Genomic DNA, 62,231 nt, shown 5'->3' with positions numbered 1-62,231 from the left:
CCAGGAGTTGTTCAGACTTTCCTTTCTCCACCGCCTCCACCTGGTGCTACCTTGGCAGGGTCACCGGGGCAGCTGGGAAACTGAGAACAGACTCAGAATGGCTGTGGAGGGCCGTGGCGCAGCCCCAACTGGGAGCCCAGGAGCTGCTGGACGCTAACTTCTCTGTTTCAGGCACGGTTCCTCCACCTGGACCCAATGGATGCTAGGGAAGGAATAATTCTTTAGGGAGGGACATCCTCCGCTGTGGGGTACTCAGCTCTGACGACTCACTGGGAGACGGCAGTGTCGCCCTCTGCTCGGCTGTGACCATCTGCAGTGTCTTGAGACATTGCCAAATCCCTCTCCCTAAAGAAAAACTGATTCAGGGCAGAAAAGTGTACGCACACGTGCTTTTCCTGGTTTCTCCCTCTGTCCTATGTCTTTCTGTGGTTCCCCCTGTGCTTCCTCTCTCACTGCTTCTGTCTCTGCAATTGTATCTGCTCCCTTAGTCTTAGTCTCTGTGCTAGCGTGGGTGTTCATGTGCTTGTATGTGTGTGAGTGTGTATGTGTGTGTGTGCACGTGGAACCCTGGGTTTCTTCTTCCTCTTTCTCTCCATCTCGGCCCCTGTGTTTGTTTCCCTGTCCGGCTTACTGTGTCACCCCGTCCCTGCTCCCTGTGTCCTCTTGTGGGGACATCTTCGCTGGGTTGTCATGTGCAGGGCTGGTTGGACCCACCAAGAGGCTGCAAGGATGCAGACGGCCTGGGGTGGCGAGGTCAAAACCACCGCTCACTCTGCTTGGAGTTTGCTCCAGTCACTGGGTTCACAAGCCCTTGTGTGCCAGCTCAGAAAGCCTGCACGGCAGCAGCTGGCGGGTCAGCAGGTGAACACAGACACACGCACGCATGCACACGTCACACACACGTCACAAGCACGGCCCAGGTCTCCACCAGGATGGTGCTCTGCTAGGATGCCTAGCTGGGAGCCAGGTGAGCTGGGCTCCAAGTGCTGGATCCCTGGCCACCTGGAGGGCAGTTTGCGCTACAAACCCTCCAAGGTCCTTTCCAACTGAAACATCCTGTGATTATGAAGAAACATGAGTCACAGGAGGCTCCAAGTGTGTGCAGTCCCCCGGCCTCTGCGGGTCAGGAGGGCTGAGTTGCAGCAAAGCCCTCATGCACTCTTCCCCACTAAGTGACCCTGCTGCCTGGGCTGCCTTTCTCATTCCAGTTGCTAACCTCGGCTCCGACCCTTTGCCCTTGTTTCTTACAAGCTTTCCATCCTCATCCCCGAGCCGCCTAAGCGCTTGCACCACAGGGGGCATCATAGAGGAGCTGCTCTCTTGAAGAGACCTGGGGAAGGCCTGGCAGCTAGTTCTGCCTTCCCAGATATGCACATGCACATCACTGGATGTGTGTTTCCGCAGGGCACGTTTTATGTCAACTGCATCAGTACGTCACAGCAGTGTCGTAGGACGCTTGTTTGTGTGTGCAGCGGTGTCTGTTTTCTGGCATCCTTCTACGTGTAGATTTTAAAATTTACAAGCAAGAGTCCTCTTGGACCCTTGCCCCTTTGCAGAAGGTGCCCAGAGGGCATAGACGGCCACAGGGATGTGAGCATCCCCACCTCCCTTTGTCGATTTCCCTCCACTGCCTGCCAGCTCTCCCTGCTCCCGCCCCACCTCTGCACAGAAGATTGATCTGGCCTCGAGAGACCTCACTTGGTTTGCAGGCCTCCCCACCCCCTCAACAATTTTGAGCATCTTGTCTAGGAGGTGACAGGGAAGTGGCGGCTGCTGGTCTGTGGAGGAGCGGGTATGCCTCACGTGGTTTGTTAGTGGCCTGAAGCTGTAAAGGGAGACCTGCCGAGCTTTGACCCAACACTGACTCTCTCCTGAGACCTCTGCAGGTTGGGCGAGGACTCACAGCCCCAGCGTGGCCCCTCTGGAGACAGAGCAGGGTCGGGAGGGTGTCGCAGTCCACAGCCTTTCCTTCCTGGGGCAGAGCTTCTGGTCCTCCTGACCAGGCTTCCCAGAGCTTCTCTTTCCTCTCTCTCTCTCTCTCTCTCTCTCTCTCTCTCTCTCTCTCTCTCTCTCTCTCTTTCCCTGTCCAGACCCCAAGGCCACCCCCCTTTCCACTGGACTCCTCTACTCTGCTGCCTCCTGCCATCTGCTTTTACTCACCTTACCTGCTCGCAGGCGGTGCGCGGCTCGCAGACCAGGAAGCCAACCAGAAACGCGGCTGCTGAAGCGTGCACAGCTCCCAGAGAGCTTTCCAAATGTGCCCCAGTGAGCCTGGCTTCTGGAAGAGGCACAGAGAGCGCAATTGACATGCGATCAGAACAGCGGTGTTCCAGCTCCAGTTCCATCCGAAATCACGGTGGGACCTTGGCCAAGTCACTTACCATTTAGCGTCCTGGTCTGCAAGAATAAAGACTCTTAAGCTCTTGAGATTTCCTGCTCCTATGAATACTCTCTGCTTCCCCAGGCAGGCCCTCTCAACTTCCCCACGCAGAGAGGATGGAGCATAGAAGCGACCCCTTATTGCTTAGGTGAGATCTGTCTGTCTGACCCTAAATCACAAGGGCAGATGCTCCGTGGAGCAGAGAGGAGAGAGGGGAGGCAGGCAGAACACGGGGACATGTGACTTTTGATCATCCTCCGGCCTTCTACATGACAGGATCCTGTGGTCCTGAGTCGGGAGAGGGTGAAGCCCCCCCTCCCCCCACCAGGATTCCCAGGGCTCTGGGCAGCTGGGGACAGGGCTGGGGGCCAGGTGTGTGGCAGGCAGGCACACCTGGCTTCTCTCTCTGCTCCCATCCGCTCCGAGGAAACAGCCATGGTTTGGGGCTCTAAGGACAGGTTCTAGCTGTTATCTCGAATCAGATCATCGCTATTAAAAACCCAAACCCAAAGACAAAACCCTTTCCCAAAAGCACGTGTTCAAATGGAAACTGCAGCCCCGCAGAGACAGCATTTTATTGGCCGTCCTCCCCCATTGTGTCCCCACCTGCACTTCTCAGCCTTTGTCTCCCCACCAAAACAAACTCAGTGAAAGGGCAAACGGGGTGCTGATAAGAACTCTCAGATTCTATTTATTTAACACAAGCACTCACCCAAACACCCCACCACCACTGTCATAAAAACCGAGCTAAATGCCAGACCTGCTGTAAAAGTAGGGACAGTAGCCGAATGTTGGGGAGAAACAGTGGGAGCTGGCAGGTGTGCTGCCTCCGGAGGCCTGGGTCTGAGAGTCCAGGGGCAGAGCAGAACAGGGACGGAGGGAGTGCGCTGGGCACCGGTGCCTGCGGATTTGACTGGAGAGGCAGAACTGGGAGGGAGCTCTGGGTCTCCTCTTAACGCCACCCTCCGTGGAGCAGCAGCCCAGGGAGCAGGTAGGTCCCCCCTTGGACCTCGAGGCAGCGCCAGGCTGGGGCACAAGGGACCGGGCAAATTCTAAGGCAGGTACCTGAGCGGCGCAGTGGGAGGGTGAGAGGAAGAGGGAGAGGCCAGACCAGGGGGCCGGGAGGTGGTGTCCCAGCTGGGAACAAGGGAGGCACTGAAGCCAGACTGAATGTTCTCCAGATAGATGTCCGTTGGGCAATTTCAGACCTACGCAGGCAGGTCCCTGGTCAGCCCTGGTCCCAGGTCAGCCCGGGAAACAGAGAAAAAGACCTTGGCTGTTGTGCACCTTGGCTGACTCCCCTGCCCCACTGCATGGGTTTCCCGGACCCCATGCTCTCCTGTGTGTGGGGGGCCCCATGCAAGTGGGATCTGCTTCAGCACACGTGCACCTGGAGGAGAACACAGCGAGCTCCTGATACGAATCTGCTTACCGGCCAGGAGGAGCCAGCCCAGCCTCCACGGGCTAGGCTCTCAGGGCAGTGCTCAGGCCCCTGGCTCCCCTCCCGGGCCCCACCCCCTCTTCCAGGACATACTGAATTCCCAGCTCCAAGAGCTGACGGTTGTGTCCCCAAGCTACAGGGAAGTCCAGAAGCCAGTACGCAGTCCGGGTTGGGCCCCAAATCCTTGCACGTGGGCCAGAGCACAGGAGATGTCAGTGCCCAGGGCTGCCCGTTGGAGTGTACACTGGACGTGCCATTGTGTGGTTCTGCAGCCAAGGCTGTGCCCACCGTCAAAGGTGACACATGGTTGTAGAAAATGTTTACTTTCAGAAGTACGCGAGTGCCTGTGAGCTAGTATCAAACCCAGGTGTAGATTTAGAGGGTAGCCCCCCACCGGCTGGGTCTGGATTTGTCCATACAGATGGGCAAGGGGAGCCACCGTGGGGCCAGGTCCCTCCGGGAGCTCAGAAGCCCTAAGTCACTGTCCCGCTCTGGACTGGTGAGCTCTGTGACCTCAGTCATACAATCTCTCCGAGAATCAGCTTCCTTGTCTGTAAGATGGGGATCACGATCCTGCCGTGTTTACTCCGTAGGGCTGTTGTTAGGCTGCCAGAAGACAATGGGCATTAAAAGACTCTATATGCCGAACAGTGTCATACGAATGCCTGAGAGTCATGGGTTGCATCGTCCCTGCGTGGGTGCGAGTGTTTCAACGCATCCAGGAAATAATGCTCAGATGTCAGAGCTTTCCTGTCTCTGGGCCCTGAGTCTCATGGAGGAAGGACCACAGGCCTTGGGGCCAGATACCTCTGTGTTCAAAGGCAGACTCTGCTAATTACTAGTTGAGTGATCTTGCGCACTTAAGCCCACCCCGTGGACCTCGGTGTCCCGTCTATCAAACGAGCAGTCAGAGTCACTTGGCCTCAGGCAAGGAACATATCCTCTCTGGGCTGTGTCCACCTGTCAAAGGAGAGAAACAGCCGGTGACCTGCAGGCCTGTTGTGAGGATCAGGTGAAGCAGGTGTGGGAGGCGCTTGGCCTGTGGCAGATGCACAGTAATAGCCTCTGCCTGTTTCCTCGTTTTTTTCTTCTGCTGCCTTTTTTGTGTCTCGGAGCCCTTTCGGTGACCAGCTTACCCTCCCACAGCCAGACCCCTCGTGGGACCAGAGGGCAGACAACTTCCATCTGCTCACCCTGCACTGGGTGGATTTCTGTATCATTCAGCCTATGGGCCTCACCCATCTCCCTCCCGGAGAGACTGTTTAGATCAAACTCCCTTGTTCACTGATGGACTAGGAAGAGGAGAACTGGGGTCTACGGCATTTCCCTGGCCCCAGCTCTGTAACGGCGTCTATCCCGCCCCAGTTCAGGCAGATGCCTCATGTTAATTATCTGGTTCATAAACTCTAGCTCACTCCTTGAAGCTCCACTCAGATGTCATGTTCTCCCCTTTCTTCTCTCTGCGCCCATCCTCCGGCTCCCTGGTGAGTCCCAGCCCATCTCCCCTTCTTCATGACCTTCCTGCAAAGACTAGCACTGAATTTACGCTGTCCCTGTACCTGCCCACCCCCACCACCACTGCTTGCAGAGCCTCAGAGGAAGAGGCTGAACCACTCCTGTTCTCCTCTCTCCCCATCCGAGTACCTGGCGTAGAGTATATGTTCAACTGTGTTTCTGTACCAAGGAAATTGCAAGAGAAGGGCCCAGAGGGGACCGGGGAACAGGGAAGGTGGCAGGGAACTGTGGGTGCGCAGGTCGTGTGTGTCCTGGGAGGAGAGGAGGGTGTGTGTGTGTTTCCAGCGCACACAGAGAAAGCGGCTTCTGCCCTTGAGAGATGAACTGGCCTTCGGAAGGTGGGCCGGGCCGTGAGAAGCAGCCCGGATGAAGGGGAGAGTGTGGTGAGCACGCCACTGCCTCCCTCCCACCCGCGGGTCCTGAGCCCCCACTCCTGGCTGGCCTGGGACCCTGGGGGAGAGTGTGACCACTGACTGAAGCCATGGGGCCTGGAGGCCGTCCACTTCTTGCCCAGCAGGTTCCCCCTCAGAGGGGGGAGAGGATGAAGAGCGGAGACTTCTGGGAAGAGGAGCAGCAACGTGCAGCTGTTCCCTCTAGGCCTGGTTTCTATGAGGCAAGCGGCGGGGGGGGGGGGGGGGGGGGGGAGTTCCAGTCTAAGAGTCCCTGCGAGAAGAGACTAGCCATCCATTTAAGGTCACAAGCTCTGACCCAGGGGCAGGAGACAGTCTCCAAGGCCTGGGTCAGAGGTGAGCTTCATGCAGCCCCAGTCTTTGATAAATCTGTCTCGCTCCTTATCTTCTTATCTCTGAACCAGAAGGCCATGTGTGGAGACAAGAAGAATGGAGGAAGACATGGAGGAGGAGAGGTAAAGGAAGGCAAAGATATTGCAAGGACCACTCCTTTCATCAGTGAAACTTCGGTGGCGCGCACGATTTTACGTGTGTGCCGCTGTTCTGTGGACACAGCCGTGGCAGTTAGACAAGTCCGAAGTGATCAGCTGGTACCAGGGCTGAGTGGGAAACTGAAATGGGGTTTTGACCTGCACCCAGCATCTCTCGAGGGCCCTGGCTCTCCAGTGGGGATGCGCGTGAGGACGACAGTTGGCAGAGGGCAGCTGAGTGGCCCTCGGGTTAGCCCAGAACCCAAGGTGGCCCCTGGCCAATGAAGCAGACCCCTCCCACAGATGTCTGGCCCCACATACATGAGTGGGGGCCTCACACAGCACCCCCTTCCCCACTCCGGCCCGTGGCTCTATCTGCCGCCTCTTCAATGCCACAGAAACAAAGAAGTGGGGCAGGCGATGGGGAACATCCCACCTGGGTGCCCTCCCAGGGCAGAGAGAGGGGCTGTGTGACCCAACTTCCCCACCCCTGTAACACCACTCAGTGTTACCTGGTCTAAATAGTAGTTTCCTGGCGTATTTCTCATTGTTTTCTCATTAGCCTTAAGAAACAGGTGGGCCTGGCTCAGAGAAGTCAATGATCCTGGCCACGTCAAGGTCAAGGCATTTTCTCTGCTTCACCAAGTGATCTCAGCTGCAGGAGGGGTCTTGCGGGCAGCCCCCACACCCCCCATCCCAGCCCCTGCCACCACGTGCCGCCCTGTCTCTGCTCTCAGGGAACCGCAGAGGCAGTCCTATCTCAGCTCAGCCTCTCCTTTCTCCCCTCCCTCTCTCAGCTTCACACCCCAGACCTCAGCTGGGATTTCTGCTGTCAGCATCAGTGGGGGATGCTGGCCCCTGCCCCTCTTCCCACGGTGGCTGCAGGCAGAGCACACCCTCAGGGGCTGCACCACCATTCTCCCCAGAACCCAGAAACTTTTCCATAAAATACTTTGCCAACAGTTGGGAGGTGACACATTTTTAAAGTCCAGAGGTACCTGTGAGAACAGACCCTCCTCCCATCATCTTCTTGCCTCTGGCCAGTGGGGCACATGGAAGCCAGACTGCTCTGCTTGCCTATTCTGAAGAAACCCGGGAAGGCGGGAATGGGAGGGGAGAATGGTAAGCCTAAGGGGGGACCTAAAGAATTCCTGACCTACGAACAGCAGTATTTCTTTTGCCCTGCTCCCCTGTCCCTGTCCCTGCAGCCCCATGAATGAGCCTGCCAGGAGAGCATCTGCCAGCTGCGCTAACCCCTCGGCACCTGGGCCACTTACCGCCTCTGTCGACAGCAACGCCTGAGTGTCTTTCTTTTCGTTTCTCACTTGGGCTCTTGCGGGCAGATGTAGGCTCCCGTGGATCGCCTTGAGTGCTCCTGTTACCAGGCGCCACGTGCCGGTCGGTTCCACGAGCTCTGCCCCAGAGCTCTGCTGCTGGGGTCCTTTCCTTTTTCCCTCCTTCTTCATCATAATTCACACTCCTTCCCCCCACTCACCTTCTCTCTCTCTCTCTCTCTTTCTCTGTCTCTCGAACACACAAAAATACTTACAAGCTGAGAAAATTTCCCGAGGATGACTCATGTTTGTATTGTTTTTCATCCCTTCCAAAGTGTTTCCACCCCTAGTATGTTCTCATCTTTAATTATTACAACCTCAAACAAAGGTAGGGTTTTTTTTTTTAACCATCTTTGACAGGTGAAAGAAAATGTGAAATATATCTAGGGGGAAAACTTAGAAGAAAAACAGGTCAGTCATTCATAGATTTGGTTAATGAATATTTATTACACACTACATTGTACCAGGAATTATGCCAAGCACTGGGAACACAATGGTGAGTAAGATGGCCATCACATTCTCCTTTTGTGGAGGTTACAGTCTGTTAGGGAAAACAGACATTTAAACAAATAAGTACAATAAAGTGCAGGGTGTATAATAAAAAAGAAAATATAGGTGGCTTAGAAACAGAACAGGCAGACTCTAACCTAGCCTATGGGTCAGGGACCTCCCCCAGCCGACACACACAAAAACACAAAAACACAATATACGATTGTTAAACTGAGACCAACAGGATGAAGAGAAGTTACAAAGATGGAAGGGAGGTTGGGTAGAAAAGAGAGAAGTAGAAAGAGAAGTAGAAAGGTCCAGAAATTGTGAAGGTCAAAAAGAAGGAGGACATAGCAGAACTAATACTGCTTCATCCTGGGGAAACAGAGGACCAGAGGAGACAGGTGTGAGGAAACTGGAGAGGATGCCAGCTGTCAGCTCATGGAAGGGCTTCCAGAAGATCACAGGTCGAGGCAGGAGCTGCATCTTACGAAGATCAGTTGGGATACAGTGTGGACTACAGATTGGAGAAAACCAAGATGGCATGCAGAGAGAGCAGGTAGGAACCCACTCCTGGAATGCAGGTGGCAGATGACAGTGGCTCATTTTGGAAGAAGAGCAGTAGGGTTGGGAGAGGTAGAGACAAGTGAAACAGTCTTCCAAACAAGTGAAACAGTCTTCCAAACAAGTGAAAAAAAAAAGCAAGATGTATTTCTAATATATTGTACGATTATATGCATTTCTAGAGGAATAAACACACATGTATGCTCAGATATGCACAGAGCATTTTTGGAAGGCTAAATAGCACACTTTTATTTAATGAAGAAAATTCTCCGGGGAGAACCCCCGAGGGGGTGGAACGGAGGTGGGAAGGCTGTTTTCTTCCTCTGTGTCTCTTGTGTGCTCTTTTGAGTTTTGTGCCATGGGATGCTACCTAATCAAAAGCAATTCTTTTTCAAAGGAGATGTTTTAGGGACTAGAATCCGTAGGACTTGAGACTGACTGGGTTTGAGAGTTGAGCCAGGTGTGTTGAGGACGCCGCCTAGGAGTCTGGCTTAGGCAATTTTGTCTGCTTATTTGGTTGGACATGCTGGTGGAGAAGCAGGTTTGGTGAGGAAGAAAAGCTGTTCAGTTTGGGACATGTTGAGTTTGAGGTGTCTGTGAAATATCCTGCTAGAGCTGTCCAACAGACAGGCATCCAAGCTGTTGGTGCCTGGAGCTCAGGAGACAGATCTAAAGTGAAGATAAAGGATCAGGAATCTTAATGTGTGTCAATACCATCTACGGATGGGAGCCAGAACTTCCCAGGTGGTGAGGGAAACAGAGAGCTTTGTGGACCAAAAATATTTAAGGGGTTGGTAGAAATGAAGTAGAGTGGTGGCGGGGGTGGCACTGGACAGGCTGAGGAGTGGTGAGGGGTTGACGAGCATCTGAACGCTACAGAGAGTTTGCGCAAGACTCAACCGATCAGTGGGCTTAGGGACAGGTAGGTCACCTTGCTGAGAGTGCTGTCAGCAGTGTGGAGAGGCCAGGTCAGATCACAGTGGGGTGAGGACTCCGTACGAAGTCAGTAGACAGTGGAGTCTTCATTTAAGAAGTCTGGCCCTCAGGATGGAGTAAAAAGACAGGGCAGGAGGTGAAAGGAGAAATGGGAGTTGAGAGAGGGCGATTACAATGTCTCTGAAGATGGGAAAGAGCAGGGCCAGGTCATGTGCTGACTGGTATCGCCAGTGGGGAGAGGGACGCCGAAGATACAAGAATGAGACGAGTCAGGGGGCAGAGGGATGAACACAGCTGCCTGAAGACGGAAGGGGAACCGCATCTGGAGCACGGATGGGAGTGGAGCTTTACACAGGAGAGGGGGCGCTGCCACTGGGAAGGAAAGGCAGGGGAATCACCGCGACTGAGCACGTTTAGGAACCATGCCCCCTGTGTTCCGGCGTGGTGGGAGCGTGTGCACGCGTAGCTGCGTGACCGCCCCGCGCTCCGCGCTCACCTGGGCTTTGAGTGAGTCTCTGGGTGAACCCGCCTGCGGTCTCACAAATCCCACTTACCTTTTTTGCTATTCCAGACCACAGTCCTGTTAGAAGTTGTTACGGCTTTTTGGTGGGGGTGATGTTAGCGCTGGAGACCAGGGCGGGGCTGTAATGGGGGCCCTGGACACCTAGTTTCCCAGTTTCCTTCCTAGAAAGGGATGGCCCATGCTGTGTTGTTGCTGGACCCCCCACAGCCCAGCACAGGGGCAAAGGGAGACGGGGGTGGAGGATGGCTGTGGCAGGAGACGCAGCCAAGAGTTTGCTACCTCCAGACTTGTGGATAACTAGCTGCTAATGGGCAACTTGAGGGACAGGTCAGGAGCAGTCCCATGAAATAAATGATGGTGCCATCCAAGCATAGAAAGGAAATAATTTACTACACATATTTAAAATTCACACCAGGATGCAAATGAGATGCAAACACTTCAGACTCCGAGTCTCAAAAAGCCGGGATAAGACAACTCAAAAAATAACAGCTCCCTCCACCAAAAAAAAAAAAACCAAAAGCCAAACAACTCAAAAAATGGGCAAAGGACTTGAAGAGACATTTCTCCAAGAAAAAGGATATACAAGTGGCCAATAGGCCTGAGAAAAGATGTTCAATATTGTTGGTCACTGGGGAAATGCAAATCAAAACCACAATCACATACCACTGCATAACCATTAGATTGGCTATTATCAAAAAAACAAAAAACAAAAAAACAGAGAATAACTAGGGTTGGTGAGGTTGCGGAGAAATTGGAACCCTGTGCATTGTTTGACGAAATGTAAAACAGTACAGCTGCTGTGGAAAAGAGTATGTCAGTTCCTCAAAAAATTAAACATCAAATCGCCATAAAATCAAGCCATTCCACTTCTAATCACAGGCCCAAAGAAATTAATAGCAGGAACGGGTCGCTGGGTACCAACGGGCATAGCAGTATTCCTCACGACAGCCAAAGGTAAAAGCAGCTCAAATGTCCATCAGTAGATCAACGGATAAACACAGTGTGGCAGGTACATACAATAAAATATTATTCGACCTCTACTTCGACCTCTACAAGGAATGCAATTCTGGCTCATGCTCTGCATGGATGAATCCTGAAAACATGACGCTAAGTCAAACGAGCCAGGCACAGTAGGACTAATATTGTACGATTCCACTTACATGAGGCACCTAATGCAATCAAAGTCATAAGCAGAAACCAGAATACTGCTTATCAGGGGCTTTGGAGAGGGGGTAATGGAGGTTAATAGTTAATGGATACAAGAGTTTCAGTTGAAAAAATTCCATAGATGAATAGTGGTGATGGATACCCAACAATGTGACTGTACTTAATGCCACTGAATGGTACACCTAAAAAGAGTTAAAATGGTAAATTTTATATTATGCGTATCTTATTACAGTACACTTTTTTTTAAATGAAGGATAAAGAACCCCTTTTTTTTTTTTTTTGCAATTTTCTAGTTGGGGCTTGGTTGTTAGGTGAGGAGAAGGAGTCGTATGGGGCGCAGGAGAAGGTGAAACGCTCAATGCCGTGCCTGGCTCCTCCCACATTATAAGCCCTGTGCAACCAGGGAGGCGTCACAGCTGAGGAGCTAGCGCCACGTGGGACAGAAATGGAGAGAGCCCTGTCAGGGGTCTAGCACCCCTACCTTGTGTCCTTAGTTGCCAAATCTAACTTTGCTAGAAAAGGTACCTTCTTTCCCAAGATGTGAAACTTCCAAGAAGCCAGAAGATGTGTGGGGTCCTTTGCTCATCCCCAGAAATGCTGATGTGAAGGGAAGACACGACTTTTAAGACTTACCCTGTCCACCCCCCCCCCCCCCACAATTAACAGGCACGGAAGTCAGATACTCGCACAGGCGACGTCTCCCTCTCTGCCCCCACCCAGAACTACCTGGAGGCGGGACAAGAGTAACAGGGGTCCCAGTCACAGATGGTAGACATTCTCCTCTCCATCCCCCTCCCCAAGGTCCAGCCCGAGATTCAAGTGTCCCAGGGTATTGCGACGAAGGATCTCCCAGCCCCGGTGACTGCTGCTGCTTCGAGACGTGGTCCGGGACAGGGAAGGAGTTGGGAGAGCCAGGGAGGCTCTGGCTAGAGTCCCACTTTCAACCACCGAGGGCTGCTTCTCAGAAAGACTCTCTTGTCCTTCCTCCTTGTCTGAGCCCTTGAAAGCTTCCACATAGCGACGCACTCGAAACGCATTCTGATCTTGGTTGGTCTCAACTCTGAGAAGGGGAAAGGGGAGAGGGCTCAGCTGAGGTGGGGAGAGATGGGCCATGAGGAGAAGCAGAAGTGAATGGGGCCCATGTAGGAAACTGGGTCGAGAGGAAAGGGGGGGAAGTTAGCAGAGTTGAAGCAGGAGGAGTGTCCAGGATCAAATGAAGGGAAGTGGAGTGAGATGAGGATAAACTGGAATAGAAACCAAAGAGGCTGTGCATTCAGGATTTGGAGGGTAGTAAGGCTTGTGTGGGGGTGTGATGGTGTGGGGAACATGGGTGAGAATGAAAGAAAACAGAGCCAAGTAAAAGATGAGTGTGTCACAAGGATGATGAGATGCAGTTGAGGAAAAGTGAGCCAGGTCAGGAGGAGCTGAAGGCAGAGTATGAAGGAGCAGGTTAGCTTCAAGGCAAGAATATACTGGAAGTGGGGGTCAGGCGGAAACAAGACTAGACCAAGCTGGGTAACCCATGCGCACATTCGGGCACAGACACATCTTCGTATCGCCCACACCCTACTGCCCTGTGAACTCACAGCCTGGCATCAGCTATTGGCATTCTTTGCACCCCCCACTTCTGCTCCACCCCCCTCCCCCAAACAGGCTCCTGCGGTCTCCCTTTATAGAGTGGTGACATCTCCTTTGGGTCCAATTTGGGATCTCAAGAATGAAGAGGAGGGTATTAAATGCACAAATGGTCACCCTTGCTCCCACGGCCTCACACAGGCTGACAGTCCGCACATCTCACTGTCACTCACCGCAGGAACCAGCGGTCCCCCAGCCCGTACTTGTACCCACAGATGCCAGAGCGAGGCCACAGGGTGCGAGGCATCTTCCTCTCCAGCATCACCGTGGTGGCCACAACCTAGGAGGAGGCGAGAGAGGGAGGAAGAACTCAGAAAGAGCCATGAGGTTCAGAGAACCTGGAGGCTACTGACAGACAGAACCAAGAGGAAGCGGTGGGTGAGGACACCAGAGGTCAGTGAAGACGACAGCGACTTACCCCTCCCCCAGCCCCCAGCCTGTGCTACCTGACTTATGCATCATTCACCATAAAAGGAGAGACTTTTATGAGTATTTTGAGCAAAACAGTGACCCCTACATTACTATTCACATTCATGGAAAATGAGTTACGCCAAACTAATCTCATTTCTTTTTTCATAGGAAAGCCATAGGCATAAATAGAACGATTAAACAGAATCTCTGTGATCTCAGGGCTGAAATACTGCTGCGGGTGTTCAGGGAATCAGCAGCAAATGAAAGGCCGGTATCTTAAGAAGGAAAAGCGCGGGTTAATGACTCCAAACTTGGCAGGGAAAACTCTAGTGGCACGTGTTCTGTCCTTTGCCCAGGCGTCATTAATTACTTAGATGAAACACAGAAGACAAGCTTATCAAACATGCTTGCGACAAAACTGGGAGAAAGACGTAATACACGAGATGACAAAGCAACATAAAAATGACCTCGCCAGACTGGAACGCTGGTTAAAGAACCACTAACATGAAGTTTAAGTAAACCAAAAATAAGGCTCTACACTTACGTATAAGACAAAAATATCTGTGTAAGTACAGGAAAAATGGTACGGGAGCTTAGCTAAATAAGTCACGTAACAAAGCTGTCGGGGTTCTCGTTGATCACAAGCCTAAAAGGGCCAACTGCCTATTTGCTAGAAGGACTGACTCAATTTTAGGTGCTATTTACAGCACAGTGTCCAAAGCAAGGTAAAGCACGGCCCCTCTTTGTACTGCATTCCTCCAATCAGATCAGGATCGTTCCAGCATCAAAAAGCCCATGATTAGCTGTGAACAAAGGGGCCAGTCAGGATGGACTGGGTCCAGGAATTCTGATTAACAGTGCAGGAACTAGGAATCCTTAATATAGCTCAGTTCTCCACTCTGTCTTCTTCTGCTCCTGTCCTTCTCAGTGTCTTAGCTGCACCGAGTTCCCTCCCACCTCAGGACTTTCAGTCCTTCTGTTCCCTTTCCCTGGAGAGCTCTTTCTCTTGAAGAGGACATGTATAGCTCCTCCCCGCACCACCATTCAGCACACTCACCTTCTTCTGGTAACAGAGCCCACCTTTCATTTAGAGAATCGCTCCTGCTCCACTCTCAATCCGTCAGTTAGAGGAGACTGGACTTCACACAGTCCTAGTTAATTAGTCTATTCTCTCCCAGACTCCACCACCATCACCACCACCACCACCATTCTTCGATCCTTGGCCCTACCCTTAGGATGTGCCTATGATCAAACTTATTGCCATGAGACGGCTTCAGGAGGCAGGGGCGATGCTCTTTTAAAGGCTATAAATCCACAGCATCAGAAGGCACACAGAATACAGTTAAGAATGGGGCCCTAGGAATTTGGAACCCAGGGCACCTGCTCATTCCTTTGGGAGCTTAGAGCTTCTGTAAGCTAGCTCACCAATGTGATGCAAGAGACAGACTTCGAAACGTCAGAACAAAAGAGAGAACAGAGAAACTGATGTAACATGTGAAACAGAGATCCAGGCTCTGGCCAGTAATGCCTAAAGCTAGTTTAATTCCTTAAACTTCCAGTTGTGAGGATCAACACATGCTCCTCCTTCTGTTTTTGTTTTTTTTTTTAAGTCTCTTGGTGTTTGGTTTTCTGTCCCTGTAGCCAAAAGTCCTGACTGATACAAATCCTACCATCCATCTCTTCCCCTTGTTCTTCTTAACTAATTCTTACCCACGTTTAAGGGTCCACCTTAAATGCACTCCATCAAGAAAGCAAGTTCTAACTTTCCAGTCAAATTCCTCTGTTGCCTCCTGTTCTTAGCATCTTCTATTTCTCTGTGACACATTTGTTACCACTGTACAGCTTTCTGTGAAGTCATTTGTTTACTATCTGTCTTCCCAGCCAGAGTGTAAGCTCCATGAGGGTACAGACTACATTGGTGTGTTCATGCTTGTGTCCCCAGTTCCTAGACATTTCCCAACACAGAGCAGACTAAATAGTTATTGGTAATGAATGAAAAGTCTGAGGGGATAAATGATGGCTGTCTTCAAATAGCTGAATGGTACTCATTTGGAAGAGTGTGTTCTGCATTATATGAGAAGAAAAAGCTGGGGCCAAAGAATGGAATTACAGAAAGATGGTTTTCAGCCCAGTGCAATATGAGCTTTTCTGATAACAAAACCTTTTGAAAAGTGAAAAAGCTCTCTCCTCCCAACCTCTACCCAAATCCACACCATAGTAAGGTCCTAATCAACATGAGAGAAGATATGGAATGACCCTCTGACCAGTCAATGAGTATATATTTGGCAGAAACTCCTCTAGAGGACCACTAGAGGCACTGTCAAGTCTAAAATGTCATTAGACTATGAGGATATAAAGAAAAGGTCATAGAGAAATAGGGAGTTATAGAAGCAAATAGAAGATAAGGTCCAAACTAAAAACTAGAATATATAAGAACAAGGTAGTTTCTAGTTCCCACTAGATTCAAGGCTGACTCCGGAATCTACCCTTTCCCCCATGACCAACACCCAGGATCTGGGGTGTTGATCTAATCTATCCTACCATTCTACCCTCTTCTGTCCCCTCCACCTGTCCAAAGGTAACTCTGTTGAGGTGACAGCCCTGCCGGGGTGTTCCGTGACTCTCCTAACAGTCATCTATCATAACACATTCCACTCGGACTTTTCTCTCCATCCCCTGCCCCTTAGTAAGACAAACACTAATAAACTCACCTGGGCCCTCCAGAGCTCGTCCTGTTCATGGGCCACCCGCCAGTGTGTGTCGCCCATCATGGCGATGAACAGGTTGAGCATGAGCAGCGTGGCGATGATGGCGAAGGCAAAGTAGACAACGCTAAACATGAAGGGCAAGTTCACATCATAGTTGGCGGGGCCATCGATGATGGTGAGGAAAAGCTCAAAGGTGCTGAACAGCGCCGTGGGGTAGTCATAGAACTGGCCCAGACGGGATGGGTCCTCTGTCTGGAAGATGATAAAGAACGCTGCCCCGCCCAGGAAGAGGGCATGGAGATCAGGAAACAGGGAGTTATCACAGTAAGCATGGGCCTGGTCTGCATTCATTCTACCTCCAGTATACATCTCCATACGTTTCCACACGTGCACACACACATGAATGTACATCTGTGAATTATACATAAAAGTCACATTCTGCCTGTAGATCTGGCTAACCCTGAGATGTCCTACGACCAAATTCATTTTTCTGGGTAATAGTACTACTCAGAATTTAGCAAAAAATTGTGTATATATATAATATATATAATTTTTTATATATTATATATATATAAAAATATATATATATAAAATGCAGTATAAATATATATATATGTCACCTACCGGTTTTTACATTTTAGAAAACCAAATGTTTAAAAGGCAGTTCTAATAAGAATGCACGGAATCTCCAACAGTGTTAAAGAACTGAGCAAATGAAAGGGCTAAAAGAAAAAGCACCTTTAAAAAAACTCTCAGTGGCCTCTAGATAACCATCCATCACTCTGAGATTTCCTGGGTGAGCTCGGACCATCATGAAAACGTTTTCCCTGTGCCATGTGTAGCCTACTGCATGGCAAGGGGCATCCTGGAAACTGAAGACAGCATTAGAACCTCTAAAAGACGCCTCTCTGTATGGGGAATGGAAACGTAAAATTAGGTGAACCCAAGAGCAGAACGAGACTCTATGACAAAGCATTGCTCTGCAACAACAAAGGAGAGTTTAGGAGACCTGCAAAGAACGACTCTGTTACCATTCCCTCAGCTTATATATGCATAGGTGCAGGTGGAGGAGGGGGTGGGGAGGAAGGGTGCATGAGGAACACTCCAAACAGGCAGCCTACTACAGTTTTACCCTTTTCAGATCATGGTTCAGATCATGGTGTATTTTTTCAGTCTACTGATTCGTAGGAACCCCCGTTAAACAGGGGACTGCCTAGGACAGGAATGGTGTTCTCAGTGCTAGAAGCCATGGTCTTTTAGGGTTGGGGGTCTTCACGTATCGTCAGGCACATCCACTTGTCTTATGGATGTTCAGCTGCAGACACGGAGGACTGGGTTAGAGTTGCCACCTTTTGCTCTTTCTCTTCTCGTCTTTCCCTAAGAACTTTCTTCCACGCGTCACTGCTGCTGGCCTGCCCCCTGCTCTGTCTCCGTCTCCTCTGTTCTTGCTGTTCCCTCTCTCCTCTCTCTGGCCCTCTCCCCATGCGCCCTGGGCACACTGGCCTCTCTTCTCCAAGTCTCTCTCACGACTTTTGTATTTTCCTCTCTCATTCTTTAAACTCCCCAAACGCTTTTTCTGTATCTTCTTTTTCAGATTCTTTCCTTTTCTTTCAACTTTGACCACACATAGAGGGGAAAAAAGGGACTACATGTATTGTTGAATGTTTTCTGTTTCTTCTTCTGAAGTGTAAACACAGAGAAGTGAAATACTGGTCTGTCTGTTTGCCTACACCGCTTTTCGCGACTGGCCAGTCTTTCCTGTTTAATGTCCTTCTCCCTCCAAAGCCCTTTTTCTATCTCTCCTTTAATGATCTTGGAGGGCGGTTAGTCAACATGAATGTTATTGGCCCAGAAATTCAGAACACGTGGCTCTGCCTTCTGAGTGACCCTCTTTCTATGGGTGTGAGCGTGCTTTTCCATTCACTTTCCACCGGGGGGGGGGGGGGGGGAAAGAAAAGCAAAAAGGAGTGCAAATGGGAAATGAGAACTGAGAGCAAGAGTGAGAGAGAACTTTCTGGAAAACTGGATCCCAAGATCTGGTAGAGGAGAGAGCGGTGCTCTTACCTGAGGCGAATCCCAGAATAACCACAGCCATCAGCCAGCAGAAACGCAGCAGATCTCCAAAAATCATCTACGGAAAACAGAGAGGGGAGGGAAGGTAGGGCTGGTCCTTTCTCCACCTGGCTCACAGCCACTACTGATGATGATCGGGAAGCCACCATAGTTCCATCAGCTCCACTCCGAGTAGCGTCTTCCTCTTTGCTCCCACTCCCTCCCTGGGTCTGGGAAGGTCCAAGGTCTGAAGCCAAAGGAGACAGCAGCACTGACCTTCTGGATCATGATGGTGAAGGGGCCCAGCATCTGGAATCCTCGGGCAAAGTACATGACACTGCACCAGCCCAGCACCAGCGCGAAGGACATGGGCACCACCTCCCCGCTGGTGCTGGTGAGCCGCATCACCATGGTCACCAGCACCAGGGAGGCGTAGGTGATGCTGGGGGGAGAGCAGGGAGTGGGGAGTGAGAGGAGGGCTGGAGATATTCTAGGTCCCCCCCCCCCCACCCAGCACGGTGCTGACTCTCGTGGGTCCTGCACACTCAGGCTCAGTCTTTACACCTAAACGCGTGATCAGTCACATATCCAAACCCACTGGAGAAAACTCCCAGGAGGTGAGGGTCCCCGAGAGTGACTGGGAGACCCGGAACACTTCTGGCAAGGGAGGGCAGGGGGCCGGAAGGAAGGACACTCACGTGATGACGTGGAAAGGCCCCCCGAGGACAGTCTGTCCGAAATAGCGAGAGAAACCAACCCTGAAGATGTCTGGGATCTGGGAAAGGCGGGAAACAGAAAGGCAATGTGGTCCACCGTGCAGCCCGAGGCCTCGGCGGGGGGCAGCCTCGGCCGGGCCCCAGCTGCATCTCACCTCCAGTAACAGGATGACCACAGCCCCAAAGACAGTCATCAGCTCCCCCACCAGCCGGATTTTATCCTGCTGAGTCACGTAGGCCTCCTGTGGAGAAAAATTCAAGATAAGAAGTGCTTTCTGATGGACTGAGAGCCAAATCATTTTGAGAAAGTGGCCTAAAGCAGCTAAAGTCTGTCCAGGATGAAGACGAGCTCCCCTTCCCGTCACCACCACCCTGCACTGTATTTGCCATCGTGGCTAAACGTGGGACCAGGAATTAGTCTATGAATCCAAGGCTGACTATATGGAGGCTGCACATGCTAATAACTTGAGTTACCACCTGGCAAGTCACCTTTTATATACATGTTATGAGCAGTAATTTATGGTGTGTATAGCAAGGGGCCGAGGTCACATTTCAGAGCATCAAGTTAAGAAGGCTAAACCAACAGGAAGAGGCATTAGTGGCTTGGGCTGGTTTCAGCTATGCTGAAAGTCCAGCTTTTCCAATCTCATTGTGGTTTCCAACAGAAGGAATATAAACATATCACAGAATTCAGGTTCCAACACGGACCCAGGACCTACTAGCTCTAGTGAAACCTTGAATCAGTCACTGAAACTCCCTGAGCTTGAGGTTTCTCATCTGTAAATCAGAGACTATAACCCTTCTCTCCTAGGGTTATTGTGAATGTTAGATAATGTATCTGGATATACTGTATGACCGTAGAGCGCTACAGAGATATCCACTGTGATTTTATTATGATTTGGCAATACAGAAAAGGAAGGGCTAGAGACACTATATGGATTTCAGTTCTGAGGAACAGCTCTACCTTATCCTAAATGGCAGGTGTAGGTATAGTCCTAAGGTCAAGACGGAATAAAAACCATCTTCCCTCTGCACACTTTACTTCACAGTCAGAGGCCTGCAACATTATCCAGATGTAGCGATAAAATTCTACAATAAGGCTCCTTAATTTTTTGTAGTTATGTGCCCATCTGAGAACACCATAAACTATGGACCCTATTCCATATAGATGACATAATTCTCCTTTAAATTATACAAATAATTCTAACACACTCAAGTATCCTTCACACTTTTGGGGAACTCTGTTCTCCACCATCACATCTCTGAATTGTGCACCCAAGACAGGGGTTGAGAGTCCCTGGGGATGATCTCAGCTGGGGAGGGTGTGATCCCACACTGGGTATGAGAAACGCTAACCATCTCTGCTCTGCTGATGAACTGGAAGCTCTAAGCATCCCTCTGCAGGCTACCTCAGCCTTGTCCTTGCTGGTCCAGTGAGAGGCATAGCTTTCCAAATAGGAAGAGACACGATGCAGTAGAAGGTGATCTATGGTATAAAGAAGGCGCCCACCGAGAGTCCTGTGGCCGCTCAGAGCGTGTGCATCAGCTCTGAAGCAGCCAAGGACACAGCCTTTAGGGAAAAGTAGGACCAGACTTACGAACAGACGGTGGAAATGTTTCAGGTAGATCATATGGGATCTACCACTACGTGCCTAGTGGACCATGTGGTCTAGCAAACTGCCACGAGACTCCAGTTCCTTTATTATTGTTGTTTAAAGAACTGATGTTCTGTAAACTGCTCTGACATTTATCTCTCTTGAGAAACTGGCAAATTTTATTTTAGCCTATAGTGGGACATTTCCCTTTTGCCTTGCTTCCAAGGAAGCTCAGAGTTTGTTTGTTTAATCACCAGCTCCCGCAGCTATCTTTGAATGCCCTCTCCTCTGCCCTAAAATTCAGTTCACAGGTCTTGTTCTTTATCTTACTGTTCCCATAGCCCCTGTCTTTCGTTGTCAAATAGGCCAACTCTTTTTGAGAATCAGGTAATAAGCAGTGGGATAAATAGTGTGTTAACTGTGGAAACAAAATAACATTAAACACAGAAATAAAATAACAGTATCTGTGCCATATATGTGCTAAATTTTTGAATTTCTTTTCAAACTTTGTACCTTGATTGAGTTTGTCTGGAAAACTGCCGCCAACCTTTCTTTGGCTCAACTAAGAAGAAAAGGACTGTGTGTAATTTAGTCTGGAGAGTTGTGGGGATCAGAGCGCCCCTAGAGGAGAGCTGGAGAGTGGCACCAGCTCTTCCCTCGGGAGATGAAAAGGTGACACTCCACCTAATGGAGAATGTTGGGACGGTTTTGGTTACTACAGTCTCCTTCTGGGGTTGCCCCTCACTACCACCCCTTTTTTTGTTCAACAGACTCTTTATAAGTAGGAGTCTCCCTATTTAGGTTTACAGTGAATAACAGAGGTATCCAGAGACCCCAAGCGTTTTGCCTCTGCTCCAGCTGGGATCCCATTACCCTAAAGCAGCTGCCTCCACCACTCTGTCCTCAAAGGTCCCCTTTTATAAAGCAGGCTGCAGGGTGCCACAGTCTCCCGCAAGCCCCCTTCCTTTCTGCTGTCCAAGACCACCACACAGACCCTTCTGCAGGGCTTTTGATTGCTTTTTTTTTTAACTGCCCTCTCTGGAAAATAAAAGGTAATACACATGTGTGAAAGTTACAATAAAAGTAATGGTAGTTCATACAACTCAATAGCAAAAACAAACAAACAAAATGCAATTAAAAATGGGCAGTGGACCTTAATAGACATTTTTCCAAAGAAGATTTACAAATGGCTGACTGGTACAGGAAAGGTAAGAAGGAAAAGTCGGGCTGGGCTAACAAGATAACTCACAAATCTAAGTGTAACAAGTGTCGGATTACTGATCTGAGTTCTGCTGGGCTAACTCGTAAATCTAAGTTAATAAGAGTCAGTTTGCTGATTCCCTGTTCATGTTTTTTGCTAGCCAGCTGGATTTTCAAAGAGACATATCTGGCCTTGAAATGTTGCTTTGCTGCCTCCCTGCCTCTACTTTTGGTAATAACGATGCTGCTAAAGCTGTTCCATGCCTATTGGCCGAACACCCCAAGCTTGTAATTAACCCTATAAAACCTCATGCACACGTCTTGGAGGTGCTCAGAGCTTCAGAGAGAAGCCCCTCTGAGCCCGCAGGTGTAATAAATCTAAGTACTCCAACCCTCTGAGTGGTGCTTGTTTCTTGGCTGGCCTGTCATTTCCGAAACAAAGGTACTCAGCGTCACTAACCATCAGGGAAATGCAAATCAAAACCACAATGAGATACCGCCTCAGACCTGTTAGGATGGCTATTATCAAAAAGGCAAGAAGTAAGTGTTGACAAGGATGTGGAGGAAAGGGCATCGTCATGCACTGTTGGTGGGAACGTAAACTGTTGCAGCCATTACAGAAAACAGAATAGAGCTTCCTCAGAAAATTAAAAATGGAACTACCACAAGGACGAGCAATTTCAATTCTAGGTATTTATCCAAAGGAAATGAAAACAGAATCTGGAAGAGATATTTGCAGTCCCGTGTTAACTGCAGCATTATTCAGAGTAGCAAAGACATGGGAATAATAATAATAAGGTGCCCATCAGTGGGTAATGCATAAAGAAGATGTGATATATATTTATACAATGGACTATTATTCAGCCGTGGGAAAAAAGGAAATCCTGTCATTCGTGACTTTATGGATGGACACTGAGGGCATTATGCTAAGTGAAATAAGCTCAACATTAAGACACATACTGCATGGTATCCCTCATGCAAGGTATCAGAAAAAAAAAGTCAAATTCCTAGAAACAGAGAGTCGAAAAGTGGTTGCCAGGGGCTGAGGGTGTGGATGAAATGAGAGATTGCTAAGAGAGTAGAGACTTTCAGCTACGAGATGAATAAGGTCTGAGGAGCTCATGGTAAAACATGGTGACTCTAGTTAATTACACTGTATTATACAATTGAATGTGGCTAAGAGAGTAGAATTTAATTTTTCTCAACAACAACCAAAAAAGATAAATAATGAGGTGATGACTATGTTAATTAGCTAGATGTGAGGAATCCTTTCACAGTGTATCCAGTCACTGCGATGATCACTTTAAATATCTTAACATTTCCATTTGTCAACCGCACCTCAATAAAGCTGAAAAAACAATGGCTAGTGGGCTTTTAAAACATTTTTCTTTTCTTTTGATTGCAAGGGGAATTCCAGTGTTTCCCAATGACGTGTAATGTTGGCTCTTGGTTTGGAATAGATACTCTTTTTGAAGTGGAGAAAGATTTTAGTGTTTTAAAAATGGACAGGGACATTAAATTTTAACAAATGACTTTTTGATGTCTGTTGAACTGATAATAGGAATCCCTCCTTAATCGACCACTCTTGCACCTCTAGGATTAAATCCAAAACTCAAAGTGGTAATGAGTTTTTCTTTGAAATGTTTAGAATTTTATTCTCTCGGGTGCTGTACGCCAAAAATTGACACAACATTGTAAACTGACTATACTTCAATAAAATAAAATAAATAATTTTTTCTTGAGTTAAAAAAAAAAAAGATTTCCTATCTTTATTGAGGGGCCAGTCCACAGCTTTCTAGATTTGTGGTTCTTATGAGAAGCTTTTGGGATGAAGGGGATGTTTAGCAAAGTGAATCAACAGTGAGAAGGTTTGGGGATGAAGAGAATGTTTAGCAAAGTGAATTAACAGAGGTCCTCAATCTCACAGTCCTGTTCTTTCAGCCTTCCAGCTCTCCCGAATGCTCCCCGTGCCCTCAATCCACAGTACCGCTGCCTTAATGCACACCCATGGCGCCTCCCACCTACTCTACCCTGCCCCCATCCCCCCCTCATTCACCCTACTCCTAAGATCTTTCTCAAAGGCAAATATCCTCCCATGGCTCCTCTGTTTAAGACTTTTCCTAGTTCCACAGTATTTTCAGAATAAAAATGAGGGAGAGATAGGAGTGATGGGTATTCTCCAAATCCTCATCATAACAGCAATTCGATAGATAATGTCTAACTCTAATTCATGAACAGAGACTGAAGCAGTGCAGAGGTAACAAAAGGGACTAAGAGTTTAAAGAAGTAAAAGCTGGTCGCCTCCAGGAAGTAAGGCTTGGGCGAGGAGGCGCGGGCCAGACACTTGCTCTTTATTATACCTGCCGTTTGATTTTTAAATCATGTGCATATATTCTATTACTCACCGTGAGATAAGAATAAAAAATAAGACTCGGTTTACCAAGCGTGATGTACAGAACCCTTGCGGGTGGCACACGTGTTCTTTCAGTTAAAAGAGTTCCTTATCGTGAGATAAGAATTAAAGTAAGACTCAGACGACCAAGCACGATGTACTGAACCCTTGCTGGGTTGGCTCCTGCCCGTGCCCCTGTGTTCTGTGTGAGCTCCGTCTACACTGAATTATTAGGGTCCTCAGTTGTTAAGTCAGGCTTTTGTGTGAACTGTGCCCTTTTCTTGGAATGCCCTCCTCTGCCAATTTTTACTTAACCCTCAAGAGTGAGGTCAGAGCACCCCTCCTGGGTCTCCATTCCTGCCCCTCCACGCCAAGTCAGTTGTCTCTCCGGTAGGAATGAGGTGCCCGTCTGTGCACAGCCCCTACCCTGCGCACTGTGGTCACAGACACAGTCCACGTCTCACCAGTTATCTTAGAGCTTCACGAGAGCAGGGACCTCTAACCCCTACTCTTTACCCACAAGGCACAGAGTAGATGCGGCTCTCCTAAGAAAGGAAAGAGGAAGATGGGGCGGGAGAGGGTCAGCAGGCAGCTCCAGGCTGAGCATGGTCTGAGGGTTGCAGAGGGCGGTAAAGGGGGAATCAGGAATCAAGAACGGGGCAACGGATGACAAAGATTTCCAGATTCCTAGCTCAAAGTCACCTAAGCAGGCCTGGCTAATAATTCGAACATACTCCTCCCAACTCTAAAAATAAATGTCTGTTAACGATGACTGTAATTCTTTACATCTTTACATGGCTTAGAATTTCGGGAGTTGTCAACAGGCAGCTCCCCGGCGGAGGCTGACCATGCCTACTTTGTTGAGAACTGGCCTAAAGAGATTGCTCCCGCCTACCAGCTGGCTGCACTCACTGCCTTGGGGGAAATGCCCAGAGGGGATGCGCACAGGAGAGCCCGGGTACCACTGTGGGGAAGGGCGGGGGACGTGCAACCGCGAGGAAGCAGGAAGACCCCAGAAACAGTCGTCAAACCCCGTCCGAGACCCTCTTTTCCTGCCCAGGATTCTTGCAGAGGAATTAAGTTCCCAGAAAGAGACCTGCTGGCTCACAATAAAGAGCTATCCTCAGCCTCCAGACCGTGCAGGGGCTCCCACCAGCCTGCCCATCAGAATCAGCCGGGGAATGTTTGTCACAACACACACGCCCAGGCCAACCCTGGGGATGCCAATTCAGTTCATTTGAAGCACAGACCTGGCATCTTCCTTTTCAGATGTAAATGTTTCTGCTATGTACCCCAACTTGGGAACCATGGGGCCAAAAAAAGAGGAAGATCTCCTGGTCTCCAACTAAGTCTAGCTTCCAAAGGTTATTTTATGTCCTAGTCTCTGTATTTTCTCGGGAATGTTAACTAGGGAAATGTCTGCTCTCTACAGAGGAGTCCTTACCCAGTCCCATGGAAGTATGGCTCACCCTGTACAGCAAAATGTAATCACATCCAAAATGGGGCCTTTGATCAAAACTAGAGAATTGACAGCAGCTCAGCTCAGGTGGGAGGCAGTTCCATGTTGACTCCCCGTCCCTGCACTCCAGCCTCGCTTATCCTGGCAGGGAAACATTAGGTGAGCCCACGTGCAGCCGAGTGTGGCAGGCCCCGGCTAGCTCTCTAAGCCTGGACACATGTGTTTCTCACGCAGTAGGTCCTCTAAGGAGGAAGACTGAGATCCAGCACATCACTCTGGAGGGAGAAATGGCCTCGCTTCATATTAAAGGTGAAGGTTCTGAAGTGCAGCAGATGAGAACCCCAGTCCCAGAGCTGCCCTTCCTGGCTCAGCGTCTTTGCCAAAGTGCTCAACCTCTCTTGACCTCAGATCCATCATCTGTTTTGTTTTTTTTAATTGAAGTCTAGTCAATTCACAATGCTGTGCTAATTTCTGGTGTACAGCATAATGACTCAGTTATACATAAAAATATATTCCTTTCCATATTCTTTTTCATTATTTGCTATTATAAGGTATTGAATATAGTTCCCTGTGCTACACAGTAGGACCCTGTTGTTTATCTAGAGTCACCGTCTTTAAAATGGTAATAATAATTTAATTTACTTATTAGGATTTCTGTGAGGATTACATGGGATAATGTTTTGTCATCAAACTGGTCCACAGAATCACAGCATCACCCAGCAACGAGTCAGAAATGCAGAATCCCAGGGCCCACACCAGCCTCATTGTCAGAATCTGCATTTTAACAAGATCTCAGAAGCACTGGGAAATGCAGGCAAAGTGCACAAAGCCAGCACTCCATAGATTTTATTTTTACCTGCTAGGCTCCCTGCTTCTCCTCATCTTTCCTGTCTTTAATTTGCTGTGCTTGTTCCAAAGTGAGTTAATTAGGACCCCTGAGTAAAGTAGTGTAGAGTTGGAGAGCAGTTGAGTTTCAAATAACTGTGGTGCTCTGGGCTGTTGAGAGCTTATGAGGAATCATGATGTGTAGAAAAAGCAATCCTATCAATCGTGACAGGTAGAGGATGATTTAAAATAAATGGAAACTTGTGAGTCATTCTGGCCATATATCCAGAGGAAACTCTAATTCGAAAAAACACATGCACCCCAATGTTCACAGCAGCACTACTTACAATAGCCAAGACATGGAAACAACCTAAATGTCCACTGACAGGTGACTGGATAAAGATGTTGTGGTATGTATGTGTACACACACACACACACATACACACACACACACACACACACACACACACACACACACAAAACGGAATACTACTCAGCCATAAAAAAGAATAAAATAATGCCACTGGCAGCAACATGGATGGACCTGGAGAATGTCATACTAAGTGATGTAAGCCAGAAATAGAAAGAAAAATAACATACGATATCACTTATATGTGGAATCTAAAAAAAAAAACAAAACACAAATCAATGTATTTACAAAACAGAAACAGACTCACAGACGTAGAAAACAAACTTATGGTTACTAGAGGGGAAAGGGGGTGGGAAGGGATCCATTGGCAGTTCAGGATTTGCAGACACTATTATATATAAAATAGATAAACAACAAGGTCCTACTGTACAGCACAGGGAACTATATTCAATACCGTGTAATGGCTAATAATGAAAAGGAATATGAAAAGGAATATATATATGCATAAGTGAATCACTATGCTGTACACCAGAAATTAACACAGCATCGACTATAAATCAACTATATTTCAATTAAAAATAAAGGGCTAATAAAGATAAAATAAAATAAAATAAAGGAAACCTGTGAGTCATTCCTGCCACATCCCCTACCTGTCTGTATCCAAGTCACTGAGCAGTAGTGATGATTTTACCTTCAGTAAGAATCCTGATGCTAAGCCCTTCTCCCAATCTCCCCATCACAGCCGTAGGCCAATCCACCATTATCCTTGCTTGTTAAAATGTAATATCCTCTTAACTGGTCTCCCCACATCCTCCCTGGCCCCCTCAAACCTGTTCTCCACCCCCCACACAGAGACATCCTTCTAAAACAAAAGTCTTATCAAGTGTCTCCCCTGTTTAAAACCCTCTGGGCTTCCCATGACCTTTGGGATAAGGAGTAACATCCTCCATCTGGCCTGCAAGGTCCTGTATGATCCGGGAAGGATCTGCCTAGGCAGCCTCATCTGGAGGCTGCTGCCCCAGCTCCCTACAGTCTAGCGTCTTCTTTCAGTTCCTAGATATTGGTAAGAGTCTCCCTGCCTCAGGGCCTTTGTGTACGCACCCTCTCTGCTTAGAACTCACTTTTCACCTTGAATTTGTACCCAGATCTTAGCTCAGTTCCCTTTCTCAGAGAAGCCTTCTCTGGCCTCCTAGAGTCTACAGGTCCTTGTTATAAGCTCTCTCAGCACCCTGTCCTTTTTCTTATTATAAGGAAAAAAAAATGTGAATTGTAACTAGCACAGGTTGTAATGAAATATCTATTCACTTACTTCATGTAAACCCACCTGTAAGTGCCAAAAGGGCAGCAATTACTTGTGTTCTGCTCAGACCATGTAGAATTTCCAACATCTACCACAATGCTCAGGCCCCACTAGGCTCTTGGTGATCACTAGTTAAATGAATGTGAAGCAATTTGGAGAAAGGGGCAGTGGAGAGATCAAGGAAATCTTCAAGCCACAAAAAGGAAATCTGATGATGGGAGATCAATGCTCTCTTGCCAAATAGCACATCGGGGACCTAAGCGATGAGGGTGACAGACTGCAGACAGGAAAGCTGGAGCTGAGTAGATCTCAAAGGTGGAAGCCGGTAGCTCTCAGCCCAAGGTGAGTATCAGAGTTACTCAAAGAATTTCTTAGAAATACCATTGCCAGGGCCTCTGCTTCAGATAATCTGATTTGTTAGATGCGGATCAGCTTAGGAACAGGTCTTTTTACCAGCTTCCCATGTTTCTAATGTGTAGTCTTGGTTTAAAACTACTGATCCAGCATGAGATAGGATCAGCCCAAGGTCAACCAGCTGTTTGGTTTCAGAGTTAGAATTAACATCTAAGCTGCCTAATCCCAGACTTTGAACTTTCTGCTCACCCAGCAACCTGAGAGCCCAGGACTACAGTGCACGCTGTTCTGCCTAAACCAAGCAGACCTTGAATGGAGACAGAAAATTAATTAATTAATAGAGTTGTGGGGAAACCCTGGAAAAGCATAACTTTTAGGGCTGAACAATGAAGCACCTTAGAGTGGAGATGCACACTGAGATATCTCCAAACCCTCACAGAGATCAACAAACTCCACCCTCACGTGTCTGCTGCCGCACAGTTCATGCCACCTCACAGAAACAAAGGAGCACTTTCTCTCAGCTTGGCTGTCTTGAGATGGTGTTCTGAGCTGCTCTCATGGAGCTCAGCAACTTTTCTAGATCCAATGACATTCACAGGGGAACTCCTACAATGACTAAGCAGCCTGTGTGTGTCCAGATTTATTAATATAATTGGATATAATCTGGAGGAAACTCTCATTCAAAAAGATACATGCATCCCAATGTTCATAGCAACACTATTTACAATAGCCAAGGCATGGAAATAACCTAAATGTCCATCGACAGATGACTGGATAAAGAAGTTGTGGTATATTTATACAATGGAATACTACTCAGCCATAGAAAAGAATAAAATAATGCCATTTGCAGCAATGTGGATGGACCTGGAGATCCTCATTCTAAGTGAAGTAAGCCAGAAACAGAAAGAAAAATACCATATGATATCACTTCTATGTGGAGTATAAAAAAAGACACAAATGAACTTACTTACAAAACAGAAACAGACTCACAGATATATAAAACTAACTTATGGTTACCGGGGGGAAAAGGGGAGGGAAGGGTTAAATTGGGAGTTTGAGATTTGCAGATAATAATATATATAAAATAGGTAAACAACAAGTTTATACTGTATAGCACAGGGAACTATATTCAATATCTTGTAGTAACTTACAGTGAAAAAGAATATGAAAACGAATATACATATGTTCATGTATGACTGAAGCATTGTGCTGTACATCAGAAATTGACACAACATTGTAAACTGACTATATTTCAATAAAAATATATATACAAGAAACATAATTGGATATAAAAGCATTCATTTGTCTAAGAAAATCTCTGTGGGCTAACGAAGATGGTAATAATTGCATTAATCAAGTCAAGACCCTGTACTGGTGCATTTTCATTTTTCTAAGACTTTTAAGTAACAAAGAAGTAGGAAAAAAAAATAATTTCCTATTATTGAACCAATGTAGTGCACCACGAAAGGAGAATCTTTCAAATCCTGGTGATAAGGTTGGGAGCCCTGGATCTAATCCCAACTGACATTCTACTGAATAAGAGGAACGTAGGTATTCCATAAACTCAGGACCACGGCTCAAGGGGTAATGCCAAAAACCACGGACCTTCACTAAATGTTTTTACTGATGTTCTTCACTCTTCCAATCCCTTACAGCAGCATTCTTAAGCCCCTTTCCTCACCAAGAAAAGAACACTTGAAAATCAAGAATTTTCTATTTAGGCCAGAGTGGCTTTAACCAAAGTAGAAGGCAAAAGGGTCAAAATGCCAAAGGGGAAAAGAAAGGAACAGTAGAGAAAACAGAAGCATCGACAGTGCACTCAGCTATAATTATGCTCCATCCAGTCCTCAGGCAAGGGGAGGGGTCTCCTAATAATAATAAAGATTACAGGGGTCAAAGGAACAGATCTGTACGTAATTAGTCTGGCCCCAAAGAGAAAGACACACATAGGGAGGTAATCATTTGTTCAGCATCACTCAACCCCTAGGCCAGAAGGCTATCTACATTCTAGATCCAGAAAATCCCTCAAGTAAGTTTGAAACAAAGCAAAGTTGGAAAAGAATGCATCTGGGACACAGGGTCAGGATCATTGGGAAAAGTCCAGCCACCCCCAACTCGTTCAGGTTTACCCATTTCCTGCATGCCGAGTCACTCACCCGTCTCACTCAGGCATCTCCTAAATGTCCATATGTCCTGTCGTGTGGTCCTTACACCAGGGACAACCATCATGCCCAGTCTGAGATGCGTGGAGCACAACTGCCCCCAAGCGCAGCTTTGCTGCCTCTGAGACAGCCCTGTCACACTCTCAGGCTTGTCTTCCTCAGGCAGCAACCCTGCTTTGTGCGAGACAGGTGCTCTGGATACTCAAGGACACTCTATATATACTGAGACAACTCGAGAAGCTCTATATATACTGAAACTCTATATATACTGAGACAACTCGACTTTCGGATTCAGTGAGGCTCTGCGCCCTGTTCTTTCTCTGAGCATCCACTGTCTGTGGTCTAACTTGACTCTCACTCTTTGCTCCTTGACTAGGCAGGCAGTTTCTGTTCTCTTTCTGACCCAAACAACCCCTCTTCCTGGTCCAAGTGGAGCTATACCTGTGGCTGGCCCATCCTGCACTGGGCATAAATCTCCAGTCACTGAGCTCTTGGCAAAATTCTTCTTCCTCTATCTTTTGCTTTCTACCCGCATGCCTGCACCCCTTCTTGGCTGTTTTCAGGTCCCTAGGACAGTAACTTTGGTTACCTGTGAACATTAAATGAACCTAGTGTTGAATGGATGTGCTCTGGACTCACAAGCACCTGCTCGTTCTCTTATACCAAGGAGAGTTTGCTCTCTCCAACAGCAGACTCTTACATCTACTCAGCCATCCTCATCTCAGGCCTCTGAAGGACCCCACAGAATGACAGGCCCACAAGAGTAAAAGGGACCTCAGAGATATTTACTTCCACCTGCTACCTAATCCAGGCATCCTTTCGCAGGGCATCTGACAGGTAGTCAGACGGCTGACATCATCGCCAACGCGGTCTTACTGACAGTGCTCAGAAGAGAACGCAGGCCAGAAGGATGTCCGTGTTACCCTCATAGACCAGAAACAGACTCAGAAATGAAGCTGGAGCATGACTTTCCTTTCTTTAGAACAACAGGGTTTCCGCGGAAGGTCACACCACAAAGGCCTTGTCCTCTTTGTAAATGACAAGAAATTTTACAAATGTATGGCATTTTTAATACCAAGCATTCTTTCAAAGTTAATGGGAAAGCCATCACTCCTGAGACAAGTCCACTTTTACTCCTTAAGCCCCATCTCTGGTCCCCCTATCTCATGCCTGATTTCTGTCTGGGTAATCAGGAGTGGGCCCCTGCTGGAGCCCAGTGAGCGGTACCCATCCCGTGCAGTTTTGCTCTGGTTTCCAGCACGATCACCCCAAGCTCTCCTCCCCTTTCATCCCCTTCTGGGAAGAGTCACCTGGAGCAGTTTCTGTTGGAGGATGGTGATGTCTCGGGAATTTGTGCGGTTGCTACAGCGGGACTTGAGGGGACGGTGGATGCAGCACATGGTGAAGCAGATCATGTAGAGCACGTACAAGGTACCCAGGATGTAGAAATACGGCCGCCCATATTTCTTCCACTTGAAGCTCACCAGCTGCTTCACAGGGGTCTGTTCCAGGATCTGGCGAGCCTGCCGTGGAAGAAGAGTGTAGCTTGAGGTGACCAACGTAGTGAGGGTGCCGGATGCCCCACTGGGTCCCAGACAGGCAGGGCCGTCATCAGCACTACCATCCATTCAGTGAGTCTGTCATTTCTTTTGCAGACAACTAGTAAACCTCCCCTATGTGCTAGGCTTCGTGCTAGTGCCGCAGATAAGCTATTACAGAAATCAACACAAGGACCCACAGCCCCATGGAGGCTCTGAAGGATGAGCAGCAGATGGTTCAGTGAAGGCAGAGTGAAGGAAGATTATTCCATGAAGTAGCAGCAGGTACCAAGGTAGGAAGGTGTGAGAAGACACTAGCAGGAGAGATGTGGTTGGGGACATGGCAGAATCTGTTGGGAGTGATGGGCATGGGTTATAATGGATGAAGTAGCTAAGGGTCAGATCATGGTACCTTCTGAATGCCAAGGTTGACTTTGTTTTCTGAAAGCAATGGGATGCAATTGGTGGGGTGGGCGGGGTGGTGGTGGTGTTAAGCAAGGAACTAGTCAGATTTGCTGTAAAAGTGTTGCAAAAAAAAAAAAATAATAATAATAATAAAAGAAAGGGCACCAAGGCATCAAATCTGAGCATTCTGAATCCAAGGAGAATGAAATGGTGGTAAAATAAAACTATCATCTTTATGTGCTTATTGTGTGTCAGGAATTGTGATCTGGTTAAGAAGCTATCTCTATTAATGTTCATATGTTTATGGAGTAAATAATACTATACAAATTTTTCATAATGAAACCATTGGCCAGAGAGGTTGATTGATTTTTCAATAATCAGTTGGCTAAGAGTGGCAATTGATCCAAACCCAAATCTGTCTAACTAAAAATACACACTTTGAATTAAAAATTATTGTAATATGCTTTCAATTTGTGTTTCGAACTACTAAGTCTCCTATGGAAAAGGACTTTTGTGTTGGTAGCATATTATTAATTGATGTAGATCTATTTTAAAATCGTTTTCCATTACCTAAATTTACACTGACATTTTGGTTGGTACTATGAATGTACTTTAAAGTAATAAAGTTTAAAATATTTCAATCATTCTAATAAATAAATAAATGCATTGTAGAGAGGCACAACAGAGGACACAGGGCGTGGGATGTGACCGTAATCCAAGGCACATGGGTTAGTGCTCGGATGTAAGTAGACAGAGAGGGAAAGATACTCGAGGAGGAGGATGAATAGCACGAGGTATCTGAGAAAGCAGGAAAAGGCAGAGTCAGAGCATAGCTGGAGGGATCAACCACCAGCACAGAGAATATCTTTTTCATTGAATTTACAGGGAAGAAGAGAGACTGGGCAGTTTCCAGCTCTGCTTGGCAGGAGGACAAAACAAGAAGTTGGAGGTGCTCCAGCCAGAGGGCCTCTGTTTCATCATAGGAATCTGGTTCTCCTGATGGAGCTCAAGGCAAAGGCAGTGAGGGATATAAAAGAGGCTAGAAAGGAATTCTGAGGGAATAGAAAAGTAGCAGACCAAGACAAAAATAAAACCTGGAAGAGAAATGTGAGAGCCAGCTGAAATCAGACACCACGGATTTGAGGGTGCCACCATCCACCAGAGGGGCTGGGGTTCCAATTCCTGAGAAATCCTGCTCAGCGCATGTCTGTTTCCAGGGACACTCTCTGAGGAAGTTCATCTGTAAACTGGCCACTCTTGCCCTGTCCTCTTTTCATTAGTACCAGCAATCATCTGGGTTTGACAGCTCCAGGAGGAGTCCTGGGAGATTGACAGGTGGCAGAGAAGCAAGGGGAACTACGTTTTGCTGTGATCTTGGGGGTTCCAGGAATCAGGAAGTGTTCTCCCTCTCCATCGGTCTTCAACAAATTTTCCCTTCCCTCATATCACTCGATCCAGTGCGTCTGACTGACCTACATGTTTCTCCCTCTCTGGAAAGCTCTCTTTTTCCTCATCTTCCCGGTGATTCCCAGCGCCTCCTTGAACCCCCCACTCAAGCATGTGGTCTGTGACATCTTTTCTGGTCCAGCCAAGCCAAGGTAACTCAGCCTCCGTTTTGCGGCCACTGGGCATAGCACAGAGACAGTTTATGTCGTACTCTATTACAAGTATTGAGGACGGGGGCTGGAAAGGGACAAAGTTGACTGACAGGAACTGGGTTTCATTTATTTCTGTATTCTCAGTTCCTGGCACAGTGCTTGGGACCCAGTAAGAAGCTCAATATGCTGAATGAATGAATGAATGAATGATAGGAAGCAACGTCCCTTTGGAGAGTCCCTCATATGCAACATTAAAAGGGACAAGCGCTAAGCACAGAGAGAGAGGAGTTAGGAAAGGGGTGTTGATTGCAATTTTCTCCCAAAGGTCCCAGGAGTCTGTCCTCATCCTCATCTCTGACAGGGCAGGGAAGTGTCTGGAGCCCAGGATCTCAGACAATGGACAGCCCCTCCTCCTCCATGGTACTCATACCTCCCGCTTCTTGGAAGAGACCACGAGCTCTAGAAAGGACACATTCTCTCCCCAGGAGTCGATCTCCGTGAGGTCGTAGAGGGTGGAGGTCAGCGGCCCGCACGTCCACTGGATGTGCTTTCGCTTCTGCATCAGGTGCTGGAACATCTGAGGGGACACAGTAATGAGCTGCAGGGTCAGCGTGTAAGGAGCTGGTCAAGGGGAACAGCACGGCTGAAGAGGGGCTGTTGCCCAGTCCTGGTGACTGATGGACAGCTGGAAATTGACAAGCCTCTGTTTCCATGAGCCTGCTTGTCATGTTTTGGTTATCTTTCTTTCCCACAAACCCTATCAAGCTCTGAAATGAGAAAACAGGCAAAGAGAGCATAACTTTGGGTTCCCATAGCAGATAATCTAAAGTAAGATTCTCGAATCCTCTGGAGTCAGGAATTCCCAAGGCTGAGGACTTTAGTGACAGAGCCAGGAATAAGGGAGCACCACCCTTTGGGGGAGTTTGGGAAGAAGGGTCCTGAGAAGGACATGGTGGGGCTGGGGGAGTACCCCTCACCACGGTGTTGCCCTCCACTCCGGCCAGCTTGAAGGGGGTGAGGCCCTGGTGATTGGGCACGAGCTCCAGGGACTGCAGGCGGTCCCCACGCCTGTCGTAGGACAGCAGCAGGTTGTACATCTGGCAGGCAAAGGTTTTGTTGGGCTGGAGGACAAGGATGTGCAGCACTGTGTTTCCTAGGGGAGGACACGGGTGTCACATGGCCCCTGGGACCAAAGTCCCCGATGCTCCCCGTGACCCACTGGGTGGGCCTGGGGGCGGCCCGAGCCCCTCCCCTCACACCCCCAGCGTCCCCGCCCTCCTCAGCCCGGCTCTTACCCAGGGAGTCCTGGGCCCGGATGTCAGCTCCGTGCTCGATGAGCAGCCTCACGATCTCCTCGCTGCCCATGCAGGCAGCAAAGGACAAAGGGTGCTCCCCTGGGGGTGCAGAGGGCCCCGCACCATGAGCATGCAGGCTGGGATGGGCAGTCTCTCCAAGTGACTGCCCCCTCCCCCATCTCAGCTCTGGGCCTGGGGACACTTGTCAGCAGAACCAGAGACAGGGGTGGTGCAGGGGCTGTGGGCTGGGGGGTTGGCTCTGGCCTTCAGCCCTGTGAGGGCTGACCCCTCCCAGCTTCACCAGGCGTGGAGCCTCCCCTGCCCTCCCTCCCTCTGCTCCTGCCCGCCTCCCCGCCCCCCGGCCCTGGCCCTGGCTCTCACCAAAGTAGATGAGGTTGCGGGGACTGAGGCGGAAAGCTGAGCCTAGAGCTCTTGCAGACACGCTGGCCCCGTGGGCAAGCAGGGCTCTCACCAAGTTCATGTTCTGGTTCATGATGGCTATGTGCAGTGCCGTCTGACCTGGATCAGAGAGCCCTCAGTCACGGGGTCTGTCCCCAGTCGTCTCGGAGACACAGCATCCCCCGGCTTACAGGAGGTCCCTGACAGACCCTTGCATGGATTTCTGTCCTTGGCTCAGCAGAGTGGCCTGAGACCGAGGGCACCTCATCCCTCAGGCAGGGCACTTAGCTGTTTCTACCGCTTATCTATTGGAGGTGGCATATAAAGGTCACACTTCGGTGCTACTTTGAAAGAGACAGAGTTCTGTCCTTCAGGGGACATGAAAGAAGTTGAAAGGAAATAATCAATGGCTCAAGGAGGTCACGGATACTCAAAGTCAAGACCAGGACCTCTGTCTTCCTTTCAACTCAGAAGAGTCCCTCCTGAACCCTCCATCACTCCTTCGCCAACCTATCCTCAGAGGCCCATCTTAAGAGATGACATCAGACCCTCCCCTGGCTGTGTCCACCTTGAAAAATCGTTAAGGTTCCTCACCTGCAAATGGCTCACGTATGGTGGGCTCCTTGACCAGCTCCGGGGCGGCCTCCAGCAGCACCATGGCGGCCTCCAGGTTGTCATAGAGGGCGGCTATGTGCAGCGCGGTCTCCCCCAGAGCTCCTGGAGCAGAGCGGATTGAGACAGGAGCATCAAACACCTCCCACAGACACTCCCCAAGGCCCTTTTGCAGAAACCCTCAGTGTCCGGGGGTGGAGGCACAGGGCTCTGCCCCACCTCCATCGTCCCACCTCGTTGCTGAAAGTCACAGGTTTGGTCCACCAGAAGCTCCTTCAGGACACACAGGTCATTTTCCTTGGCTGCCCGAAGCAGAGGAGACTCTCGGATTCTGGGAGAATGAACTTGAGTCAGGTAGAGACAGCATGGTGAGAAGCTGAGAGCAGAGAGGAAGGAACAGAGACGGTGCCTGCCTAGGACAGACACTGGTCACACAGAGTGTGCGGTGACACACTGGAGAGTTGTTTCCCGGACTCTGGCTGAGGCTCGGACTGGGGCGAGAGCTTGTCTGAGGCTCCCCCTGTGCTTGCACTTAGGGGGCCTGGGGGCTCAGCCGAATGAGGGGTGTCATGCCCGAGGGAGGAGGGCCTGGACAGTGGAATGGGTGGTCCTGGTGGCCCTGGCCAAGTCAATCTAAGCTGAGTAAACATTCGGAAACTTGGGGATCTGGAGCAGGTGGAGGAGAGAGAATTTCTGCCCAGGTTTTACCCATGCTCCCAGGCCTGCTGAACCGGCTCTCTTTAGCCAAGGGGAGTTTGAGAGATAAGAAGGAAGCTGAGAGGGAGAAACGGGCCAGCTGTTAGAGCCCCTGGGAAATGAGTGCGCTGCTGAATTCTGACTCCCTCTGGGGTCAGGTCAGGGGGCTGCTGAGGTACATGTTCCTGCTGGGTGGAGGGCAAGTTTGAGGTGGGGTGTGCTGGCTCTGTCTCTTCTGTGGTTTACCCTGAGACCCAAGGCTCTGGGCTTCTCTGAGCATGTGCGGCCCGGAGAGGATCCCCGGGGAGATACCCGTCCTGTGGTACCTCTGCCGGTTAATCTTTGCTTCTCCCCTGCCTGCACGAACCAAACAAGAGATAAAGCTGCAGCCAGCTGATTCCTGCCGGGCAAGTGTGTGTTGGCTCTGAAGGTGAACACAGGGTCTGGGAGGTTGAGGGTCAGGAGGAGAGAGATGAAAGGCAGATAAACAGACAGACCAGTGGCTCCCGTGATGTCCCTTGCCCCAGATTCCTCTCTTCCAATGGCTCCATAAGCTGATGGGAAAAAGTTTGTTTTTTTTTTTAAGTAGAAGATTTTTTATCTCAAGGCTGAGATAAGGTCTGCCCCTCAGGGAAGTGTTCTCCGAGGGGCTGAGGAGTGAGGACCAGCCCCCGCCCCGTCTCACCTAGACCATCCATGTGAGGGCACTCAGCCCAGAGCAACCAGGGCTGGGATTCCAGAGCTCTCTCCTGGACCGAGGGTTCTGCACACAGCCTCGGCTCTCAGGACCCTGGCCCCCTGCCCTCTGCAGAGGGAGTTCCGAAACCCAGCACTCTCCCGAGATGGCCCTAGTTCCACTTGAAAGTCCGGAGGGAGGGAGGGAAGGGAACTAAAGTTTCCTTAGCAGGGCCTGGGATGGGAGGTGGTGAACAAGCAGAGCGCCTTTCCCAAATGAGGCCTCAGACAGCACCCAGGGCCCGCTGCACAATGTGCAAGGCCCACAGCAAAGTAAAACTGCCGGACCCCTGGTCCAAAAATTAAGAATTTTAAGATGATGATACAGAGCATTCAGCCACATGCTGGGCTCTTCTGAAGGAGTTATGCCACTGGAGAGGCCATGTGCTCCTGACTCCAGCCCTGTCTGGCCCCCAGATCTGCTGGTGGCAGCTCTCTGATGGGAGACAAGTCTCCCAAACACTGAGGCAGAGGCCTGCCTTCAGGACGGCTAGCTGCTGGTCTTCCAGGCTCTGGACCTCAGGGCTGGCCGTAAGATGCTCTCCCCTTCCAGGGATACCTGTGCCCCCAGACTGTCCCAGGAACAGACACGGGCCTCATCTCTGTACCCGTAGGACCTAGCACAGCCCTGAACACAGGAGACTCATAAAAGATAGATGGTCTACGTGGGTCCCTAGTGGGACTCCCTGACGTCGCCTGGGTTTCCCTGGTCAGCTGGTCAGCTCCAGGCATTATACAGAACAGAGTTCTCCCCTGTCCCCACGCCATCAACTTGCATTCTCATTCACAGCAATTCCTCACTTTTCCTCCTTCAACCAACGAGTCTCCTAAAACTCACAGGCTCTCAGCCCTTCCCCAGCAACCTGTTCCCCAAGCCTGCACCTGCCTGTCTCCACTCCTCCCCTGCCACGCACCCTGGCCTCTTCTGTCTGGTCCCTCTGGAGCCCCCGAACCTCCTCCCCTTTCACTAGGTTAGAGCCCAGGCAGCACTCTGCCCCCACCTTCCCATGGCCCAAGGCCACACCCCCCACCGCCACTGACAGAGGTCGCTGGGCTTTGGTAAGGGGGTGGGGGACTGGCATCCCAGTGCCTGGCACGGAGCTCTGGGCTGCTCTCGTGGGGAGAAGGACCCAAGTGGGCTGGAGGGTTCCAGGCTCGGGGGGGGGGGTGAAGGGAGGGGCAGCCTACCTCTTCTGCTGCAGCATGTAGGCCTCGTCCAGACCCTGATCCCGGTCTTGCTGTCCCACCAGCGAGGTCAGAAGTTTCTGGAGTTGGATCCAGAGTCCTCTTGCCTTGGGTGGAGAAGCCCCCATGCCTTCTCCTTTCAGGCTCTGACAATTAAGTTCCAGGGATGTGGTTAAAGGGAGCAGGTCTAGGACCCAGAGGCCCCTGAAGGGTGGTCGGCTGGGGCTGGGACTGAAAGAGGATGTATCTCCAGTATGACGTGTGTGCAGTCTGCGGCTGTGGGGTGTGGGTATGTGTGCACGTGCACTGAGGGGACTGGGACCCTGCCAGGAGAGAGGCTTTACCTGGAGGGGGAGGAGCTCTTTCTAGAGAGAGTCCTTGGGGGCACAGAGCCTGGAGGGGAGGGAGGAGGGAGCCTGCTCCTGTTGATAGGCTAGGGCGGCTGAGACCAGGAGAGCAGAGGGGTGGGGCAGAGGAATCTGGACGGGGAGCTGCAACAGCGCCTGCAAGGTGGGTCCCACCAGCACAGTGAGGGATTACCTGGGATGCAGGAGAGTGCGGAAGCCAAGCCCTCCAGCTCAGCAATCAGCAGGTCCGAGTTTGAATCCTGGCTCTGAGTCCTTGCAGATCAGTTAGGTGAGCTTTCAGTGCATCTGCAAGATCAAAGTATTACCCACTCTCACGAAAGTGTCAGTGAAGCACAATCGTAACAGCTCAATGACTGTTGACTCTCCTTCGACCGAAGGGCTCAAAAGACCCCAGGACTGCTCCTCTGAGCTGTGGCCGTCCCTGCCCTCTATCCCGCAGCCCTGCCTCAAAGGAGGTTTCCTGGCTGCCCCTCCTCTGGGAGAAGCCCAGTGATTTCGCTTCCCTTCCAGCCCCTCCCTGCCAGTCGGGGGAGACCCCAGAGAGCCCTGTGCGTCCACAGAGACTGAACAGCAGGAACTGGGCGAAGGTGGAAGAAATCGCGGGACTCTCTCCAGGAATGAGTCAACAGGAGGAGTTTGAGTAAAGAAGATAAGACAGTGTTAAATTATTTTATGGTATTAGTTTCTATTTCTCTTCCTGATTGTTTTCAAAGAGGTATATCCATATTATCAAATTGGAGTCACTCAATACATCAGTGAGGTACCTGGGAGCCAGCTGAAGGTTCTCTTTGTATTTCCTGAGTGAGAAGACAGAGCACGGAGAAGTAGGTGTGATTACCCACAGCTGGTGGCAAAACTGGAGCTGGTCCAAATCAGCCGTCAGACCTCGCTGCTTCTGGGGAACCTTCTACCTAGAAAGAGGAGAGGCTTGGGTGGAGATAGGCTGGGGACCCTCCCCCTTGGGGGTCTTCAGGAGCAGGGACCCCTGTCTTCTTTTGCTGTAAGAAAGAGAGGGCTCCTCTAGAGATTGAAGGATGGACAAAATAACCTTTAGAGAAGGACAAAAACTGAAAGGAACATAAATAAGGAAAGGAAGAGGAGGTGCCTGAGACCAGGAGGAAACATGCTCTCACCCAGGGAGGGGGGAGATGCTGGCTGGCCAGGGGGAAGGGTCACCTTGTGGGACATTTTTCTGCTTTGCTGGGGGTTGGGGCAGTGTGGGGCTGTAATGACCTCCGAAGCCTTGGGACTTCCAGTCTAAGGAGATGGAAGGAGCGATAAGGGTGAGGTGGGGGGTGTAGATGAGCTGATAAGCAGGGGCCGGCGAGGAAAGGAGCACCTGCCCAGGAAACACTCAACCCATAAAGCCAGTCCTGGAGAGAGGAGGGGCGGGAGGGCCCGGTCAGAGCCGCACAGAGCAGGTGCACGGGGCTGGCCATCAAGGGCACAGTCTTCGGTCCTCGGGTCCCGGGGGAAGAAAGGCACCCCCCCCCCTTCCCCAAGTTCACCTCTGGTCTCCCCCTCCCACTTGTGCTCCTTTGCCTGCACTGTCCCCTCCAATGGGAGGGACAGGAATAAGGTGCCTGAAGGGGACGGAGCTGTCCCACCTGTCCCACCTGGAAGGCTGGAGATTCAGAAATGGCTTCCTAATCTTTAAGGAGTTCTCTCCTCTTCTGTCCTCTGGCTTCCTTCCCCATCCCTCCATCCCCTTTGTCAGAGCCTGCATCGCCTCCCTATTTTCTCTTCTCTCCTCTGATCCATTTCCGTCCTCCCTCAGCTTTCTGTGGGCAAGGACACCTACAAACTCTCTCCCCTCTGGGTAGCAGCTCCCCAGCCCGGTGATGCCTCTGGGTCTAGTGCGAGTCCTTAAGCACTGGTCTGGGGCCCCTCACCTCACGGTCGTGTCCCAGAGCCCCTTGGTGCCAAAGCATCCAGACCTCTTATTCTGATGGAATAAATAATAGGAACACCCATAAACCTGAAATTCAATTTTTAGGTCTTACACTCCCACCCCACCTGCCCACAGCCTAGGGAAAGAATTTGAATACAATGCTTTAAAACATTAATACTGACTGTCATCGGATGGTGAGAGTACTAGCCTTTTTGTTCTTCATACTTTTTCCCTTTGTACTTTTTCAATAAGAAAAAAAAGTAAAGGGGTTCCTGGTTTCCAAGGAGGATTTATCTCCTCAGCACAGGGCGTCAGGCAGGTGGGTGGTGAGGAAATGGAGGAGTGGTGGTCAGGGCCACCGCGGTCTTTCTACCGCCCCTGTAAGACAGCCCCCACCCCCAGCTGCCCTCCCCACCAGTACTCACAGAGCGGGAGATGGCTTCTCATTTTGCTGGGAACCCAGAGGCTCCTCCCCAAAGTAGCCAGGGGGAGGTTAGTAATTTTTTTCCATTCAAGCATCATTTCCTGATCCTGCAGGTCAGTGAGTATAAGGGAGGGGTGAACAGGGTCACTCCCTTACCTGACTCTTGCCTCTCCCATCATCATGTGACCTCCTGTACCACTCCCCAGTCACCCTGTCACCTGGCTTGGATCATCAGAAAGAAGACTGGAGGCAGCGTCGGCTGTCCAGGAGAGACCCTCCTGGATGCTAGCGTCAGCAGCGTCCATGGGAGGGAAGTCCCACATGCCCCTTCATTTCCGAGCTCCCCTCTTCAGAAGGGGGGCCACATTTCTGCACATGTCCTCGCCCCTGCATTCGGCGGTTCATTCAGGTGTGGAAAGCATGGACACCAGGAGTGGTGTGAGATGGTGGTGATGGTTCCAGTGGGTCTAAGATCCCCTCCCATCTGTTCCAGCGCCCCTCCTGTGGCTCATGGCCTGTATCTGTCTCTGGTTTTCTGGGGCAAGCCTTCATTCTGTCTCCCCAATGCCACACCCCCTGCCCACCCCCCTCCCACCCCAACCCCGACCATCTCAGCTCCAGGAAGCAGATGCTGATTGGCCAGTCCATTACCGCCAACAGGTCTGCACTCACCAGGGTCATGGGCAGGGCAGGTATTGGGACATGAAGGCAGTTTCTTGAGATTTGTTATTTGGGATCCTTGCCTCTGCCATGCTGGTTTTTGTCTGAAGACTCTAATCCTCCCACCCTTTAGAGACTGAGACTCTAACAACCGTTCCTCTGCATCTGAGAGAACAAGAGGCTGTGAAATGAGGGTGTTCAGTCTGTCAGTACGAGAGGGCAAAGGCTGGGAGAGGGGGAAGTCTGGGGGAGGATGAGAAGAGACAGCAGTTTCCACTTAGGCCCAGCGCACTCTGCTCTCTGTCTCTCACACACAGAGCAGGGACCTTCCCCCTCCTCCACCTATGCCTCCCCCTCCCTCATTTTTGATGGACCCGAGTTTCATGCACAGCCCAGGATGTGACAGTCCTCTTTTTGACCTCCCGTCTGGGCCTCAGCCTACACAAGCGGCTTTCCTTCAAGAAAGGCCGCACAGAAGAGTGTTGGCAGGTGTGATATTTAGAATCTAAAGAGTCAGTCAAGAGTCCTGCTCTGCCCCCTATTCTCTGTGCAACCTATAGTGGGCGAGTCATTTCTACTGTGAACCTCAGTGTCCTCATCTCTATAATGGGTATGGCCGGACTATGACTTTGAGTCCTGCTTGCTATGTGGATCTGACAGTACAATGGATGTGAAAGGACTCCACACAAACTCTTAAGTCGTCGCCATTGCTCTCCACAGGATGGCCCCCTCTGGTCATCTTAGAAGCTTCTGTTGTCCCCTGCTGGTGACTCTACTCTCTCACCTGCCAACAAAACTCTCTGGTGAGTCAGAATGAGGGACAGGCCATGGCTGTGATGTCACAGAGCTCATGACGTCAGAGGTCCTATGGCAGGGTAGGGGAGAAAACGGTGCTGGGAAGGGGTAAGGGCCAGGACAAGGGACAGGGGAGGGAGGTGGGGGGAGCCTGCCCGTCACGGGGGAGCAGGGAAGGCCACCGGCAGCAGATGGGCAGGCCCATGACTTCCCTGGGCGCCCAGCTCCGCAGGGCTGCGTTCCTAGCAGCCGTCCTGCTGCTGCTGCGGGTGAAGGGGGTGAAGCCTCAGAAAGCGAGCCCAGCCCCCAGCGAGAGGCGTCAGGAGGAAGAAACGCTGGCTGCCGGTAGGTGAAGACAGGGCAGTGCCTGGGCCAGGGCTGGAGCTTCTTGCAGTCAGTCCCACTTGTCAGGCCAGAGTGGAAGCCGAGACAGGTTTGGGGCACGTGTGATCACCCCCGGCCCTACCCCTGCATCATGGGTGTCGTGGAAGGGGTCTGGGGCAGGGGTTCCTTGCCCCAGAAACTGCATGGGGCTTTCCTGGGGGCAACCAGAGGAAGAGGGTCTTTGAAGTTCATCCTTCTCTAAGATGGTCCCCAGCCCCCATCAAATGATGTCACACATTGGAGGAGGCCGTTTGAGTTGGCAAGGGGGTGTGTGAACACCTGAGGTGGGGCTGTGGCTGCACACGGAGCAGAGAAGACCCCCAGATGGAGCCTCACGTCTGTGGTCAAGGACAAGAGTGTGCGGACGGTGGGGCTCCCAGAGTCTCCGACTTCTTCCCCTCTCCAGTGCAGACCAGGGGCAGGGCGGGGGCGGGTTACAACCAGTCCTTTCACGCCTTCCCCTCTCCCCTGCTCCAGACCAGGATCGAGAACAGTTTGAAGAGCACTTTGTGGCCTCCTCGGTGGGCGAGATGCGCCAGGTAGTGGACATGGCCCAGCAGGAGGACGACAGGACATCAAAGACGGCGGCTCTCCGGGACCACCTGTTTGACTTCACCTTCTGCTTTAACCTGGCCAGCATCATGGTTTTTTTATGAGGGATGCTGAGGCGGAGGTGGCGGCCTGGTTCCTGGATGAGGACCTGGATATCTACCTCCGCTTCATGATAGCGTACTGACCGTCTTTCCCCATGGGGCTCCAGGTCGCTTCTCCCGAGGGAGACATGCATGTGGCTTCCTGGCTCTTGCCAGCGGCCTTTCACCTCAGATACAGCATCAGAGAGATCCTGAGCTGGCCTTCCAGCTGCCCAAAGCCACGGCCCCACTGTTTCCTCATTCACAGTCCGAGAGCCATCTCCAAGAGCTGAGATACCAGACCCCTGCCCCTCTCTCTCCCCGCAGCTCCTGGCTTCATTCAGGACATCTGATTAGGGGAGGAGGCAGCAACAATAAGAGTAGTAACAATAAAATCCTGAAAACAATTGGAAAACAATCCTGAAAACAATTAGTCTCTTACTAGTTTGTTTCATCACCTCGCCTTTGGCCCACCAACATTTAGACCCACCAGTTCCCCAATCATCGGTTCTCTCCTTGTCTCGGCTCTATGGAACTCTGCGCAGCATTTTCTCCTCCTATTTTTTCTGACTTCTAGGCAGAGGACATAGCAGGAAAGAGTTCCTAAGAGACAGGAAGAAACCAAGGGCCAGCTTTTATTTGGGAAACGGAAGGGGAGAGGAGATATTGCCCTGAATCCATGGATGGGGCAGGGAGATGTTGATACATCTGTGCTGAGATCTCTTTGGTAGCTGGCCAGGTTACCAGAGTTGGCAGCGGCTGGAGGGGTTCATGAGGGTACCATGGGGACAATGGAAGTGTCTGGCGAAGGCTGGGCTGTTGCTTAGGGGCCCATGCACTCGAAGGGTAGGAGGGCTGTGAGTGTCCCGAGGATCCTGAGTGCTGGGGTCCCTACACATCACCTGGGGAGAAAAAGAGGTCCACACAGGGTAAGGGGCATAGCAGGCATCAGGGTCAGTAGGAGGTGGCAGACCTGGTGACCAGGTGGGACCAGGGACAGCAGGCAACGAGCAGGGAGAGGAATGCTCCACGGCCACAGGGAGAAAGGAAGATGTTTGCTACCTGTGGGTCGTTTAATCTGGCAGCAGGTGTCTGAGGCAGGGCTGGGCTGTGTAGTCATACCATTTATAAGTGACTGAGAGGTAGGGTCTGTTGTAAGAACTCTGTGGGCGGGAGGGGGTCTTTAAGTGTACTGAAGAATTGGGGGCAGTGTCTGTGGAGGGAGCATATGATATTTAGGCAGGGGTCATGTCGGGGTGGGACCACATCTGGGGATGAGGTCTCCAATGAGGAACGTGGTCTCTGGACAGTCTGTTAAGACTCTTGGAAGGGATCTCTATTTCTAGGAGAAGAAATGAGAGAAGAAAAATGTTGAGCTCATCCCAAGGAGGGATTTGGGAGTAGAGTTTTCTTTTTTTGGAAGGGGGTGCTGAGCTTGGGAGAAGAATTTATAGTACCACGAACAGATGGTCCCAAGAGGACATGTGTGAAAGGATGACAGTGGGGACATGTGCAGCAGAGGGTTGGGGACACTGGGGGAAGATGTCTCCTTTCAGGGAGGAGAGATTCTTTGAGTGTTAACAAAAGGGTATTTGTCTGACATGGAGTGAGTCTTGGCAGGAGGTGGCAGCTGCCTACCTGGGCATAGCTTCGGAAGAAGAGTTGCCTGGGGCTGAGGTCCAGGTGGGGCAGGGTGGTCTCCCCACGGTACCACAGTAGCCTCTTGTTGTATGCCTGCATATGGGAATGCGATGGAGGGTTGCCCTTAGTCTTCAGACCTGTGGCCACTGGGAAGTCGGCCGCCCTACCCACAATATCCAAAACCAGTTCATGGCCCATCCTCCCAAGTTCTGCACTGACACACTGGTCTGAGCCAGGAGAAAATGCACTTGCTGTAAGAGCGCTGGGAAAGAAAAGAAGGCTCCATGGAATAGGAGGGGGTCCTCAAGTTGCCGTCTGTTCAGTGGGGATGGGAAGGGCAGAAAGCTCTGCTATGTTTGCAGGAGGGATGATGGAAGGAAAAACTGGAGGCAGGCTCTTCTGCTGGCTGAAACAGCTCCTGGCCTTGGAACGTGAGTTACCTGCAGCGCAATGGCCAGCCCGCCTGTGTCGGCAGCATTCTCCAGGAATGTGCGGGAGCCGTTGAAGGAGATTCCTTTGGGTAATGGAAAGGAAGCATAATGGCGCTCCAGGCACAGTAGCGCCCCCTGTAGGGAACGGGTGTCACAGGCCGGGCAGCCCCCAGGGAATACTGTTGAAAATGGGGCAAGGGAATCAAACGGTGAGGCATGACGCAAGAGGTGAAGACATGGGGGTACTGCAAACTGGGAAGGCTCCCAGGAGTATTGCAAAGGCTTCAGGACTGTCCCACCTGGAGCCCTCGCACAACCTCCCTTTCTCCTCCTCTAGGCCTCCTTTGGGGTCTTCTGGGCTCCCCGCGGCCTCACCTCCCAGTGGCCCACTGTACTCACAGAGCTGGTACAGGATGTGCAGCATCTCATGGGCCATAATGCTGCCAGCAGCACCAAAGTTCACGGCTCTGGGGAGACAAGGGCTTGTATCACCCCCAGAATCCTTCCAAGTTTTTGGTTTCAATTCTCCAACCACATTCATCATTCATCGTAACACTGGCCCATCGCTCTTGGGAAACTTCCTGCCCACCCTCATGGAATGGCCTGTACCTGGGGTAGCCAGGGTGGAAGAATGGGGGTTGGAGGAGTCCAGCTGGGAAGACCACCGCATGGTCAGATACTGAATAGTAAGCATTAACCCCCCAGGGGGGCACCTGCCACCTGTGGGAAGAGCACACACGAACATCAGCTCCATCATTTATTGCTCCCCCACCCCAGATGTATGCAGTCCTTCCCAAATACTGTCACTGTTCCTGTTTCCCTGAGCCCCTGGTTTTACTTCCTGCTAATTTTGGACAGCTATTTCTGGGATGCGGTGTCTGTGTCTCCCTTGCTCTCCTACCTGTGGTGGGGGAAAGGCTGCAAGAAACTCCGGATAATTCTGGCTCGGCGAGATCGGACGCAGCTCAGGAAGGACTGCAGGAAGCTGGGTTGAAGTTGTATCTGGGAGGAGGCAGGCGGCAATTCGAATACACCGATGTAGATGCACACTGATATACCCTGATGGGGACGTTTGAACCCAGGCAGATAAGCCCTGACACACAGACATCCCCGGAACAGTGGAAAACCAGCACTGTGACACCGTCACATGTTGGTGCAACGGGCTTCCCACGTCCCGGCACGCAAACACACTCAAGCAAATCACATGAATGCATGCGTACACGTGTGCGCACACACTCTTCGTGACCTGAAAAGATTCTATCCCTCTGCTGGCAAGACCCACAGTGTGGCTATTGACCATCAAGTCCAGGCAGCACCAGGGCAAGGAAGGGGTCGCTTAGGATCAACCAAGGAAAGTGACTGTCTGCCACTCGGATGGGTCGGAGCGGTGAGGCAGTTGAGGACTAAAGAGGAGCTGGACCCACATCACGGTATTTCTGTCTGGCCAGGTCTGGCTTCAGGGCCCATTCCGGGGCCCCCATCTTCACCTGCACTTGTGCAACCTGGGAAGAGACAGGAAGGTGGAAGGAACCCAGCCACCCGGAGTCTATCAGGAGAAACTTCTCCTGCTCACTGCCCTCGTCCCCTCCTTTGGTCCTGTCCCCGGATGTGTGTGCAGCATGTCGGTGTTCATACTTGGGCCCTGGTGCCTTCAGCACGCTCCTCCAGTCACAGTGATCTCTTGACCTAACATGCAGTTTCCACCCGCTACGCATTCCCACACTGTCTCCTTCTGGTCTCACCTTGTTCAGGGCCTCCTTCCGGGTCTCTTCATCCACCCAGGGAAGTCTTTGGAGGCGAGTGATAAGGGCCTCCTTGATTACAGTGAATAATTCCATGGCCTGTGGGCAGAAACAGAGAAACAAATGGGTCAGGATCAGCCTCAGTCCTGGGTTCTAGGCAGGGGACTTGGCCCTGAGGAGCTGCCAGAAGGGGGACAATCTCAAAAAGAGGAAGAAGAAAATGGTATTTCCTAGGTGACCAAAACCCCAGGGTCAGAGAGCTATGGAGATAGGAAGGAGGTACGAAGCCCAGAAGGGGAAGGTGGGAACTGGTCACCCCTGAGAGTTGATGGGGGAGGCAGTTCCTTTCCTTGGGGCGATCTCAGCCTGCAGGGGAGACACTGTCCTTTCTCTTGGCCAGACTGTTGACTCAGAAAGTGGAAGGAGGAAGAGGACCATCACTCCCTTCTCTGCTCTCGAGGGCCCTAGTCCTCACACCCTCTTTCTTAAGGCCTGCATTTCCTCTCTCCATCTTTCTGGGTTTTCTTCTGCTTCCCAACAAGCCGAAGCCTTCCCAGCTCCACACCCTGACTGCAGTTACTGCTTTCTCAGCCATCTACCATCTTGCACATTTCCTTTCTTGATGGAGAAAAATGGATGGCAAGAGCAGAAGCCTGAGTTTAAACCCTGACTCTGCTGTGTGACCGTGGGCAAGTTGCTTAACCCCTCTGTGCATCAGTTCTCTCTGCTTTGAAAGTAGAATGATACTAGGAATTAAAGCAGTTCCTGCAAAGTGCTTACAAGGGTACCAGGCACACGGCAGGCACCGAAAAGCATTCAGTAGCTATTTATTTGCACTTCTTAATATTATAGCATTCCATTCACGTCATTTCATGTGCTGTTAATAAATCATAGATAAACAAGGAGTAGCCTTAGAGGTCATGGGATTCAATTTTCCATTTTACGGTTGAGGAAACACGTGAGCAGGAAAGTGGAGTGACTTGTCCAGGTTAATACGTGTCGTGTGGACTGTGTCCTGAAGCTAAAGAGAGCAGACCCTATGGATGCAGCATGTCCTCCTCTGGGCTGTCTCCCATGGTGAACTCTCTCTGTAGCTGCTGATTCCCTGACCACAGATACCATGGAGAAGTCAAAAGAATTAGGAGAGGCTAGGTGGGGTGGGAAGGGGCGGAGGGACGTGGGCTGGGGGAGAGCCCTCACGTACAGCACTTTGGGTGCTCCGGCCGAAGGTCTCCTGGGCAAACAAGGCTGCCAGCGTGGGCTCGAAGAAGGCTTCCGACTCCTCCACACACATCATCCAGCGAGGGTAGGTGGGCTACAGAGACAAAGCTGGAATGAGTGGATCCCGTCCAGGGTTCCTCATCCACTTTCCCAGGCCAATCTTACCTAGACCTTCACCCCCAGAGGACACCCTCTTTTCTGAACTTTCTGGATTTGTCTCGCTTTACTCTCTAACCCCTTTTGGTGACACACATGGGGTTATTGCTAGTCAGCAAAAAGGAGCTCACTTCTCCTCCAGGGCTAGCCTCAAGAGCCTGGGTTGGGCAAACTATCCTTGTTCATTGTCTATTGAATTTGATGCCTGGGAGGCATCCTTCTGGACGACTGATGGCTCCTGGGAAGGAGAGGACCAGAACCAACCCTCTTAACTTCAGCAGGTCTGCTTGCCACTCTGTCCCCACCCACCACGTGCCCCACCTATCACGTGGGGGCTCTGGGATCCCAGCAGTGATTCCCATCCTCCCACGCTCCTTTCCTTAAAATGGAAATTGAAGGTGAAATTGGAGGTGACTTCCACCTCCCCTCGCCCACCTGACTCTCCAAATGGTTAGTGGATCATATGGTAAGATCTTACAAAGAAGAAAATTACCAGGGTGGAATTGGGTTTTTGATGCCATATTGTTTGATAGGAGAAGAGGACAAAAGAAAAGACTAAATATATGAATAAGAAATAAAGACTAAGAAACTTTCAGCCAAGTCAGGGAAAAGCATATAGGATGAAATGATGGATGTCTTCAACTTCAGAGGCAGAGAGATGGTGAGACAAAGACGCAAAGAGGGTGTTTCTAAACAGCAGGATGGAAAGAATAAGAAACACAGGAGAGATGCTGGGGAGGTTTCAGCGACAGGCTAGGATGGCTTGGAAGAGGTAACCAGGGGTCCGGCTGGAGATGATGCAGGGTGGCTGAGAAACACATCCTTGGCCGAGAAACCAAGGATGAGGAATGAGAGCTGGCCGAAGGGAAAACTGAGCTGGGACTTGAGGTGAAGACAGCTAATATGCTAATTCGGGCTGAGTGGGATGAGGTCACAAGACTTCACTCCTGTAACTTATTTACTCCCACAGATCTCCTCGCAGGCAAAGTCATTAAGCTGCTACTCTGCATGCTGGTCCTAAGACTGAAGAGAGTTTATGGGGTTTCCTACAAAAGAGGAGCTCAAAAGGAGGCCAGCATTGTTGTAGCAGACACTCCCGGGCCTGTCTCTTAGGGTGGTTATCGCTTTGGAGGCCAAGCCAGGCCTGGTGGCTCACATTTGTGTGTTCTTGTCTGCCCCCTCACGGTGAGGCCTGTTGAAGACCTTCTCCTGGTGAGCGGAAGGAACTCAGACACGTTCTGTGGTGTATTAGTTGGAGCTCTGAAGCACAAGTGTGAAAAGCGCAGAATCTGCTGGCCACCTTCAGTGTCGATCCCCCACAGGCCCCGATGACAAGCCCGGGTCTGAGACTGCCTTTCACCAGACAGGCAGGTGCGGGTGGAGGGCCGCACCCAGGAGAACAGCAAACACATCAGCCTTGAGCCTGGTAATGTGGACCTGCCTGCCTTCTCCGCACCTCCTGGTTCTTGAGTTGTTCCTGGTCCCTTTCGCTGGCACCTGCCCATGTCTCCCACAGTCTTTCCCTGCTCCATGCTGGTGCCCACAGCCTGGTTACTGGACAGTATGGACACCACCTCGGACTACCCGCTGCTCCCCCTGTGCCACTCTGGGATTCTTTTGGTCACAACGATGCTGGGTCATATGACTTCCAGAATCTATAAATAAACGTAAGCCTGAGGGCTGGAGGTTGGTGGGTTCTATATTCATCTGTTTCGGGCAATAAATATCTGAGCTGTCTCTCAAGGCAGAGGGTGATAGAGTATATTCCATATTGATTGAAAATAGAGAAAGAGAAAGAAAAAAAATCACCACTAAAATATCAAGGATGGAAGAAATACTTCAAACCCAAGAAAATGAAGCTCAGTAGATTAATTTTAAGGGCCAGAAAAAAAGTTGCAGATACAACCTTAGAACCGTGAGTAACGACAGACACGATAGACATCAGGAAAAAAATTCCAAGAGTCTGGAGAGAAAAACATTTTTGCGCAATTTTCAGTAGAGGGAAAGTAGATTTTCGAGATTACACGCCAGCCAGGAATCCTTAATGTGAATTTCTAAACAAAATTCTAGAATGAATCACTAAACCGACTATTTTTGAACACTTGGAAAATAATGTGTAATTAAAGTCCAGCATAGGATCATTGAGGACAAGTAATGTCAAAATCATTTTTAAATTTCATCATTTTTAAAGGGTCATTAAACCCGGATAAACCATAGATCAGGAGTCACAAACTGAAGTAGAGGCCATGAGGTAACGTAATTGAGAGAAGCAGTCTACATCGGACCCCCAGACACAGAGGGCAAACTGGGGAGAGGTACCCAGCCCGATGGGCTCCATCACTCAGCTCCAGACACGTGTTGCCCCTGGAGGCTCACCTTTACAACAACAACAACAAAAAGCTGGAAATCTGACTTTTGGTGTGCTATCGCCTAATTTTTGAAAGTTGGCCCTTAATTAAAAGTCTATAAAAAAAAAAAAAACTTAAAAGCCAACAAAACACACCCCTAGGCCAGATTCATCCCTGAGGACGTCCGCAATACTCCCTCTGAACAGAGAAATCAGCGTTTACTATGTGTGGATTATTAACTTAAACCCTCATACTAGTTACATCAGTGATAAAAGTGAGCCTGTTCTGCCTTCCTCACAGAGCTACCTGGACGAGCAGGTGAGATGGCACAGGGAAGGGACCCTGCGAATTCTAAAGCTTTACCTCATGCTGTTGACATTATTCCGATTTCAAGAAGGCATCTGGTAAAACCATAAATTGCGGCTTTGTGAATGAGATGGAGAAACCTACATCAGAAGACAGTGTGATTTGAGTGGCTTCTCGGCTGACTCACCCATAAGGGAATGTCAATGATCCACGCCTCCAAGTTCGAACGAGCTTCCCCGGCCACCCCACTGAACACTGTAACCCGTCCCCACCTAGCATGCCTCTCCCGCTCCGTCCTGTTACGTTTCTCCACAGCACCTGTCACTGCCCAACATATTTTACTTAGTTTATTGTCTCTCTGCCTCCATTAGAATATGTGTCTGAGGGCAGGGACTTCTGTCTATCCTGTTCATGAAGCACCCCAAGTGCCTAGAGAGGTGTGTGGCATGTATAGTAAGCACTCAATAAATACTTGTTGCATAAACAGATGGATGACTCTAGAGCTGGGTCTTCAATAACCTGACCTGATGCTCTTCCTGGAGCAGAGGCTTAACAGTAATCTAGATGCAGGTGCACTAAATAAAACTGCACATGACCCGAGGCGGAAATAATAGCTGATTGAAACAAAGACTAAAATTACCTGAATAGATTGGGATGCTGGGCTGAGTATGAATGGTTCACACTGAATAGACACAAATGTGAAGTTCTGCTTTTAATTCCCCCAACTCAGCTTCTCAAGTTGAATATGAGAAAGACCTGGGTCAACAGCCATTCTCATTGACTGCTTCTTCAAAATTAAACAAAATGTGGTCAGATAATGAGACCCAGCAGTCTCTCTAAATAAGGATGCTATAAATTAGAATTCATCCAGAAGAATACGGTCAGAAATCTGTAATTAATGATCATTAGATAGAAACACACATTTTGGTCAAATCAAGGCCAAAACCTTGGTGGTATCTTTGACTTCACTCTTCTCATATCACACATCCATCCAGAAATACTGCTGCTTATCTTTAAAATGTGTTCTTTTAAAACATAAAACAGATCAACACTTCCATAGGCCCCTGTTTCATGCAGAGAAAAAACCAAGTCCTTATGTGGCCTACCAGACCCTGTACAAGCCCCTCCTCCCCTCTCTGATCTCCTCCCTACTGTTGCCTTATTCACTTCCTCTGTTTCAGCTGCACTGGTTTGATTCTCAAACCCCAGGCCAGGCTCCAGCACAGCAGCAGGACAGCCTTCCCTGCAAGCCCAGTCACCTCTTCTCAGCCAAGAGCCACCAGGGGGATCCCTCTGACTGCCCCAAGTTATAGCCAGTCTGCCCCACGAAACGATAACCCTTCCTTTACCAGAAAACCCCTTCCTCTCCCTAGACATTCCTCCCATCCTGCCTCCTGCACAGACATCCCACTGACCATTTACACCCACCCTGACTCTCCCTCCTGGGAATTCCAAGAGTATCTGTTGTCTAAACCGGAGTTTTCTCAGAACACAGCTACGCCCATTCATTTACTTAGCATACAACTGCTTTTGTGTCACAAGGGCAGAGTTGAGTAGTTGCAACACAGATCACAAAGCCTAAAATATTTACTATCTTGACCTTTATAGAAAGAATTTGCCAATGCACTTTTGGTACAGCCCACTGTTTCTCAATCCTGCACGGTATGTGGTTTAAAATATGGCCTCATGGGTCAGACAGACCTGTTCTGGAGTCTGTTCCTTCACTTATGAGCTGTGTGGTCTTGGGGAAGTTACTTGTCCTTTCTGAGGACCTCAGAGCGTTTCTGGGAGGAGTAAATACATTGAGCAATGCCTGACATAGAGTAACTTCTGTGTGTATTCCAGCTGTTAATATTATGTGTTGTATTCAGTGCTGTTCCAGACAGCTGCAAGGGCTTCCCCAGGTCGCAGAACTATTTGTTGATAGAGCTTGATTCAGCTTTTAAGCTCAAGGACAATTATACATCCTAATGGATCTATAAGGAGATCTATTATATTATATATATATATATATATATATATATATATATAGAGAGAGAGAGAGAGAGAGAGAGAGAGAGAGAGAGAGAGAGAGAAGTGGCTTTAGCAATTTGTAAGCCTTGTAAGTTTTCTGTGTGAGTTTCAATGTTTCAATGTCTTAACACCCTTCAGGAAGTACCACCAAGCCACGCTTCTGGGATTTACAGGAAGGTATTCATTGCCAGAGGTTCTGTAACAACCCCAACTAAGAGCATCTGGGGTCTGTCCTGCTTCATGTGCATCAAGAGAAAGGTTAGGCAGAAGCTTCTTGGGGACCAGCCCACCTGAGTGAAAATCCTAAGGATTTTTTTTTTTTTTACGGTGATTAAGCGCACAGACCCTCGAGCCAGACTGCCAGAGTTCAACTCCTAGCTCTAACAACTTCCTAGCTGTATTAACTTCAGCAAGATCCCTAACTTGCGTACCTTGTTTAACCATCAATAAAACAAGGACAGAATGGTGTGTCTACCTCATGGAATTGTGGGGATTAAATCAGCTCATACTTCTAAGGGGCTTAGAAAAATGTCTAGCATATTATAAACTCTCAATAGGCAATAACTACATTCCAGTCATCGTGTATACAATTCCCCTTTGTTAATACCACAAATACTTCAGTTTGCTAAAGCAAAGAGTTTCTTCAAGGCAGAGAAATGGTCCACAAATTACAAAGAAAAGAAATCCAGTGATTGTCAAGACCACCCTGAAGTGCTGACTGAGGTGGGAGTGCGTCTAATGTTCTACATGCCTCCTTTTGCATTTGGATGTGTCAACCTAGGATTTCAAAATTCTCAGTAACAGAGCATGAACAGAGTAGACTTCGGTTAGAAGCACATTTGGTTCAGAGCCCCCTCCTCTGACACACTGGGATCTGCACCACACCATCCAGGTGTGGCCCCTGGATCCCACGGGATGGCAGACATGAGCTCTTTGTGAAGCACATTTGAGCATCAAACACTGGAATCACCTAGACAGAGGGAAGGCCACTGCCATGCTGCACCCATTTCTCACCCAACGAACCCTAGGCTTCCGATCCAGGTCCTCAATCACAGTGCTCAGCATAACCAGGCAAACAGTCATGACAAAGGAAAAGCAGTTCTTGATAATTTTAGAGCTTTCTATCTAAACTTTAACACTCAGCAAAAGGCTCTAGAAGTAGCCAGATGTGTGCCTAAAGGTCTGGCACCTGGAGCCTCAGCTCTCAGTGTGAGCGGCGTGTGCCCACCGATCTGCTCCCCTGGGGGTTCCAGACATTGAGGGGCATCTGTCCTCACGCCCATCCCTGAGAGAGATATGCCAGCATCTTTCCCTGCAAATGGCAGGTACTCCTTTCGCCCCCGATCTGGGAGAACTCCTCCCTCCTCTCTCACCAGGGGTGGTCCATCTGTCAGCTCCCGCAGTTTCTGGTTCAGCACTCTGTGTGCCTCTTGGAATTTACTGTCCAGGGCTGGAGAAAGGGTCCCCACCAGCCCCAAGATCATGTGGCTCTGCAGAAAGCCCCTGCGGAGAGAAAAGAGACCCACACATACACCCCGGGGCTCTGGGGAAGCCACGAGAAGTGCTTCCCCGTGTGTGAGTCCCCTTGGTACTCCCAGGGGAAGTCCTTCTCCTTTGTATTCATAGAGAATAACTTAATGTGAACATGTCAAGAAGAGCTTTTCTTGATGTGGGTTGGGATGGGGGTGGAGAACGAGAGAAGAACCAGATGAAGAGGCCGACTTCTCAAGCCACAGGGAGAGAAGTTCTAGGCTAGATGAAGGCTGGACTTAGACTGAACAAATTCTACAACCAAGAAACCTCAGCTCATCCTAAGATGTACCTTCTAAGCACAACAAAGCTGGCACCCAGGGCCTTTCTCTGCCCTATTGGCAACTCTCGTAGGGGTGTTGATTTGTATTCTTGCATAAACCTCCTAGCACCTGCGTTTGCTTCCCTCTGAAAGAATTTCCAGATGTTGCTGCCACTGAGTTACTATGAGGAAGGGCGTTGAGCCGGAGGCCCTGGAAGGAAGCCGCTGCCTTCAAGTGGTGGCCACACAGTATCAGGGACAGCAGAGAGCCCAACAGAGAGCGTCACCCTCCTGTCCCCCCCCCCTCCTCGACTTCTTAATCTCTCCTACAAGGGCCCCAGAACCCTTTCACTACAGCTGAGAAACGCCCCCACCCCCCAGCTTTTCCCAGCCTTCACCTCCTCCGTCCACTCATTTCACATGCTTCCTCCTCTGGCCCGCACTCCTCAGCTGCAGACAGGACAGAAATGCGCTGGCTGTCCCCAGCGACTGGCCTTCCAGCATCTCCTACAGCTCAGAGTCCCTTCACAGGTTACATACTGCTTGCAGCAAACCCCATGTCTTGTCAGATACCTGTGTGCCTCATTTCATGTGCGTTTTCCCTACCCCATGCCCTCCAAGCCTCTCTTTCTGCTTCCTCTGTGCCCTCTTGGGCTGACTGTCCCACCCCTTCTCCACCCCCGTATGACCCTGGATCCCTCCCATCTTCCTGGGAGGCCCTTACTAGCTTGCATTCTCTGAAGTCTCCTTTGTCCCTGAGGCCTCTGGCTCCACACACTCTTTCCATCACCCTCCCACGTGGGGGCAAACCTGTCCTTCGACAGCTCCTTTTCAACCAGTTGTGACATGTTTTTCAAATACTCCAGGTCATGGACTGCGATGGGATGGGAGGGGCTCAGGGACATCGGTGTGAATGTCGCTTGCAAGCAGGACAGCCAATCGACGACAGGGGCCATTTCCTTAAAGGAGGGATACAGAGGCTGAGGGGGGACGGGCAAGGAGAAGAGGAGGCAGGAGAGGGGGCTTCTGCTCCCTCAGGGTAGGAGGGGGAGTGGGGAGAGGCATGGTTGGGGGAAAGGGTGGAGCCAGGAAAGTTAGGGATGGAAAGGAATTAAAGAAACAAGGAGAAAGAAGACAAGGAGGTCAAGAGAATCTGGAATAAAGACCCTCATGCCCATCTTCCTCTGGTCCCCGGTTCAAGGCACCTGCAGTTGGTCAATAGTGACCATCTGGAAGAGCTTCCCCTGCGCCCACCGCTGCTCCAGGGGGCTCAGAAACTGGAAGAGCCGCGAGGTAATGGAGATGGACGAGAAGGCGTGGTCTTGCACTTTGCTTGGGTCTCCCCCCAGCAAGGTTCCCAGGCGATTCAGGTAAGTCAGGTACTCTCGCAGGATCTGGGGAAGGGCCACCTCAGTCACAGCCCCCGTCCCCCATCGGCCCCTGGGCACAGACCTTTAGGGCCTTGGTCTCCGGCACCATCTTACCTGGGTATAGGTCTTCACTTCCAGTTTTCGCTTGAGGGGAATATCAAACTCTGGCTGGTCTATCTGGACACAAGAGAGACTGAGAGAAGTGGGGAATGTGGAAGAAGGAGAAGACAGGTGTGGGGGGTGGAAATGTACCAGGAAGATGGCCCTAGGAGACAAACGGAAGAGGGCAAACAGGAGGAGCGAGAGTGCAAGGAAAGGGAAGGGCTGGGGGTGAGAGGCTTGGGGGAAAAGAGTCCAGACATGGAAATGTGAAAAGAGGGTGGGTATTTCAACCAGTCTGGAGGTGCTCAGCAGCACAGAGAGAAGCATAATAATCCATGTCCTGAAGGGAGCCATTCCCTGTGCCAGGGTCAGGTCTAGGGTAAAGGAAGTGAGAGAGCCATCTCAGATGCAAAATATAAGAGGTACGGAAGGGGAGGGAGGGTATAGCTCAGTGGTAGAGTATGTGCTTAGCATTCACGAGGTCCTGGGTTCAATCCCCAGTACCTCCATTTAAAAAAATAAATAAACCTAATTATCTCTCCCCCAACAAAATTTTGAAAAAAAATAAAAGACATTAAAATAAATGAAAATAAATTTTTAAAAAGAGGTACTAAAAACTCAGTAATCAAAATCAATAATATCTTAATGTATATTTTTAAATCAAAATTAATGCTAAAAATCCATGCAGAATAAAATAGCAAAAATTTGCTCATCATGTATTTTTCCCAAAAATCCACAATTTTTTTATCACTTTTTTAAAATCATAGATGTTTTCCAAAAAGTCTACAGTAGAGTTTTGATCCACTTGGGGAAAAGAAATTTTTTCCAAGAAAATCCACAATGAACAAAACTTTGATATTTTGCTCATCGTGGATTATTGTATTGACTTTGGTACTTTTAAAAATATTCATTGAAATACTATTTATCTTGATTAGTGAGTTTGGGGCACCGTCTTAAATTTTGCACCCCAGGCAAGTGGCCCACCCACCTCGCTTGCTTCAGCCCACTCCTGTCACTGGTGCATCCTTGTTTCTATTCTGAAGATCTTTGCTCCACATTTTTTGTTTTTCTTCTCCAACTTCAATATTGTACTCCCACCTGGAGCTATATACTTTTCCCCTATCTCGAAAAGAACTTTCACTTGACTCTCACATTTGATGTCCAAACATTAAAGAACTAAAAGTCATCTATGCCCTTGTTTCCACTTCCTTCCCTTCCTCCTGAACTCCGTACAATCTGTGTCCATTTCCATGACTGTTTTGATGCTATCTCTAGGCTTCCAATCATGCCTTCTCATTCCTTATTCTCTGAGCTCAGAAGTCTCCGGCAACCCCCCTCCTGAAGCTGGCCTCTCCCCTGTCCTTTGTAGCTCACCTGTGCTGGGCTGATTCCCACCGCCTGAATCTTCTCTGCCCCCACCTCACTGAGATACCCACCCTGTAGTCCGCTGTTTCTACCTTTATTTCCCCTCGGAGTCCATGCAGTCTTAAGGTCATGGTAACCACTCTCCTCCCATTCACACCAAATCAAAACTGTGGGGTCATTTTCCAACTTCTCGAATTCTTTTATTGATATTCAATCAGTTACCAGGTCCTCTAGAATCACCATGTGATTGGACCATGGCCATTAGGATGAAGTCGCCTAAACCCTCATGCCTGGCCAAGCTTTCCATCTCCACCACGATCGTCTTAGTTCAGAACCTCAAGGTTGCTCATCTGGATTCCTCAGCACCTCCAAGTTGCCTTCAAAAACTGCTGACTCTACTTAGGCTCTCTGTCCAACCATCATATTTGAAAGGCCTTGGTAGCATTTTTTTTTCTATTATGTCAAAAGTCACCTCGGTCAGGCCCAACCTCATGTCTACAGCCTTATTTTTACCTCCCACTGCTATCCCCAAACCCTCTGTTCAAGAGACCAGCTTTCTCACTGACCTCTTACAGGGGTCACACCATTCTAGGCTCTTCCCTTAGCTTAGGGCTTCCTGGCAGCCCTTTTAAGTCCCTTTAGCATCACTGTCACCTGTATGACTCAACCATGTTTCAGAGCTCAGCCCATTTCTCCCCTCTCTGAGCTTTTCTTTAAACTCTTCAGATCTTAACTAATTTCCAAAGACCACACCAGTTACACTCCTGATCACACCCTTTAGAACTGAATTTGAGACTACCTCATATGGATTGTGAGTTCTTGTATGTTCATCATTATATAATTTTGTGGCATTTTTGAGAGTAGGGGCCAAGTACAGAGCATCACATTGTCTACCACGATCCCAGTGCCTCCAAGGTTTTAATTTATTTACCTGCTCAACAAACACCTGGTGTGGGCCTCTAATGCCTGGCCCTGTGCTAGGTCTTGAAAACCAGGGATGGATAAGGTGTGGGCCTGTTCTTAAGAGGCTCACAGTTTTCAACACAGTGCTAAATGCTGCGAGCAGGGGAAATGGGAGCAGAGCGGGGTTCACTGACAGACTCTCAGCCAGGGTGTCAGTGAAGACTTCCTGGAAGAGACAGTCATCGAAGTCAAAACATGAGAAATATGTCTGAGTTTTCAAGGCTGAGTGTGAGGACTGAGGAGGCGCGTTGCGGGCAGAGGGAGCCACGTATGCAAAGACTGAGAACTATCCTTGAAGCTGTAAGAGAGTGAGCGTGGCTTGGGCTGTAAGGAGCAGAGAAGGCTGGAGGAGTGTGGAAGGGTCAGACTTGCAAGGCTTTGCTAAAGATTAAGAGTCAGTGCCCGATAACCTCGTGAGCCACCGAAGGCATTTAAACAGAGAGAGCAGCACGATTATCTCTTGGATTAGAAAGGTTCCTCTGGGGAAAATGAAGAGTAAATAAGAGGAGGGCACGCCTCTCGGTAGAGGAACTGGGTAGAGCCCCTGGGGGTGACTCAGATAAGCAGCAAGGAAGAGCAGAACCACTTCTGTCTCCCCAGGACTGGCCCAGTTTTCCCCTTCCCTAATCTCACCTACAGTCCCTGGCTCCCACACCAATAATTTCCCTCACGTTGAGTCTCTTCCCTGCATTGCACATGTGTCCTGTCTCCTCGACCTGCAACCTTCCTCTAAGAGATGACAGGCTAGTGTTGGAGGCAGGCCCAGGGCTCACTGCGTTTTCACCAGTGCACCCCTCACCTGGATGACCGGCACATGTGGAGGGGTGGGAAGAGGTCGCAAGTAGGCTCTGAAGAATGGGAAGTGACCATACTGACTCATCAGAAGGCTCAGAGTTTGGTTAAAGTCCAAGGGAGTCCAGTTACCAGAGAGCGGCCAGCCTCCGAGCTGGGAAGAAGAGAGACAGGGCTCAGCCTAGGGGTATGGTCTCTGAAACCCATCCCTCATTGCTCAGATAGCTACTTCCTGACCTCTCCTCCGAGTCCCTTGACCCCTCTATGGCTCCACATTTGTCCCTCTTTCCCTACCCTCACCAAGCTCCTAACTCTTCCATAGGGGATGGCCATTTCCATCTTCCCCCCAAATCCCTAGGAAAGAGACCCATCCTCTAGGGAAAAAAAAATGGCAGCCCTGAGCATAGACTGGTCCTACATGTTATGTATTCAGAACAGCCGACGCCCCAGGTCTCACCTCCTCAATAACTTGTCTGAGGGGCCCAGCCCCTGCAGCCTCAATGGCACCTGTGTCCATGCACGAGTTGTAGAACTGGAAGGCTTTCTCCTCCCCAGGGGCCAGGGGCCAGGCACCTGGGGCTTCTAGAAAGGAAGCACAGGAGAATTAAAGGAGTGGGGCAGCACAGAGACACGCAGGGGAGGTGAGCTTTGGAAAGATTATAGGAAAGGGGGGAAGACTCCCAGGAAAATGGAGGGAAAGGGAGGGACTGAGGGATGAGGAAAATGGAGAAAATGGATCAACTTGACAGAAGCACAAGAGCAGGGAAAGGGGCATGGAGGAGCCAATGAGGAAGAGAAGGGACAGGTGAGAAAGGACATCAGGAGGAACAGGGAAGGGAAAAAAAGAGATGGAATAAGCGGAACGGGGTGGGGGGGAGGGCAGAAGTAAGAGGCAGGAGGGAGATGAATGAAGGAATTAGAAAAATTGGGGCAATAAGAGAATTTTGAGAGGTTGGAGAAAGGAAAGCGCACGAGGAAAGGTTTAGCAAAGAGAAGAAACAGGTGGGCTCCCCTGGTCCAGACTCCGCCCCTTCTTTGATCCCAGGAAACAAATACATGACAATGACCCAAACACGTATCCAGGTGAACCCACCACCCCCTAATATCCGATGCCTCTCCCTCGGTCCCCCTGACAACCTTCCACTCCACTGTGGGCAACAGAATTTGTCTGGAGCACATTTTTTCTCTTTGTGCCTTAACTGAAAGCATGGCCCTCTACCAGGGGAATGCTTACCTCCACTCTTCCCATTAAAAAATGGAGGGCAGAGGGACACAGTTATTTCTTTCAAACGCCAATTGATACTGTCAAGAGGTTCTCCAGGTTCCCTTAGACTAGAAATGCATTCCTTTTGTTACATTCTTCTTCCCAAATCCTTGTCTCCATCCACCAACTTCCCGGGACTGACTTCCTACTTCCTCTTGGCCTCAGTTCCTCCTCCCAGCTTTCCTCTCCATTCTTTCTCTTCTCCACAGCCACCATCTACAGGACTTTTCTTACCTCCAGGGTTTTGCTCGTGGCCCCCTCTTCTTCCAGCATCTCTTTTGTGCCTATCTATATTCATTCCCTTACACATGACCAGAAAAAGCCCCCTCCATCACTTCTCACCCACTCTTCCACTTCTTTCCTCCCACCATCATCTTCAACCACCCATCTCCATCACCCCAGCTTCTCCCAGGTCAACTTGCACATCATGGTCCAAGGTTCCAGTGGAGAACAGGAGATGATGGTGAGAGAGAGGAGCTGGGAAGTGATGGGAGAGGAGAGGATTACACTGACAAGGGGGTGTTAGAAGACAGGAAGGGTTTCAAGGCTCAAGAATGAGCGATGGAGGGAAGGATTAAAGTGCAACAGGTGTTGAGCAGATGCCGATAGGGGAAGACACCGGGCATAAGGTAGAAATTGAAACTTTAAGGGAGATAACAAAGAAGATGGATCTTGGTAAAAGGGAGAACTTGGAGAGAAT

The 62,231-nt window shown here is 49.9% G+C and overlaps 3 protein-coding genes across 5 annotated transcripts in view; 1 reads left to right on the top strand and 2 right to left on the bottom strand.

Moving 5' to 3' along the window:
* Positions 1–11,106: 11,106 nt before the first annotated feature.
* On the bottom strand, positions 11,107–40,394 carry TRPV5 (transient receptor potential cation channel subfamily V member 5). Of its 2 annotated transcripts, XM_010999262.3 has the most exons (17): positions 40,004–40,394; positions 39,412–39,524; positions 38,875–39,017; positions 36,489–36,586; positions 36,238–36,360; positions 35,626–35,763; positions 35,245–35,343; positions 34,927–35,102; positions 34,380–34,526; positions 31,719–31,931; positions 18,907–18,993; positions 18,734–18,810; positions 18,312–18,477; positions 18,048–18,114; positions 15,987–16,255; positions 13,038–13,144; positions 11,107–12,289 (listed from the first exon to the last, which is right to left on the bottom strand). In XM_010999262.3, the coding sequence occupies exons 3-17, from the start codon at positions 38,997–38,999 to the stop codon at positions 11,989–11,991; spliced, it is 2,193 nt and encodes a 730-aa protein (XP_010997564.1). In that variant the 5' UTR covers positions 39,000–39,017; positions 39,412–39,524; positions 40,004–40,394; the 3' UTR covers positions 11,107–11,988. The 2 variants fall into 2 exon arrangements, with proteins under 2 accessions (XP_010997564.1, XP_064343349.1); XM_064487279.1 differs by lacking the exons at positions 39,412–39,524; positions 40,004–40,394 and having other exon boundaries at positions 38,875–39,155.
* A 2,818-nt stretch (positions 40,395–43,212) lies between these two features.
* Positions 43,213–44,118, top strand: LLCFC1 (LLLL and CFNLAS motif containing 1). Its single transcript, XM_031454534.2, is given in 2 exon segments — positions 43,213–43,354; positions 43,871–44,118. Coding segments are annotated over 2 exon segments (390 nt in total).
* A 524-nt stretch (positions 44,119–44,642) lies between these two features.
* Positions 44,643–62,231, bottom strand: part of KEL (Kell metallo-endopeptidase (Kell blood group)) — a 19,653-nt gene continuing 2,064 nt past the window's right edge. For both annotated transcript variants that reach the window (XM_064487278.1, XM_010999267.3), the window contains 15 exons: positions 60,725–60,849; positions 60,275–60,421; positions 57,160–57,222; positions 56,881–57,069; positions 56,486–56,634; positions 55,257–55,386; positions 49,044–49,154; positions 47,840–47,938; positions 47,522–47,599; positions 46,999–47,099; positions 46,707–46,817; positions 46,497–46,564; positions 46,107–46,276; positions 45,664–45,759; positions 44,643–44,927 (listed from right to left, as the gene is read on the bottom strand). In XM_064487278.1, the coding sequence (XP_064343348.1) occupies positions 44,766–44,927; positions 45,664–45,759; positions 46,107–46,276; positions 46,497–46,564; positions 46,707–46,817; positions 46,999–47,099; positions 47,522–47,599; positions 47,840–47,938; positions 49,044–49,154; positions 55,257–55,386; positions 56,486–56,634; positions 56,881–57,069; positions 57,160–57,222; positions 60,275–60,421; positions 60,725–60,849 (1,799 nt within the window). In that variant the 3' untranslated portion in view covers positions 44,643–44,765. The remainder of the gene's footprint in view (positions 44,928–45,663; positions 45,760–46,106; positions 46,277–46,496; positions 46,565–46,706; positions 46,818–46,998; positions 47,100–47,521; positions 47,600–47,839; positions 47,939–49,043; positions 49,155–55,256; positions 55,387–56,485; positions 56,635–56,880; positions 57,070–57,159; positions 57,223–60,274; positions 60,422–60,724; positions 60,850–62,231) is intronic.

This window comes from Camelus dromedarius, chromosome 7 (genome assembly GCF_036321535.1).
Source record: "Camelus dromedarius isolate mCamDro1 chromosome 7, mCamDro1.pat, whole genome shotgun sequence".
In the NCBI taxonomy this organism is placed as follows: Eukaryota; Metazoa; Chordata; class Mammalia; order Artiodactyla; family Camelidae; genus Camelus; species Camelus dromedarius.
Note: the sequence above shows the minus strand (reverse complement) of the source record. Positions and strands in the feature narration are given on the sequence as shown.

Bases quoted from the DNA above. Each gene is read 5' to 3' on its own strand.
- TRPV5 (XM_010999262.3), bottom strand. From the start codon at position 38,999: ATGGGGGCTTCTCCACCCAAGGCAAGAGGACTCTGGATCCAACTCCAG. The intron at 35,764-36,237 runs GTGAGGAACCTT...TCTCTGATCCAG, and splicing joins CATACGTGAGCCATTTGCAG to GTCAGACGGCACTGCACATA. The intron at 31,932-34,379 runs GTATGAGTACCA...CTTCCACGGCAG, and splicing joins TCTCTTCCAAGAAGCGGGAG to GCTCGCCAGATCCTGGAACA.